We start from the raw sequence: 72089 nt of genomic DNA on the forward strand, positions 1-72089 counted from the left end.
CATGCCATTCAATTAGCATGGTTTAACATCAAAATGACTTCACCAGTTATACTTCATTACTTAATAGGAGTGGTAGAATTTGAATTTGATGATGTTTGGGGTCTATTTATTCTCAGTTGGTATTGTTTCACTCTGCAGACAGTTTGTTTAATTTTTATTTTAACAGTAGGAATATACAAGAGTTTTAGTCCAATTTAACTAATGGGAAAGTTAGAAAATACTCTTATTTAGATGCTGTGCTTTCCAGAAATACAGAGTTTGCACAGAATAAAGACTTCCCTTTCAGTTTCTTGCGTAAGGAAGGCTGTCAGGACACTTTCCATACTATGCTAGTTAACTGAGCATGCCCAGGAACTTTCTTCAAGTACAAGTTGCATGCAGTAGCTTGTTGGATTTATGGTATTCAAAAATTATGATCAAATTCTCTTATTCTCCACCACTGGGATTGCTGCAGGAAGCTGAACATTGGGAACAGCCCTTGGAGTGATATAAACCTCAAGCTGTGCCAAGAAACTGTTTAGGATTCTCTATTTCTATTTAGAGAATATAGGAATAGTTTGATGGAATAGACAATCATATTTCAGTGCCTAGAAATGCTTGTTGATTAATCTACTAGCATAGACACAGCCTTAGAGTAGAGGTTTAAAAAGTGAAACCAATCCTAGTGACAGGCTGACTGAGATGTATTTCCCAAAGCTGCATGTTATGCCACAGGAAACCTGGAACCTCATATAAGGTGCACTAATTGTATCATTTAAGGCACACAGGGGAGACCTACAGGGTTGTTGTACAGCGTCAACGAAAAATTACATCGTTGTGCTTGACATCATTGACGTGTACATGCCAACCATCAAATTAATTCAGAGCAGTGACTTTGGACTTTATAAATATGTATCACAAAAGAAATACATTCAAGGATATTCTCCTGATATTCACCACCAGCTAAACTGTGAGTTTCAATCTATTTCAGCATATCATCTAATTTCAAGAGATAATAATACATATCAAACCTACTCAGTTAAAATTCTGGTAATAACACACTGGCTTAACTAAAAACTTTTACATACTTTTAAATGGGTGATAGCACTGAAGCATACCTAACCTTAAGCTAGACAAACAAATTCTATGTATTTTAACATAATATCTGATCCAGAACAATAATGGCCACAGTTTGGAAATAAAATCAGCACAGCACATAAATATAACCACTGCCTAGCTTTCTCAGCATTTGTTTCTGGATGAAGACAGTATTTCCAGAGCAAAGATTAGGTTTCCTCCCTAACGGCCAGTTATCTACCGAACCCTAGAAGACTTCTGTGGGACAATATGCACAAGGACATTTGGACTAGCCTTGTGTTACCCTTACAGTTGCAGTCTTGCAGCTATTCTTCCCCCCTGAATTGAGATAATGAGTTAAGCTTGCATCCTCTCCTGGCATTCTATCCTTACTAAATTTTCCTCAACATAAAATATTCCTTTAAGCAAAATACTCTGTTGGTCTAAAAAGCTATTTAATTATACTGCATTATACTGGACGAATGCAAATGAATTATCAAAAATGCGACTGAGATTTAGCAGCAGATTTCTATACAGCTCTATTACTTGTGCCAAAAGTAATGAAGACTTTCCATTTTCAATTTTAAGTTTACAAAGGGAAAACACAAATGGGCATATATATTTTATATCATACCATACCTTTCTCAATTAGCTAGTGAGAATAAGCCTTCCTCAGACTGATAATTCTTCTGAAGATTCTCTTTCCATGCTTCCACATAAGACTCTATGTGTGCTTTTAAATTGATTTGTGCATGCACCTCAAAGCTCTGGCAAGGCACATTTTAAAAATTGCAATAGTATATACATCAATATTTAAACACATTAGATACTCCTGAACTTTTACCTTGAGCAGTTTTTTTCAATTTGCATAAAAATGTGTTTCTTTAAAGCCTGAGAAGAGACTGGAACATGAAGATGCACACTCTAAAAACAGGCATGCTTAATGCTTACTTTAAGGAACATTTTAGCTAGATAAAAAATTTCAAGTTCAGGACTTGAACTAAATGCAATATTAAGGACAAGTGCCTCAGTAAGTGTAATACATACAAGAAGCAGAAAGCAAGGAGAATTATTTTATGGAAGTTTAACCTTCTAAATTCACTCAAAACATTTTGCCGCATTGCAAATCTTTTAATTTGAAAACTGCGTTTTTCAGTTTTCTTTCAAAGTTTCTGAATGAAGAAAAAGATTTTCTGTGAATATGAAAAATTAAAATCAGTTGAGAAGCCCTCCACCTGCACCCCAGGGGCACCATTACCTTAGCTAATAAAGTCTCCTAATGCTCAGGTATCTTGATGAAATGCCTCAGCATCAAGAGGATAAATCCTACTTGTAGCCCTACTGCTTGCCAGAATTATGCAGGCTACTCCCGGCACCTCCTTATCATTTCTTAATCTACACCTTGTCATCTCCACTTGGACTGAAGTGGCTCAGGAAATGCTAGATTTCTGGGGAATGACAGTGTATAAATAATTTCTCAGGAATCTTAGACATAAAAAAAGCTCCTTGGTATTACCCATAAGAAATGACTGCAAACTTCAATATTACTTGATATAAAATTCTCATGTAGTATCACAAAACAAAATAGATATGTATCATCAGGCATATATTGTTAAAAGGGAGAATCTGACTAGTTTTGTAAAACTGCTTTTACAGCTACCATCATTCCAAATCTCCCTCAAGTTTTATTGCCAACACACTCAGCAACAGACTTGTGCTTCCTGTTGGAAGTTATGAGATACCACCACCACAGGTACCTTTCATACCTCAAGACTGATAGTACAGATTCTAAGCTTTATTTTCAATAAACTAAAGATGGCTGCTGAGTTAACTTTTCCACTTCAGAAACCCACAGAAGACAGTAACTTGTGAGAAAAATTTATTTCACTACTGATGTATGCATACTTCAGATATAGCTGGAAAAGAATCAATACAAGAACCACAATTAAAAATTCCAGTTGTATTACACAAAGCTGTGCTTACAACATTGTTAAGCTATGCTTAACTCACTATATCTGGGGTTTCTACAAGCTGATGAAAATTTGAGGCTGTTTACAGAATAAACTCAAACAATACACGCCAGATGCATTTAAGCTGCAGGTCAATATGAAGTAACAAGATGTACAATGCCTAAGTGCCCCTTAACCTCTCAGGGTAGTGACATTAGAAATTTACCTATCACCAGCAATTGTCTCGAGGCCGTAAACTGGCAATAGCATTGCAAAATATTATCTTGATATTTTTCTCTATGGAGGACAGTGTGATCAGGTAAAGGTTTAAAAATTGTCTTCTACATTGCAAAAATGTAAACCTGCCAGAAAAGAGAGATGTTTCTTTCCATTTTAATGTACTGCTTAAAATACAATTATTCTCAGGCTTGTAAATCAGCTAGAGGACCCCCCAGGTTATTTCATGGGAAATCCAGGTCTGTACTCCACAATAAAAATAAGCACATGAGACAAATGAACAGCCTAAAACCAGATTTTTTTATTATTATTAATATTAGGTTTAGTGACTAGTCTGATTCTGCATAACGTGACATTCAAATTTACGTCTTTGATCTAGAGGTCTGTTATCTCACCATGGAAGCTGGATCCAGAACAAGTTTATTAGCTAGTCTGGTCAATTTATTTGCAGACAGAGGACAGTTCCCCATAGTTTTTCTAACTATTATGCAGCACTTAGGATCCAAATCAAAGGGCTTTCATTATATTCAGAACACGCATTATCTCAGCATTACAAATTGTCCCTGATACTCAATGTCTCCTTATTTTCATCTCTCTCCATTTTGTAACAAACTTGGGACCTAACTTAATTTTCTTTGCTTCAGGGTTTGAAAGCTACTTATTATAATGTGGCTGTCCTCAGCCAAATGCTGCTAATACTCTCTGTAACCAAATTTCTCTGATAAAGTGAGACTTACACATTTTGGACTGGAATTTGTCATTGTTAGGAGTGAATTTTAAAGTAATTTGAGTCCTTAATACTATTAGAAAACCAGGGCAATTAGAGGTCTAATTAACTTTGACGATTTGTGGCTTAGATCTTAGGGATACAACTTTTTCTAAATGGCAGGGACAGGGTTTCGAAGTTTTTTTACTAAAGTCTGTCACAGTCCAGGTGTTCAGATTGAACTTTTTTGAGCAACTACAAGTATCCAGCTGTCAGGTAATCTTTTCTTAATGAAACCTTATACAGAAAAATAAGTATGAAAATCACTCCTATATGTCAAATTAGAATGGCAAAACCCCAAAGCATACATTTATAACATGTGGATTTACTTGAGTGTGAAAGGAAAAACCTGAATTCACATTCTGGATATGTTTGCTGAACAGCTTCCTACCATAAGTGCAGGTACTGTTTAAACACCCTAAGTTTTAGAATAAATATCAACTTGATCTGTCTTATTTAGCACATGAATGTACAAGGCTTAAGCGAATACAGGATTTTTGACAGCACTTTGAAAGAAATTAAAAGTGACATGGAGGTGTAGGTAGGCTTCACCATTGGTGATGCCAATCAGAATCTAAGATACCTGAAAAATATGCAGGAAGGTCATAAGCAAATGGATGAATCCAGAATAAATTAAAACATGGAATCCTACCATGTCCTAAACAAAACAGAAGAGATGGAACAAATATTTATATGACTTATCTATCTTTTTGATTGAAACTAATTTGTTTACTGTAAATTAGATGATTGAATATAAGAACCTAGGGAAATTTGCTTGAGGAACCTCACATGTACATAGCACTAACCAAAATGTAATTAATTCTATAACACAAACCCTAAGAAATCATAACCACTACAAAGCACATTTGGAAGTGATAGCACATCTTTCAAAGAGTGCAAGTACAACATCAGTAGAAGAAAAAAAATCAAAGCTCAAAATGCAACCTTTTAGTTTAAAAATCTCTCCTGCTATGTCCTCTTGCCATCACGGGTGTTGAAGATCCAACCCTGATTGTGTCCTGTAGGACACTGCAGACTTGGAGGGAGACCTTTATTACAGTCAATTCAGGGACCTTTTTTCAAAGTTGCATCTGCTTAGCATAGCTCATGCTATCCCTAGTCTGGCTTTCAGTCCCCAGTCTGCAAAAGTTTCTTGATATCCATGAAGTTCAGGCTTCAGACTGCAAATAGAAATTCTTCTTTAGCCTTACCCTCTCAATTCTTCAGTATTTTGCATATTGAGCAATGTCAGTAGCTTCTAAAAGAAGAGCAATTTCCCATCTCCTTCCAGAGGGTTTTAATGGACTCTCTAAAAGAAATAGGAGCAAACAAAATCAAAGGGATAATAGGACCATAAGCCACATTTAACATGAGTCCTGACCCTATATACCCCTGCATAGCATCAATTTGTAATTAAACTACTCAGTTGGAGCAGTATCTATTACTGGTCGATATGAACAACTCTAGTACTGTATTTTCTTCTTACCATGTGCCAAATGGATAGGATGGACTGTGTCATGTAAATTCAGATTCTTTCCTTATTACTCTGTGTGCTTCAAGGGCGGAGTGCATCGCACTAAGTGGCATTCTTTTCCTGCACAACACTGTCAAACATTTTAGTGTCCACAATTATTACAATTCCATTTTTATAGACTGAAAGCCTGTTCTAAGACACTGGAATTCCTTTCCACACCTCAGGATAAATTCTCCAGTCTTTTACCCCGAACAGGATACCTTCTTGTCCATGAGTTCCCAAGTGGCTGGCAAGGGATACCTTCACAGGTATTGACCAGACAACAGATTGAACCTGCATATCCGAGCCTGCATAAACTGCCCCATGTTGCTCAGATTATGTGCAGAAGTACCAGGTAGAAAATGCTGCCTTGAACATAGCCTAACTTTAGGTCAACGACAGCTCTTGCTTAAGCAGGTACAAGTCCAAGCCAGAGGGCAAAGGTGGTGAGTCCTGGTGCTGTGTGCCAGGCAGGAGATGGAGCACACCACGGTGCTCACAGCCCCCACAAAACAGCTCAGCTGCTCAGCACTGAGCACTGCTGGGATAGAGCAGCAAACAACACTGCCACTGCTCCCAAATGGGAGGACTGTCTCTCAGCACAGGATTCCTCCTTCCCCTGGTTCTAACAGGGAAACAGTCTCAGTGGTGAGGAGCACAGAGATGCTGGTGTCTCTAGGAAAAGAGGAGTGTTGCCAGTCAGGCCCTGGCCTCAGCTGTCAGTGCTGCTTTGTTCATGGGTTGAAATGCAATTGCTCCAGCACTGCTCTTCTCTGCTCCTGGGAAGGTCACACAACGAGCTGCAGTTTCAACCAGAGCCCTGCTACAAGCAATCTCTTCCCAGGCCTGGAACAACAATGTAGCCCTAATGCACCTCAACTACCACTTGCTTCCCATCTGAGAGGATGCTGGGAATACCTTCTGCTCTGTCTCCAACACCTCTTTGTCCACTATGCAAATCAGAACAGGAAGGCACTTTTGACATTTTCCTTCTTGGGGCAGGTCAGTGGCTGCACAAAGCCTAAATGTGCCCCGACTGCAGAGAGGTCTACCTCTGTGTTCCTGGGTAAAGCAATGAATAAGTCAGTTACCAGAAACTGGAACAGATCTGACCAGGTCATACCCTGTTTCTGCTCCTCACCCTGAATCTCTGGTCTCTGTGTCACTGTATAGTCAGATAGCACATGTATTTCCAGTGATGATTAAACTTTTTTCATAAGGCACCAGCATGACTCACAGTTATAAATCCTATTATAAGGATTCAGTAAAAGATAAAAATCTGTGCACCCACAGCCCCACTTGAAACTATTGCAGCTCTACGCTTTTCAAAATGTAACCCACAATACAAGCTTAAATCAGAGCAATTCATTTTAAAGTACTGGGTTTGAGTGATTATTTTACTCACTTGAAGAACTGGCCAAAAAATATTTAAACTTATTTATTGCTACAAATGCCGTTGTGACAAAAACCTTACACACTGTAGAAACATGTAATTCAATAACCAAATTGGTAGAAAGTTTTCTTTGTCCCTCTGTAAAATTCTCTCCCACAGGTAAAAGGAGGAGGTTAAATTGCATAATGCAATACTGCCTACCAGCTCTGAGACATGAATAGTGTCTAAGTTTACATCATTGTCCAGAATCAGTAGAATAGTACAGAAGATTTTTACTCCTCTTTCCCTCCAACATTTATTTTTCAATTTTACCACAGAATATTAAAAATAATAGTTTCCAGCAAGTTCAACTAAGAAATAAGAATCAGAATTATAAAATTCATGGATTGTATGAGAATTTATTAGAATTTTCTGTTTCTCCATGGGAAGAATAAAATGAACTATGCCGTGCATATATTTGATTCATATTGTATGGCTATATTAAGAAAGAGTGATCTTGCAGAAATTTAAGAAATTTATATTTAAACAATGATGCACAAAACTAACAACATAATGAAAGACTTTTAGAAATTCCAAATCCATAGCAGATTATTTCATATCTTTTCCTCTGGCTTTCCCTTATAATTTTAAAAGTTCTCTATTCTCCCATACTACCTTATAAGCTTTGTTTAATTGATTTTGTAGGCAATCAGATATTACAGAATTGTTACAGGGAAATTCCTTCTAGAAAAGGTGTACATAACCAGCCAAAGTGACTTTGCTGCTTTGATTGAAATAATGTTGTAAGTGCACAGCTATTGCCTCTGGCTAACAAGCAACACAAGCAAAGATAAAGCATTACATGGTGCCAAAACATGAATCAGTATTTTTCTAAAAAGTATGACAACATTTTAAGCTCATGATCCAAAGAAATTCGATAAAACTCTCCTATTAACTTCAACTGAATAAGAAACAATTTCATTATTAGCAAAATCATATTCAAGTCTAATACCTGAGCTAAACACGTACTTGTCTTCAGCTAAGTTAGCTGCCAGCACAATACTCTTAATATTCTTCAGGAATTGTATAATTGGAGAAACCAAGTGCATTTGTGTTTTAAACTTGAAACTTACGTAACATTAAAAAAACCCTTTCCATAATTAACACCAGTTTTAAAGTCACCTAAGCAAACTCTTCAGTTTTCAAACATTTGCTCTTTTTATTACTGCACTAGTTGTCAGAACACTAGCAGACATTATACAATTTAAGTAGTGTAACTGGAAGTATTATGTTGGGGTCTTGTGAGTCAAGCATACAGAACAAAATTTTCCTTATGAATTTCATGGCAACATTTCATGACAAATCATGCTGCGAAGTAATTGTGACAGAAGGGAGGTACTGAAAGATAATCTTCTATCCTGCCAGGGCAGTAAAAGGGTAGAGATAGTGAATCAACATTTTGTGTTAATGATGTCTAAGACAGCAAAAAACTAGGCTTAATAGATGTAACAGATATGACTATACCATTTTGTACAAGGATAATCAAGAATAACATCCTAATGCAGTGGTGGGAATCTGATACAGAATCTTAGGGCCAGACCGAAATAGGATCTGAGAGTGCATATGCTATCAAAAAGACTAATACTGGAACTGCTTCACTATGAGAGATTATATGCACAAGTTACTAATGGAATTTCCTCACCAGTTTATCACAGGGCCAAATTCCTGGAAGGATGCAAGAACTGACTGTTAACTGCCCTTGACAATATTTTTATCATGACTTTGACAGATGAGTAATACATGCCAGAAGGACAAGTGAGTTGACCCTGTAGTTGTGACTTCATTCCTTGAGAGAAACCCCGATGAATAGATTTATCCCTTTAGCCCAGGCTCTCAATTACAAACCAGAAGGTGAAAATCTAGGAGATGAAATCAGTGACAAGAGCTGGACAGAGAAAGAAAGGGACTTCAGGAGTCAAGAAATTCAGAGCTGAGAAGTGTTTGTCTCTTTTCTTAGTTTTTCATTAACAGATAGGAACAAAACTGCTGGATTAACATGGTTGCTGATGGGGGAGGTGCAAAGAATATAAACTTCTAGAAAAAAAAACTTAAAGTAAACTGCTCCTAAGCAAAAGTGTCTGTCTGATACTAACACAGAAAAGATGAATTTGCTAAAGTCTGCACCAGCAACTAGAATCACTTCCTAGTACCAGTGTCAGATAATAAAAAGCATGTCATCACACCTGAACTTGGAGAAACATAGGAAAACCTGTGAGATTTTGGAGTCTTTTACTTAAACATTGTGTCCATTAGGCCCACATTTGAGGAATGTTAATATATTTTGAATCATTCTCTCTCTGCGGTCCTCACTGCCCAGTAGTGTCTGACCAGCAATTTTAGTGACTCCACGCTGAATCTTTACAGCTGGAACTATTCTTTAACTTTCCACAAGATATCAAGCACTACCCATATATTTTGGGAACAGAAGTTACAGTCTCTACTCCCATCTCTGATGATGAACTTTCAACTGTCCAGCGGTTCTGAAAGGAATAACTTGGTCCATTGTTTATTCCTGGTACAGCTGGTTCATACACACTTGAAATAATTTTACAACAATGTTCTGCAATGTCTAAGATTTCCCTTTGATGTAGCATGCAACAGTATTAAGGGGTTTCTTCCCCCACTTCTTCCAGTGTTCATAAATAGTCTATGTATCTAGGAAAAATAGATTAATATTTGATTTGGCTTCTATTTTTTTTCCCCTCTCCCTCTTCTGAGATTACTTTTTTCCTATTAAAAATTCCAGGAGTCTCAAACTCTGCCAGTCATCTTTCACTAGTATTTAATTTTTTGAACATTCAAAAGCCAACATTTTATTATTTTGGTTTCATTTTAATTTGTTTCAAACTTGAGGAAGTATGTTTTTTTTAATTTTACTTCGCCATCTTGTATCTTACAAAAAAAAAAATACCATAGACTAATAGATGCAATGACATTAAGGCTGCATGTCCCCAGGTTTGGCCAAAAGTGAGTATGACAGTAAATATACACAAACTTGCACTTCTTGTACTACCCATATGTGGATACACACACATACACAGCTGGGCACACAGCAAATGTTATTTTACCAGAACACACAGGAAAAGAAAAGTAACACTCCCACAAATGCAAACAGCACAGATGGGCCAGTCCTGTTCCTCCTCTCCATCTGTGCAGTACTCAAGTCAGCTACTGAAATATACGCACAAAAGTGAGCAAACAATATGGATCACTCCAGTATCTGGCCTTAGGCACTCACGTCTATCCAGTAGCTTCCCCCAGATATCTTGAGTGTCCCTGGCCACTCCCACCAGGACATACAAGAATCTGAGATTTGCAGCCTCACTGCAGCTGATGGTACTTGGATTTCTTCTCATTACACACACATATGTACACAGTACATTTACACTCCCTTCCCTCAACAATTCTCTCCAGTAAGTTGCTCAGACTGATGATCTTTGCTATTGCTGACCTTCAGGTCCCCTTGTCTTTCTGGGAGCTGTTTTGGATTTATGGTCCCTGGAGCATCTAACTCTCACATCTGTCTCTTCATTATTTCACTAGTGCTGTGCAAACCTGGAGTATTTCACCCAGGAAAAGAAGAATAGGCTTCAAAAAGAAGACATGACACAGTGCAATCCCAACCACAGGGCATAAGTGGATAAATTTGCTGGCTAGCCATCTGCTTGCAGTAAACTGGTTGTAACATTTTCTTTTCTGTCTATTCATGTGATTGTTCATGTGCATGTTTTCTTGTGCTTGTTCTTGATCTACCTTTAGTCGTCCCTTTCACTGCCTTTATTCCTCCACCTAAGAACCCCACAATCAGTTTCCCACTTAAAATATCCTATAGTAAGTTGTACACATTCCCCAAATCTCTTTCAGCCCCATACTGACTACTGTATCAGTAGCTCACTGCAGTCGTCAAGGCATTCCAGGAAAGGAATTTCTTTGACGGAACCCTCTTGGTGGGTCACAGTGGGGAATGGGGCTGATTGCTTTCCTGTGATAACCTTAGGAGAAATGTGCGAGCATTCCTTCTAATTTCTAATGTATCTGATCATCTGATCCTCAGTGGATCTTTTCCTTTGTTTATTATGACCAGACACTAGACATACAACCCACTAAAAGCTAAAAGCATTTTAAAATAACTGTACAGTTGGAAATATCAGTCAGAGAATTACTGAGAGAAAAAAAGCCATTGTCTTCAGCCTTCCGAGAGAAGTCAAAATGTAAATACCAGAAAAACTTCTGTTTTCATTTAGTTGCCTCTGACTGAGTATAAGAAGCAAAAATTTTCCAGTTTTTCATGAATATCAAACCCAGCTATTGCCTGGCCTAGATTAGTAAACAAAGCCTATTAGATTTGGATTTTTTCCTCAACAAAAACTTAATTGAGTTTGCTTTGGGGAAATTTATTTAAAGGAAATTTACACTCACATCCTTTTCTCTCTCTCAAGGAAGTTCAACATTCAAAAGCAAAAAAATGAGTCTACTTCTCCCACAGCAAGAAAATTGCTGGAACAAGCAATAACCAAGCATACACTCCCTATCTTTCACAGATTTTAAAGCCATTGACCAGTTAAAAAAAAAAAAAAATCTATATAAGAGGGCAAAATTATCCATGATATAAATTGTCCTAAGTCATGTGGCATCTGTACATGAACCGAGTGCCATCTCGGAAAGGACACACTCCACACTTAAGCAGTACTTAAGTACTGGAGGTGGAGGACATAGGGAGAGGCTACTCTTTCCTCAGCCATTTTTACCTTCCTGACAACTTCCCCACTGTGGTATTTTTGTCCTTTCAGATGTAGTTCAGCAACTGGTGCAAGAACTTTAAGCAGCTGATGGAGTAATAAATGGTTTGTCTGAAAAGGTTCTCTGGAGGTCACATAATTTGATTTCTACTTTAAGAGAAACTTTCCACAACACTAGGTCAGATCAGTCATGGCTTTGACTACTGGAGTCTTGGAAATCTCCAAGGAAGTTCCATGACATCTCTAGGTAAACTGACACAATGTTATATGTATATATATATGTATATATAGATATGTATATATGTGTATATATATATGTGTGTACTCCTGTCCCCTTCAACTTGGCTAGTAAAGGATGGTATCTAATATGCCAACAGCTATTTCCAAGTTCTCCTGCCATTACTGAGAAAGATTTGCCTGGGACCTTTGTAACTCCTCTTCAAGTAGCTGCCAATTACCCTAAAATAAAAACTGAATCAGCTTCAAAAAAGTCCAGCCTTCTCAGATTCTTATTCTAGTTCATATTTCTTGGTTCTGATTATTTTGATTTTTTCACCACTGGACCTGTTGGTTATCTCAACAGGTTTTTGAACTGGGAGATTAAAAGGCATAGGAAGTATTGCATATGCAGCCTCAGTGACACTGAACAAAAAGAGATAATAACTTATTTTGATCTGTTAGCCACAACAATGTAGCTCAGTATGCAGTCTGTCTTCTCCAGTGAGCACTGTCCACTCACATTCAGTTCAAACTCCAGTACTTTTCTGCAGGGCTGCTAACTCACCAGTCAGTCCCAGACTGTGCAGCTGCATGGGGTCATGATGCCGCAGGTGTAGAACTTTGCATTTCTCCTTCTTGAACTACATGAGATTTCCAGTGTCCTGATCAACCTGCTGCTGTTCATGTGTTAAGATAAAAGTATATTAGGAAAAAAAAAAAGACCACCAAACCACACACAAACCCACTTCATTTTTTTTTCCTTCTCATGCCCAATTCAAAATATCAGACTAAATTTCTCTTGGTGTCTATGCAGAAGACCTGTGGTGTAGTCAGAGCAGCTGGCCAAGAAGGGTTGCTGTGTAATCAATCAGCTTGCAGCCCCATATCTGGATGTTCAACATAATGAGCATTCTGCATCGATCTACCATAGCATTTCAATTGCTAAATATCTCACTGACTTTATTGGCACATCCCTGATGCCTGTAGCATCTTGCTGTGGCAAAGCTTTCTGCTATGCACTATACCAGTTCTTTGGGTGGCATAAATTCTAATTTTGGTGCCCACATCTCACTGAAAATCAATGGTGAGCAAACTCTAAATAGACTATGGTCACTTAAATAACTCTGGCAATTTAGTTCTTATTAAAAGGGGTGTGGTCAACAGCTCCATATCCTGATGAACATCGGTATCAAGCTGTGGACCTGATGAAGTCCAGAGGATGGTAATGGAGATAGTTAGGGGCATGGAACACCTCCCCTATATGGAAAGGCTGAAAGACTTGGGGTTGTTCAGCCTGGAGAAGAAAAGGCTCCAGGGACACCTTATACCAGACTTCCAGTACCTACAGGGAGCCTGTAAGAAAGATGGGGGCAAACAAACACAACTCAGAAAAATCACAGAATTACTTGAAACCTTCTGCTGAAGAGGGAAATATCGTCTGTATGCAGGCAGCATCCAACAGAGCCAATTTCAAAGCAAAATACATTATTATTTTTATCATGTTGTAGAAAAAAATGGGGATTTTGTCATGTTATTAGGGATAAGTTTTAAGAGTCTCCACATCATTTTACCTTAGTATCAGCCTTATTAAAAGTCTCATATCTTCTTGTATTAATTTTAAATCCCATTCAAGTATAGGACTCATGGTATAAATTAACTTTATAGAATGAGAAAGATTTAAACTCGTAATATTATTCTCGGATAATTCTTATATCAGCAAAAGTATTTTAATTCCTTTCTCTTCTTGTAACTTCCTTAGAGACTCCACTCATACCCTTGATCTATGAAATAATACAGTAAAACACCATGATTTGCCTCTTAGAAGACCTGTGTATTTCCCATTTTTACTGGTTTGTAAGTTGTAGCCTCATGATTCTTTATTGAATGTGGATGATTGAATTTTTAGTGCAGAAAGAAGTTCAGAGTGACATAAATTGATGCCTCATACTTGGTGTTTTTCACAACTTTACAGGATCTAATGTATCTCTGCTCTGCCCTTCCTTCCAACTGTGACCTGGCATATCTCTCAATTCATATCTTTAGTTACGTGACTTGCAAGGATAGAAAACCCACTGCTCTGACAGCGCTTCTAAATGATGTGAACCATACAGTCATGTGCCAAACTTGCAATTTCGACCTCAGCAATGGCTCAAGCAGGTGAAATGCCAGGAAACAAACTCCGCTTAATCTTCTGTTATTGTATCCCCAAGCTTCCTTTAATATGGTTTAGTATTGTTTGGTACTGCATAAAGTGGAGATGATGGAAAGGGATCAATTAATGGTTTGCACAGGAATTACTTAATATTAATGAAATTTGCCAAGATGTATAGATTACAATAATTCGGATGGAGAATAATAGCTTACGGTAGATTTTTTCAGAATTCTGCCTCCAAGTTTTGATATTGATGATAATACACAGTGCAACCCTTAGATGGCAAACCTGGAAAATAGATACTTTTTCAGTTCAACTGTGTCCTAGCTGAGCCACAAATTATGCTTAAGCCTTGTCACTGATATCAGCTATGCTAAAATAAATCAATTTCTGAATATCACCATGCCCCACAAAGTTCTTTCTTTCATGGTCTTGTGAACAAGTGAATGACTACAGATTTCCGCATGGAAATGCAGCCCTTTGGAATGGCAGCATTTATAGTGAAAGCAGACTTAATTCTTGATGAGTCAAATCTGAACTGTATTTAGAGGTTAAATAAAAATTAGAGATTCTGTATTGAACTCAAGGAATATTTGTGTTCCTTTTTACTTGAACAGCTGAGAGAAAAATGACTGAAGAGGTTTTCTTCTTTCACATTTTGCTTAAATACAACCTGGGAAAAAAACCCAGGAATTTTGCCATTTTAATACCCCTTCTTAAACAGACCTTAAATCATTTAGTAAAAAGAATTCTATGGTCTCTCCTTTTGCATGCATTATCTTTCAACATAAATGAGACATCACCTTTAAGGTTCAATTATTGCACTGTGTTACTATAGCAACTCCCAGGAAAAGTCTATTAAACAACCTTCAACAAAAATCCACTCTACTTCATTTATAAACACTCTATAAATTAAGCAAAAGGTCTTCTTATTTTAGTTGTTAAATACCTGATTTTAACAACTGTATAAAGCAATAAAAGATCTTTGCTTGTATCATGAGACTAATGCTGCCTATAGAGCTCAGGGGAAGGACAGCCAAGGATGGAGTTAGGGCAACATTCAGATGAAAGAATAATTCTTCGTTAAACTGTGTGATTAAAGACCTCTTTGAACTTAACCTATTCTGTAAGTTAAAATGGCCACATTTCCAGTCATGGAAAACTGACACAGTTTCACTGAATTCAATGGAGCAAAGCCAATTTACACCTGCCGAGGCCCTTCATATTGTATGAGATGAATAGTACATTTGTTCAGGATGAGAGAACTTTTTGATCATACTCTCTGAAGTGAATGGGCAACTCTGAAAGCAAGAAGATGGCAAATGTTTAAATCAATATTAACCCAAGTAAAATTGAATTTGGTTCATAACATTTTTCCATTGAATCTTCAAGATGAAGTCGCTGTCCTGGCATTGATAGGTGCACGTCTACACACTCAATTTTCAGAATGTGGTCTAAAATATTTTACGTCAAGGCCTTTTGTTGAATACATATTTTAAAAAAAACCCCAAACAACTACTTATTTTATATTTTACATGGAATTTATTATAATTAGGCTGGAACCAACATTCTTTCTAATTGGTATTAGGACACATTTTTATGCCTTGCTGTTAAAAATATCTTTCCTCTGAAAAAAAATCTGTTAGGAAGAGGGATTCAGGATTTTAATTCCAAACACATAGTACTTCAATTACAGATTTTGGGTTGGTTTCCAAACTGCTGGCAGTACAAGTTCAATGGAGAATTTTCCAACACTACCTTCAGTGGCTTAGGAAAACAGAAGCATATATACACATACAGATGTCAAAAGTGATTAGGCCAGATTCTCTGCACTCTGTCTTTTCAATTTTGAGCTTTCTTCTCCTCTTGGATATAGTGGAATGATATCTAAAATAAGAAAAATAGAGCTGGGAGGATACTCAGGAACCTTTCCGTTTTCACCTTCTGCCTGAAATTGTTTGCAATATTTATCTCCACTTTTATCATGTTCTTTCTTACCTGTATCGGTCTTACCTAAAAGTAGCTGAGAGATGACAAGTTGTTTTTCTCTTTTGAATACAGTGTCGCAGATAGAGAGATGGATGGAGTGAGTAACAGTACAACTTCAAAACTTCATTAGCAATGTATTTTCTACTTTAGTGAGAAATTGATGCAAAATTTTTGGGCACCAAAATAGGCAGGTGGTTGTCACCAGAGTAGCCAGTTGGGAAGAAGAATATTTTACATTCACAAGGTTTTATACATTAAGAAAGACAAGGGATCTGACATGAGTTCTTAATAAACACGATAGCGCTATATAATGGGGTCAGCAACAATGAATGGAAAGAATGCTTTCTGCAGTTTAGACAGATATGGTAGTTTTCCCAATGTAGTATTTGTTTCTCCTACTACTGTTATTAAGTCAAAATCTTCTAGCTGCCATGAAACCTTTTAGTCAGACTACACCAATGTCTCACTGCTAAAACCCTATCGGAATAAAATGAAATTCAGAATTAAATGACAGGGATTTTGTTCTAAAAGTTTAGTTGTAAACTAGATGAAATTTAAGAAGCTAAAGACTCTAAACCATTAAACAGTCTTAGAGCTGAGAGCCTAGCTCCTTCAAATTCCATCCAATTTCTGTACATTCTGAAGGCACTGCAACTGGCAATAATAAAAATCAAAAAATTTGAACTGAATCAATTTAATAATTCCATGAACCACAAACAAATGAGGATTGGCTTCCTCTGTGTTATACAGTTAGTCTTCCATATTATTTAATTTTTAGTAAGCTTGTTATGTAAGTAAGCTTCTCATTTGGTAAGCTCACTCACTTCTCTCTCTCTCTCTCACTTCACACCTACCCTGGTGGGATGGCGGGGAGAATCAGGGTAAAAAAGTAACACTTGTGGGTTGAGATAAGAAGAGTTCAATAATTAAAAAAAGGTAAAATAATGGCAGTACTAATAATAACAAGGGATGCGGAATAAAATTTCTCACCACCTGTTGAGCAAGGTCCAGCTTGGTCCCAAGACAAGATCAGCCCCTTCCAGGTAACTCTCCACAGTTTATATTTTGGGCATGATGTCCTATGCTATGGAATGTCCCTTTGGCTAGTTCAGGTCAGTCTCTTGTGCACCTCCTCACTGGAAGAGTATGAGACACTGAAAAATCCTTGATTTAGGTAAATTACTGCTCAGCAACAACTAAAACATCAGTGTGTTTTCAACATTTTCATACTAATTCCAAAACACAGCACTGTACCAGCTAGTAAGAAGAAAATTAACTCTGTCGCAGTTGAAACCAGGATAAAGCACTAAGGTCCTTCAGCAGCATCTTTGTCGAAGCTTCTCTGAGAGCCCTTTACTTTAATAAACTTAGCCTTCAGGACCTTTTTCCCTTGTTCAACTTCATCCTGAAATACATGATGAATTCAGAAGTTAGAGGAGAATGGATACAGAAGTGGACACATGAATTCAGAAGTTACAGAAGAATAAGTTCCATGTAACAAAGAGAGTGGAACAAAATTCATTTATCCAGGAAATTTTGCTATATTAACATATTTTCCTAGATATGTCCAAATATTTAAAAAAATATGGTCACATTTTCATTTTTAAATGCAGTCTTCTGGAATTTCATCCCATGGAAAGTTTTTCTTCTGTTTCAAGACAAAATTTTAAAAGTATATGCATGTTCAGAACATTTCTAGGGAATATGAATGCCATAGTTTCCACAGTCCTTTCTACAAGAAAGATCCTTCTACAGCAATTCTTGCTACAGCAATTCCTTTACACATTGTTTTACTTAAACCAAATTGTTTCTCTTTTAAGTTCATCTTCTTAGTCTAAACTTTATTATTTTCTATGTAACGCAATAACAACATTATCTCTATAGCCTTACTATTTCCTGTTAAATTCAAAATAGGAAGCAAAACATTTTCCTGGAGTGAGAGCATTATTCAGATTTATGCTAACCAGACCAACCGCAGTGGAAGCTGCAGAGAGAACATCTTTAACCTAAGTGAAAGAAATGAAGAGCCAAGAAACAAAGTAAGTGAAAAGAGAAAAAGGAAACCGAAACACAAGAGAATTGAAGAATAGGATAACCATTGTTTTTTTCCAAGAAGATTGGTAAGCAGATGAAGACTTCAATACTATTAAAAAAAAAAAACAAACAAAACCAGGAGGGGACTGGGACAAAAAAGATGGAGTTTCCCACAAACTATTTGCTGAAATTCCAAAATTACAGGTAGTATCTCTAGTCTTCATAGCCCAAGTGAGTTCTATGATTATCCTATATAACTCAATTTAAAAACCACAGTGTGACACAAAGAAACTCCAAACAACAAAGGTATCAAAACTCAAAAAACCCCAAAACCAAAACCAACAAAACAAAAAAAAACCAAAAACCACAAAAACAAACAAAAAAACCCACCCTCCTCCCCCCAGATAACAATACTCCCACCAAAACCGGTAATATTATTGCTGCAGTAAAATTCAAGTACTAGAAGCCCAAGTGTTCCTCCATAATCTTCAGGTTGGCACATATGTGAATTTCTGTGGGATTCCTGTCTCATTCAGAAATTTGTCAAAAATTAATTATATTTAGGTAATTAGAAATTATGACAACACCCATGTGTATACTTTGAAACGGAAAGTCACTCTGGCAATCCTAATTCCCTTAGCTGTTAGCATTGCTATTAGCAGATCTTACCTTTGCTGCATGGTGTCATCTATTAAATCAAAGCTATACTCCAAAGTACACCTTCTATTCCTGTGCTGGCAAGTTAGGCAAATGTTTCAGCATGCAAGACCTGTTGTTCATATCACACTTTAAAGGACTAGTACTTATTTACCACAATCTGTATTTTAAATACTTTCAAATTTTCAGGCTATTCTAATAGTGTCTTTCCCTCTTATATTCAAGGAGGTACATTAAAAAAAATATTACTTTTATATGGCCCAGTAACCACGTTTGAAACAGTTCCTTATTATGCGTAAGATAAATGCTTAGCAGAGAGAGTTCATTAAAATTAAATACTTACATTATAAAAAGAAAGTTGCTTAATAGGAGAACAGATGGCTAATGGGCTGTGACTAGCCACAAATGGATTGTGAATATTACAGTAAGAATCTATCAACAGATAGGAAAATGATTCTGGACAAGGACTGATTGCCTGGAGTCAGAACACAATCTAATTTTAAACCCTTTCATTTTGATTTTTATTTTTTTTTTCTTTCAAATAATGCGAACAATATGATGGAGTCACTTTGCTGGAAACAACTGAACAGAACTGACAAATTCATAATCCTTCAGACCATGAAATCCCAATTGGTCCAATCACAGATACATTTATCATGCCTGTAGAGATATTATTATAGTTACAAGTTATAGCCTTTCCCACTGTGATAACTACTCCTTTGAAATTGGCCAGTTTTTCAAAATAATCCACTCAAATTTCTTCAGAAGACACAGCACAATAATTTTTTAATCAGAAAGCTCTTTTGTAATTTAATTTTTCTTCTTAAAAATGCACTCGAGAAGCACTCTAATAGAGCTTTAAACATAAAATAGTCCACCTAAAGGCTTTGTTCTCTGTGTCTGTTTTGACAGTTTTTTGCACCCAAAGGTCAAAGGAAATGTAATGACTAAATCCACCCATGACCACTATTTGCATAAAGAGCTTTCTTCTAGACAATGAACACCAGTCTGCTTTGTTCCTATAAATTTTTGTAAGGATTTAAAATGTTGGCACAGGAAACCCAACTACTTTCTTTATTCTTTCTCTCTGTTCTTAGAATCAGCATAAGATACAAAAGCTGCCCAGGACAATATAGTACCAGAAAATTGCACTAAGTTAAACAGCTATATTAATTATAAATATTTATATGAATTTATTTAAGCCTAATTGGAATGAATAATTCCTGGTCCTTGTTCAGAAGCTGCCTTTCACTTTAGAGGTGTAATAAATGTTAATACTCTTCTAGTACACAGATAAAGACAAGAGTTTCTGTAATAGAAATAAATCAGAAGTAAATTCTCTTTGGACTAAATACTATATAGCAGAGGAATATCCCATCTTCAATTACAGAATTCCAGTGATGGGGAATCCACCAAAACCATATTTAATCAATTATTCACAGTTAAAATGTACCTCATGATATTTATATTTCACTTCTACTCTGTCTAACTTCCAAACATGGGCATTCACAATAATTTATTTCTATCTAAAATATCAGTTCATTTGTTCACACTGAGCTACCTGTAGACCGATCACCATGCTGTTGTCTCTCAGAAATAAAACAGGCAGTTTGAGCTTAAAAAATTGCCCTTTTTTTTTTCTTTTTAACTAATGCCTTTTCTCTTTACCTTCTAAATTTTCAATGCAGTTCTTTTGAGGCACAGACACAAAACATCACAAGCAGGATACACAGAGAAATTTTCTTACTTAACATTCCCTAATATTTATTGCTTTTTTAAAGAAACAGTTTCATAGCATAAACTACTGATCTCCTAAACATCTGATTATCTTCAGAGTTGTTTTGCTTTGTTTTTTGTTAAGTATTCAGACCTATATTTTGTAAATAGGTCCTGTAAAACTTTTTGAATTATATAACTTTATACTAGGGAGTAGTTCCACTGCATCTCATTCTGCACATTACATAGTCCAGAGAAAATATATTAAAACCAATCTTTTTGTTATTTTATCAAATTCTATTCACACTCATTTCCCCATATCCAAAATTTGGGTAACATACAACTACAGATATCTAATGCAAAAAAAGTCCTTAATTATAACAACATGTTTTAGAATTTGAAATTTGAAGTTAAAACACTGAATTAAGAAATTTTTCTTTAAATTCCTTGCCCTCAAAACTCCAATTTGTCTTGTGTGTCACCAGTACTACAATGTGAACTGTCAAGATACTAAGTTTTCTCTTTCTTTAAATCATAGAAGATCACTAATTGCATTTTATGCTGCTACCCTGCACAATCAGAAAATGGGTGTTAAAATGAAGATGTAATAATGCAGCTTGACTGCTTGTACCTATCACATCAGCTGAAACTTATTTCTTCCAGGGTCTGCAAAGTCCAGTCCAGCAATCAGTGTTGAAGTTTTAAAGACCTTCTATTGATTGAAGCACAAAATTATAGTTTGGTAGTTTGCTCACAACAAAAAACCCACAAGAAAACAAATAAACAAACCAACCAACCAATTTTGTGAATATCATGTATATCAATAGATTGGATCTTTTTTCCCCACCAAAAGGGAGAAATAGTGCATCTGATTAAGTAAATTATGATCCAGAAATGTAATGACTTCCTTTGAATTTATGTCTGCTAGCTGGGATCTTTTATTTTTTAAACTGATTCTAATTATTCCTTACATTCCTGTGAAAATATTAGACACCCTGCTGTTCAGGTCTGTCAGCAACCAAACAAAATCTCATGAACACAGACAAATGCTCAGCTCCAAAAAAATGATAAATCACACAGTTCTACTCAGTTGACTGATGGATGAAAGCCTTTTGGAAGAAAGAACTTGGGCTATTTTGAAAGTCTAGATAATTCAAGCCTTCTCATATATACTTGATACCTGCCTAGTTAATCACAGACAGAATAGTATTTCCTATCCACTAAGCAATGCAATCTAGTTCGTATAATTATATTTGTCCTTTTAATATTTATTCCAGGGAAACTGCTACTCTATGTCCTTCATCTTAGAACCCTTCTCATTTCAATGAGATTATCAAGAGGTGCTTTTCCAAATATTGTTAAATGTAGTTCTCAGGTAGCGTTCTCCTATACTTACAAACATCCAAAAAGTACTACATGGTTTGCCCATGGTTAGCAAAGCTGCAAAGAGAAGATTTCTGTGAAGGCCAGATGACAAACAAGATGCTGAACTTTATTATCCAGAATGTTCCAACACTAATTGAAGGTAGCATTTAACAATCAAACTGCTTCTAATGTTCAAAAGCAACCTCTGCTTCTTCATGCTTATCCATGGGTTTAAGCTAAAAATTTTTACACCCAGTGTGTCAATGATCTCTTTCTTACAAAGAGTAAAAGCACATTCTCATGAGTATTGCAGAGCTGCTCTCAAAGCAGGAGCCTTATGTGAAGTATGGGATGGAGGAGAGAGCACCTCCTTTTGAAGACTTAAGGGTGAATCATGTGCCTTTCTCAGCTCATTTTTCTGAGGCAGCATTGTGGGAGAGGATTAATAAAACCTAGCTCCTCCAAACTTTCTCTTTGATATTCTAAGCTGCTTACTGTAAGAACCTTAGGAGTAGTCTTACTCTCCTTGATCTTCTGTGCTCTGCCCCCAGATGCACATGCTCAAATAACAGATAAGCAAAACTTTGGCCATAAAAATACCTCAAACTTGCAACTAGCTTGACTTTTTCTCACTTAAAACTCTCTCAATAGGGACACAGAATTCAGATTAGTAGTTGCTTCCAGTCTGCTTTCTTCTACGGCTGCAGGTGATCGCTACAGCAGAAGCTGAAGAGGATGTGTCCAAGTCATAGAGTAGGACAACTCTGACTGAAATATAAAAAGCAGACCAAGGGTTACAAGTAGACAATTAGCTTCCCTTTGTACACCTGACACTGGCCAGAAATCATGAGAGAACAGATTTCTGCTGTTGATGCTAGGTACCATTCCCTGCTCAGAATTACTGTAATGAAGAAATACTTCAGACACACAGGGCAGCATAAAGGACAATTGTGATAGTGATATGAGTTTGGTTTTGGTGGGGCTATTTTTTGTTTGGTTGGTTTTGGGTTTTTGGGTTTTTTTTTGTTTTGTTTTGTTTTGTGTTTTGTTTTTTAATAAAAGCTCTTAAGTCATGTATATTCCTGCTTTCAGTATGTAAGAGTGCATCTGGCTAGTTTTTCTGGATTTACTGGTTCCAGACTACTATCTGTGTTTTTCACCAAACACATCTGCATGAATAAACTTTAGGAGGACTTTAACTCAAATTCTCTGATCCCTATAGGTTGAATTTTGTTCCTACTTCATAAAAAGAACTAGCACTTTCTCAGAATGTTGCTCCAGCATTTTGACTTCCCAAACAAGGCAAAATGCCTTCCATTGCTTTATGTCCAAAACCTCTCAACACAAAATATTGGCTCCTTTGCACTGTGGAGAGAGACCCAAATTAACTGTTTTAAATTAAATTCACATAATCTGATGCTCCATCTCCCTTCCTTATTCTTTTGTGACCTGTTTTATTCTGTTGACTGAATGCTGAAGCTGGTGCTGGAGGTCCCAATCTGCTAGAGAAGAAAGAGGACTTCATCATTCTCAGTATTTTGCACCTCAGGGCTCTATGTGATTTTCACTCTGTACATCTTTTCAGTTTTATAGCACACTGTGTGATTGCTTTCCAAGGAGCTTCATGTATTAATCACTGTCAACTAGTACAGAAAATCAGGTCATCTTTTCTGTCTAGATATATTGGATGCACCATAGATTTCTTTTTATTGTAGCTCCACAAGCTGCTTTTGTTATCAAGTCCCACAAAGCCTGTGAAACTTTTGCTAAAGGATAGTCAAGGAAAGTTAGTTTGATAACTGTTTCTCTCTCCACAGTTCTTTGAAAACTAAAAGAGTTTTAATTCAGTAAAAGTGTTATTAAATTCTTCATTTTAATCACATCACAATAGTTTGTTCTGCATGTGTGTCCACCCATATGAATTTGTTGTGCAGAACTCTTGTTCATCTCTTATATAAACTTTAGTAGGCACATTTGTTCCAGTCAGTTGATAAATATTTCGACAGATGAATGCCAATACTTTAGCATAAAGGTGGGAAAATTAATTGAAACCTCACAGGTGGTACAATGCCGGTGACAGATGCAAAAGTGACATTGAGTAGGAAGGGGATAAAGAAGACAAATACAGCATTTTACACTGCATGATTTTGTTTTCAGTTTTGATTGCATGTTTCCTAAAAATCCAATAAGCTAATTATATATCCATGTAATTCAATACAGTTACTTTAATTAGGTCAGCAAAAAAAGTAAATCAGTAAGTGTAGCCAAAGGATCCATTATTCAAAAAATCTATATTTAGCTTATTTTATTTTTCAGGTTCAGAATTGGTTATCAAATCCATTTTCAGCCAATTCCACTTGCAACAATTTTGATTTCTGCAGTACAAAAGTTCTCCAGGTGCAATAACCACTCTTCTTAGCATTAGAACATAATCCTGGCTACACTTCGCATTAGTGAGCACATCACACGTCATATAAATATCTGAAGTCTCTTTCTTATTATATGAAACTATTTGAGATATATAGACTTCATTCTGAAAAGTCTGTTTAACTTGGAGATGCTGGATAGCTGTAATATTCTATGACATATCTTAAACTAGCAGATGTCTTCTGGGACTATTACCTTCACCCGTTCATTTCCATTTCCATCTGGTAGAATTAAAAGATAATATCACAGTCCAAAGTAATTTGTTTTTATAGTACAGTGGAAAAAATGTGGTTTGGTTTCTGAGAGCTGTTTTGGGGTGGGTTTTTGCTGTTGTTGTTTGGGGGTTTTTCAGTAGAAATACTCTGAACAAAGAAGTAAATATTTGAAACTGTTTTACATGTAGCGGACCATTTAAGATGCTGAGGAGAAGTACTATTCCATCCCCTATTGAGCAGCTTTTATTGTTACTGCCTAGGTTCCTCTGACAATTTTTTTTCAGCTCATGGTCCTATCATGTGCATGTTGTTTCAGAATTGCTTCTCAGATTTTACTTTTTTTTTTTTTTAATTAGAATGATTTTTCTGTCAAAACTATGACTTTTGCATGTGTTGTTCTCTTCAGTCAGCCAAGTATTATCTTTTACTAAACATTTTCCTATTACACTTTGGAAAGAAGAGTCCATTGCTCTATGTGAGATGTAAATGTTGGAATCCTTTAATGACTCCCAGATCCATTTTGATTTAGTATATGCATTGCATTAGCACTGGCATTGCAGCTCAGAAGACCTTACTAATAAACTACATTACTTTCGGATTGCATGATTTAATGATTATCTTTTTGCTGTGTCAGCAACTGGCATATAACAAAGTGACAAAATAAAGGATAAAAAGGATAAGTATGAAAAACAATCTCGGTATCTTGAAGACTACGGCATGCTATACAAAATCAAGAATGCTGCAGTTCATGAAAAGCAAGGGAGCTTTTAGCGTAAGAGAAATACATGGTTGTGAACACTTTTCCTTTTGACACATGGAGTTAAAAGAACAACAGTGCCGCTGAGTTTCAGCTTTAACCTCCAGCTAAAACTTGCAGCTGCCTAATTCCCACCCCTACCTCTCTACAAATCCACACAGTGTTCACTGTGCAAGTCACTTTTTCATTTCCAGTACCGAAGCACCTAAGTGATTAACTTATTTTCACTACCTAGAACCTGGTAAAAAAATCAGACAGGAGCAAAATGTTACCATTCTTGCTTCATCTATGTGGTTTTTTCCTCCACACTGCCTTTGCTAGAGGCTGCATATGTGAAAATTATCAGCCTGTTACTTTAGAGCTACAGGTTATCCTGAACAGACTTCAGATTCTTTAGTCACTCCTTTATTAAAGATATTTCATCTGTCTGTCACCTTGATAATTTTTCACATGCCTCTTGAATTTCCTGTATCACTGAAGATGAAAATATCTCTACAAGTACAGTCTCTAATCTCTACCTCTGGTGAATGTCTGACTACCCTTTCTGCCAAAATTCAGCTCTAGGTATAAGGTGCAGCAGGATTACTGTTACTCCTAAGTTTATTTTGGATGAATAACATTTCAGAATGTATTCCTGCCAAACGGTTATCTGTGAATTCTGATTAGCATCCACTTCATATATCATTTGAGTCTGTTACAGTCCTCAACTATTGTAGTTTGACTTCAGTTTCCAATTTTAGTGGCTCCTGGGACCTTTTATTTCTTTTTTCCTCTAACAAGGTGTTTGTTCTGTCTCCTTTGTGTCAATCAAAACAATTGTCCTCCCACTAATGTTTGTATTAGATAGCTTTTACCAGCTTCTTATTCCTTTTATTTATTAAAAAAAAAAAATACTTTTATTCTCTTTACTTACTTACTAATAGCTGTATTTAGTGTAAAAAATCTTGGGGGACTAGGGGTTTTTTCGAGTTGCATCTTGAAAGTTTAACCATAAAATGAGATGAAGATTAGAAGAAGGACCTATATTTGTATTCCATTATTGTTTTCCTCTCTATAGTAAAAGTATAGTAAACAAAATCTGGGTACCTCCACTTTCTATAACAAATATATTTCAAAAAGTTAAGGCATTCTCAGGATAGTACAATATAATTTTTGTAATAAAAGGACTAAAATAGGCTTCTATGATCTTACCCAAAGTATAATGTTCCAGGAACAATTTTTTCAGCTTTACCCCCTGAATTGAAGATGTTCTGTTTATATCATGATGACACTCATAGCACAAGGAGCAAACAAGTCAGTTTCATAATTTAGATCAGAATGCAAGCCTGTTCATATAAGTGTATTGAAAACACCAGAGGGGAAATCACTATCAGGTTTTTTCTGATGCTGACAGAAAATCAAATGGTGTAGGATACTTTTTATCCTAACAAGGCTGTTGAAAACAAACACTGATTGACTGACCTACCATTTCTGCTTGGAACTTCTTCCAAAAAACTCACAAGAAGGTTTTGGGAAAATATTATAGTATTATATCAAACAGATGGTATGTTTTTTTTAAATCCCCAAAAATCCAACTCCTGCTAAAAGTCAGTTGAAAAGCTTTTTTAAAGTGTAAGCAAGAACAGGATGAAATCCAGACCGATGACTTGGTTTTCTATACATTTTAAAAATATTTTGCAGTGTGAAAAGAATTTTTATTAAACTCAAGACATTTAAAGCTGGAAGCGACAAAAACAACATTATTTTGATAGTGGTTAATTACACAATCCAGATTTATAGTAATCTATCTGTTTAGAAGTGCATGTCTACTACAACCTAGTAAATCGTCCTCTAGTAAAGTGAAAATGTGGTCATCTACATACTTATCTCCTAAACCTGGTTCATATTCTGCTATACATTCCTCTGAAAGGATGTTTAACATTTCCTTAACACTTACAGTTTTATAAGTGATAAGTCATATTATTTTTTTATTATTACTATTTTTTAAATTTTTTTTCCTTTTTTATTACTTATCCTGGTGAAATGGCAATCGCTCAGATTTACAGCACGTCTAACCTAAGCATGGCAGGAGTGACCTGTTTGGTCTAGATGTTCTGATGGATCTAGGCTTCTGGTTTTGTTTTTTTTTTTTTTTTTTTCTTTTTGACTGTGATATTTACAATCCCAGCACTGTTGTCATATTGTGTTAGGCGCTATAGACAAACGTCTCTAGCTCAGGGCAGATCACCTGGCAACCTTAGTAATCTTTCTCCTGCACAAAGTTCCACTAAAGAACGTTGACAAAGCATATTTCCTTTAAACTTTAAGTTTTACATTTTCTTCTTACAAAGTCTTGGTTCTTCCACTCCTTCTCAATCCTATTGGGCATAGGTTCCTGCTTAATGTATGTATGTTGTAGCTTAGTGCTCATCTTAAATGCAGGGCTTTTTTTCACATTTACACAAATTACTGCAACTAACATTCCAGTGAGAGGGACCTTCTGCTTCTTTCCATGATTTGGTGTAATTTTCAGCTTTTGGAGTTATAATCCAAGCTGCTTTTTGATTTTTGGATCTTCACATTGATTGTTATTTTGCTAGGCTTCTTGTAAACATAGACACAGTTTATACCTGAATCTGTTTCGTCTGGATTAGTCACTGTTGCCTGTTAAAAAAAAATAATTTCTCAGTCCCTCACTGAATACAATGATATTGTCTGACAATTTTTGGAACTGGCAAGTGCCAGCAGTAGAAGAGACCTTTTAGTGCCAAATACCAAGGCAGTGATAAACTACTTCAGGGGAAGACTGCGACACCTTGGGTTCTATTAACTGGTTTCTAGGCAGAATCTAGCTGTGTCTCAAAGGCAACAGATCCTATTTCCTTTATAATTTGTAACCTAGAAAGAGCTACCACTCCTAATACCCATGTCTCAAGTTACTACAGATCCTAGTGTTAGATCCCTGTTCAGCCTTCCATTTCCTGCCTTTGGCAATTGCATCATAGGATCCTCTTAAAAGCAAACAGAAGCAATACAAACAATTCTGGATCTTGAAATTGCACTATAAAGAAGAGCTTTAGCAAAGAGGTAGGAAGAATAAGAAATCCTAGTCTTTATAATACTGAAATCAAGTGCATCTTAAACACAAGTGGCTTTCCAATCCTTATCTGTAGGTGTGTAGTGTAATTGCGCCCTCTTAATACCATCTCAAAACCTGGGCTAAGGCAGTTTCTAAAATGGGAAAAATAAGCAAATAGTTGGAACAGTGACAGCAGTAGAATAAAAACTCATTCTGCACTACTTTTTAAAACAGAGCCACAGGAAATATGTTCAAGGGGTAATTAATTACTTTAAAACAAAGCTTCACTTAAATCATAGTTCAGCATGATGCTGAGCTATGAAGCTACCCCCACCCTCCTCATACTTAGTCTAGTGAATCTTGCCATTCTTAGAGGTCATTTAGAGGTGTTGAATAAATATTTGGAGGCATTGAATACTACCACAGAAAAAAACAGCTCAGCAGGAGATAATGCAGGTTCATCCTTGCTCTCATTGAGAGTAGCCCTGCTGAGAAGAACTTGGAGGTGCTGCTGGATAAGAAGTGAACAAACACCCATTATTCCAAGATGAAGCTAAAGAAAAACAGGAATGTTTTTGAGGGTTGAACACTGACTGGTTTTAGTCACTTACCTTTATACTGGGAATAGGCAGGAATAGGTCTGATTATTTCTGCTTCAAGAAGAATGTGAATGAACCAGGAAATCCCCACCGAATTTAAGAAGTCATCTTTGCAACATCTCTGAGGAATAAAAGGCTTCATTTAAGACACTTTCCAGTTAATGTTTTTAATGCATTCATTAATAAGATATGAGACTTTGTATTAAAAGAAGTCTAGTTAACTCAAATGTGTAATACTCAGAACCAGGCTGAGAAGGTAGTGCATTACTAGTACCAGCACAAGTCATATATATATCCAAGCATTTAACAAGCTGATAAAGTGCAGTGAGATATTGTCATACCTAACCATTAACTTTCTAGTACCTATGATCAAAGGCACTGGTAAAATTTCCTATGGGTATTTCATCTTATTTAAGCTTGTACATTGTTACAGACTGACAAATCCCATTCTGTTCTGCTCTCAGAGCCAAATTCAATTCTAAACCCTTCCATCTTATCTTTCACATCAAAAGTTTATACAGAATGAGGCTGAAGAGCCCTCAGTAACCCTAATCAATACCTGCCTTATATATTCCAGTTAGATATATCATGATGCTTTCTTGGAGGACTCTTAACACCTACTGGCAACACTGGCTAATAATACTGTCATGAAACTCATTATTCAGACTAGCATATATCAAATAAAAAGTAGAGATTTTGTCTACTTAAAATAGTACAGCTAGATTAATTGATTCTAATACCGAGTCGTGTGCTACCTGTGTAAAGACTTTCTTCAGAAGATTAATTTCCAGAAATCCCAATTCCAATGCATATGTAAAGATTTCAGTGATTCAAAACAAATATATTTACTACTGTTTCATACAGAATGTGTGGAAGATCAGTTTTCCAAGGAATGTTTTGCGTTTTTACCTTCATTTTTAACACATGTAGTTCACACATGTGCCAAAAAACGCCACGTCTTCATGACCAGAAGACTTTCCTGATATTTTATATATATATTTTGAAAAAAAACCTTGCATCCAATATTACATCAAGACACACCAACATCAGGTCAGAGAAATTTTTAATTAATTTCTTCAATTTGTGCAGTTTTTATCACTTTTAATAGTCAAGTCATAAAGAAGGAAAGCTTTTCATTCTGGTTGTACTTTGGTCACACTATTCAGGTCATTTCTATATATAAAGTCCAGAGAACATGCCAAGTATCCTTCAGCATGATGTTTTCAAGAAGACATTTATAGATCCACTAGTACCATAAGGTAATATAGAAAAAGGTATGAGATGTGCTCAAAAATAAGAGCAAGATGGTAAGAGGATAGCAACTTAACAGATGAGAAAAACTTCCAGACATTCGTTTGCACTTCCATCTTTTCTTTAGATAACCTAGTAGAGAATAAAATTATAGAAAACATCACATGGAAGAAGGAGGCAGCTCTTTCAAAAAGTAGAGGTATGAAAAAATGTGTAGTGGCAGAATAGCCCAGTTGTATTTATCTAACATTTCTTGGTGGGATAACATTAACAGGGTATTTTTAATAGCTTAAAGTATTTAAAAATATCAATAATAAGAGATGTATTTTGCTCCTAGACAGGGTTATTGTGGTATACAACCTGAATTTTTGTGGATGGCATTCCTGATTTTATTTCCACAATACAGTATAATATCTTAATTATTTAAAACCTTTGGAATGGGTTTTCTGGAGTCACTGTTTCCTTAGATCTCCCAGCTTTTACTTGGGAATGAATATATTAGCAAGTAACATTACAAGAATTTGGGTTCTTTCTTGCAGTAATGATGAGTCTTTCCTGTTTAAACTTAGACTTTAAAGCTTAGAAAGAATTCTTTTACGATTTTGAGGGGACAAGTTTAATAAAACATCACCTTTTCTAGGCCTAGTGTATTTGATTTGTGATAATGTCCTACAAACAGAAGAATTATTTCTGGTGAACACCTAAATTACAGGTAATATGTCAGTGAACAGGATTGGAAGTTCCACAGGGTTCTAAACTGGACAAATGGAAAGTAAACCCACAGATAAATAAATTCTATCATCTATAAAACGTGGACTCTACTTCAGTCGTGAGTAATGCCACTGAAGTTAATTGGGAAGTTGCTTCTGGAAAATCATTATCTGACATGCACTTCAAAGATTAATTTTGGAAAAGGGCATTACACCAACAGTCTGCTCTGCTGTCTAATAGCCTGTGCATTTATACTGTAAACTTGGATAGCCTCTGACAGGGTCTCCTCTGGAAATAAGAGTTGGCTCTTTCCTATTTATTCTCCCACTGACATCTACTGTATTGAAAAATAGCTTTAGCTTGAGTCCATATTTATTCTGTCTGTGATCTGAGCTTCTATAGAAAGCTTGATCTTTCATCTGTATTTTTTTCCTATACTTGATGATTTCAGAACACCTAGCAGAGCAAGTAGATGCTTCAGAAAGAAATGTCATGTGAAAACAGGTGTTCAAAAAAAGAAAGAAAACAGTGCAAAGTTCCTAATGAGGTTTGATAAATGACTTGAATTTTCCATCTGTATAAACAATTCCTACTTTTAAGACTATGAGCTAATATACCCTGTGGTTATATTTGGCACTACAAATTCTAAGAATACATTTACAAGGATTTTTTTTTTTTTTTTACTTGACTAAATTTACTAAAACCCCAGTTTTGTACATGGTATGGATGCAGGAGCCCAGGTCTTGGCAGTGAGGAGCTGCAGGGCAGGCCTCTGTAAGGAGAGTCTAGGACTGCTCTATGCTGGACACAGCTAATTCCAGTCACCTCTGTAACAAACCCAGGGCAGGACATAACTGAGCCCATCAATGCCAGGTGTGGTGCCTTGGGGAAAATATATGCAAGAAAGGGCAGAAAATGCCACATGCTGAGAGGAGGAGAGAACAAGAATTGTGAGATAACACCCTACAAAGCCCAAGGTCAGAGAATAAGGAGGGACTCCAGGAGACAAAACTAAGATTGCTTTCCAGTGTGTGGAAAGGACCCCATGATGGGTCCAGTGAACATTTCCTCAGGGAACTGTGGCCTCTGGAAGACAGACACTGGAGCAGGAAAAAAGCGTGAAGAGTAGGAGTGCCAGAGAGAAGCTGTTATGAACTGACAGCAGCCCCCTGTGCTTTTCCAGAGGCAGAACGGGAAGAGAGGGTAGGAAGAGAGGTTAAGAATGAAGGCATGAACATAAGTCTGGGCGAAAGGGAGGAAAGACATTTTATCTTTGATTCTTACCATCCCCAAACTCTTTTATTTGGCAAAAAGTTAAATTAATTTCCCCCAAGTGAAATCTGCTTTGCCTCTGACAGTAAGTAATAAGCCATCACCCTGATTTTATCTTGACCCACAAGATTTTTCATCATACTTTATCCTCCTGTCTTGTTGAGTAGGGAAGATGAGTGACCTGGTGGGAGTTTGATCTTTAACCAAGGTTATCCCAGCAAGCACATGCACTACCTTCCCTTTCAGGAAAAATGAAACTAAGTAACTTTTTCTAAAAATGTTTTCAACCACCAGATACATGTTCTGGACTCATCTTGCTGGAAAACTAACGCAGTTCTGGTGCTCGTGGCACGAGCTCTGGCGTGCCCTCGATCAGAGTGAGTCCAGCTGCGTTCTGTGCATCACAGAAGCGACTTCGGCATCAGGATAGGCGCTGGCTGGGCGCGCTCGCTGGATTCTTTGCAGAGGGAACACAGCAGGAACCGATGATCTGGGCTCCCGTTAGTTTGGAGATAAAGGAAGAGAGAGGTGGTTCTGGTCTGGCTTCTAACAGGTTTATTGTCAGAAGTTTAGCAACCAGAACACGGCAATGATCTTAATCTGGGATCTCGCCGAGAGGCTTTTCCTCAGTTTTATAGAGGGTTTGAAAACCGTGGGGAAAGGGGAAAACAACCAATGAGTTACAAGCCAGTGGGAGGATACAATTCAACAAGGACCAATGGGGGAAACCGAGAGGCGGGTGATACAGCAAAGAACCAATGAACAACCGAGTAACTGAGAATTTTCCTGAACAAGGGGAGGGAGCTTGAACCCGGGTGCCGCCGGGGGGGTGTGGCTTAAGCTTCTGAGCCGCCTCTCGACCCACCCTCTGAGTCTGTGTCTTCCACCGGATGGTCCGGGGTTGACTGGCATCTCACTGCCACAGCCCCGCAGTGGGCTGGGGCATAGCAACAGAAAACTTATGTCTGAACAAATTTCTTCCTGCTTTTTGTCAAGAAACAAATTAACAAAGATTATCAGTTCTGTACCGTAAGTATAAGAAATCTGATAACATCTTTTTTGTCTGTTTCTGAGTCTAAGATAAATGGATTATTTTAGTTTCACTCAGTCTAAAATGTATAAGCAAAGTTCCTTTGAACTGTATAGGGGTGCTTTGCTCAATATTGCCTAAAGTTACTTTAGATTAAAAAGTGTTTGAAGTTCCACAGGATTGGATCCATGCTCTCTCTTTTGATGAGAGCATATCCTTCACCATTATCTATTACCTTACTGAATACTTATTTCTAACATTTTGCATGAGTTATGATAATGTCTTCTAGTAAGTAACACAAAAAATTGTCTTGTTCTCTAGATTTATTTGGCTTAAAACACGTACCATTAAAGAAAGAACAACTGTACATATACAATACTGATTTCTGTTACGAATCATTTGTCACATTGCCAAGACCAGAGACCTGCTACCTGAAGTATGCTAATTTGACAGAACTATGTCCCTGATTATTATCAGCTAAATAAGCTGTTCCTTTAAAGCTTTCCATTTTCATTTTATTATTCACTCAACATAGTTTTTACTTTCCTTGATAAATCTATAAAATATTAAAAAAATTTCTCAGTTAGTTAATGTTTAAATTCGCTGAATAAGTGAACCATGGATTGCAGTATGTCATTTTTACAATGTAATTTAATAGTGAAAATTATAAACAGAGAACTAAATTTTTATAGATGTAGCTCCCCCTATTTCATTCCTTAAGGGTTTTTTTTTTATCTTTTGAACTGGTTGATTTTGTCAGACACTCATATTTTCTTGGTTCTAGTTAAGAGGTGAAGACACAAGGATCTTTTCTGACAATTGAGATATCTAGCCACTAGGATAATATAAACACATATTTAAGGAAACAAAAAGTACTACAGTAAAAGTTACCATTTTAATAGTGGCAGATTTAGATTTTAGCAAAGCATTTTCAATCCTTAGTAATAACTATGTGCCTTCCAGCTAATAATGATGTTGCTAAGTTTAGAATATAGATACAATTTTTTTGTCAAGTAGAATTCATTTCTATTTGAGGACCACTGGGAGCCCTAATAGAGACTAGAACAGTTCCAGTCTTTAGACTGTTCTGGCCATTACTGTGGAAGAACTTAAATGAGTAATTTACATACTTGTCAATATCTGAGAGGTAAATATGCATGCCTGTTTTGGAAACCTGACATGGTTCAGAAGGAAAACACAAGTTTGGTAGCTTCTAGATCTAAATTCCAGCTTCACTTTTATTAAATGAGATTTAGATTCTACATTACCTGCACATTTCAGTTGCCTAAATCTTCCTTCATGCAGTTGCTTTATATCATATTTTTATTTTGTTATTTTTCAATAACTGTGATGAAAAAGGATATCAGTACATTTAGTACTGTATCTTTATTACCTGCCTAATGGACAAAGCTTTAAAAAGATTAGTTAAAGTGAAACATTCACAGTCTTGTGAAGTTATTTAGGATAGGTCTCATTTTAGCTCCGTAAGCTTCAATAAAGTTCATTGAAGCTGTCTAGTAATGATTAATGATTAAAGAAATTATGATGTTGGAAAGCCATACCTGAGAGAATAATCTATAAGGCATACTTACAGGGGCATGACTAGCAGGAGATCTAAACAAATGGTGAAGCTAGCAAAGTGGTGAAAGGATATCTAGACTTATGTATGGCAATGTCAGCAAGGCTGCATCCACATACCTATTTAATATGGAGGCTACAGAGGCTCAAATTTTAAGTGTCCCATCATCTTATGGGATACTCAAACCAAGCTAAACAACAAATACTTGCTACTCACAACATGGAAAAGCTAATAACAGAAAAGATGTAATGGGTCACAGTCCAATCTTATAATATTATCACATCACTTAATTCTTTTGTTATCTGTATTTAAGTTGAATTTTCTTACATACATTACTTGCTCCTTTATGATGGCTGTTTCAAAACCTCCTTGTTTCTCATTAACACTCCAGCCCAGCTACAATAATCAGTAGTTTATACCGTTTTGTTCCAACAGCTTTTTTGTTTTAATAGCTATTTTGCATCTTCAGTATTAGACTGTTTCAGCACAGGTTTACAGAAAACACTAAACTTCTCTCTCAGTCAGTGTTTTGATAGCTCTTCAGTCTTTGCTTAAATCCACCACTGCTTAAATCTTCAAAAATAGGCTGTGTCTCTGCCTTTTCGCAACTACTGGCTCCCCCTTCAGAAAGGATGGTCAGACTTGTTCAAGTGAAGTCTAATCACTGCCTTGCACAGTACTTATCCTTATAAAATAAAGATATAAAGATGTTATTTCTAGACACATGAAGATCTTCTTTCCACGTGTTTGCAGCTGTTTCTTTATAATAGCGAAGCTTACGCATCCCTCAAGTATTTCAAGCACTCTTGGTTTTCATGTCATTCAGTTCTTCCAATATCATATTCTGAAGGTCTCAGTAATGACAGTACTACCATATGGAAGGAGGGCTTCGGTGGATCGATGATGCATTTATTCCACAGGGTCCCTTGTGGACTGCTTAGGGGCACTCTCCCAGCACCTACATGTGCACACGATCTCACCTTCGCAGGTGGTCGCGAACAGCAGCTCACACACACAGGCTGTGCACGAACTGGAGACAGAGAGGCGAGAGGGGTTCTCTGCATGCAATTCCAAGGTGTTTAATGGCAACACCCCGAAGGGAATAGATGTAAGAACAAACAACTCAAAAGCCCGCGCCAGTTTTATCCCAAAAACTCCCAAAGGCGGGCAGAGCATCCAAAACCAATGGTCTGAGGGCTAGGGGGCAGAGGCAAGGTTGAATGACATAACAGGGGCCAATGGGAAAAGGGATGGGAGGGGGAAGAGGGCCAGTGGCCAGCAGAATTTAGACATAGGGAGAACTTTCTAGCACACTGTTGTAGGGGGAGATCACTTTTAGGGTAACTTGGGGGGTGTAAAGTGGACTTAGCCACTGTGACACTACCAAGCTCTTTTCTGTAGATCAACATCTACTTCTCTTGCCCTGGAACCAGGACAATCTATTGAAAATAACTGCTTGCATTTCTGCTTTATAATGCTTTCTAGAAGACTGACACACATCCAAGAATGCCCAGCCTCTCGAGGATTGAAACAATGTACCACAGTATGAATTCTGAATTCAAGCTCTTGCTCCAAGTCTTTTGGAGGGGGAATCAAAACACACCCTAAAATGGCGCCAAACATTTGTCTGATAGCTTAGGAAGGTAAGACTTTTTGATCACTTTTCTTAAATTAGCCAGAATGTTTATACTGTTTTCTCCTCTGTACTAAAAATACTTTGTAAATGGTAGTCTAGAATCTTCTTGGTCTTTTTGTAACAAAAGGGAAATATTATATCAGATAGGGCTCTGTGAAAATACTTAGTTGTGTTTGATGGTTTAATTTCCAGACTTAACCAGTATCTTTGTTAGTGCTCACTGATTCATATACATAAACCAGCTTGGGCCAGCAATACCTTAGTTGTCTTTATAGTGCATTCCATTGCGAAGTACAGACACATCCAAACCGATATTCCCCTTAAATCAGATCTAAATTAGAGAAATTATATGTTTAATACAACTGACAAATTTCAAATGTTTTACCAAAATACCAGGTTCTTTAACTTTTCCATGATTCTTCTACTTTGATGTCAGTAACTTCTGCATTCTATGTGCTTTTAAACATTAGACTGACAAAAAATTGTGTGGTTTTGTTCCTAATTCCTCGTATTTCTTCAGCAATTTTGATTTGTTATGGTTTCTTTTTTAGTTTCCTATATCCTTTCATAATACTTTAATACAATACTTAAAAAAAAAAAAAAAAAAACAGCAAAAACCCCCAAAACAATGTTAAATAAATGCAGTCAACCTACAACAACTATCTATTATTTTTAACACTTTAATAAAAGTATTGAACAGTCATCTGTGGGGATGCTCATCTGATTGCCCTTCCTCTTATCCACCTTACTTGGTAAAGAGAAAAGGCAACAGAAACAATAAAGTTATATTAGAGTTGAGATTGCTTTAGTTTCTAGAGGTCTTTCTGTCAAGTGGGATGAATTAAAAAAATAAAAACAAAGTGACTATCTCCAGCATGATGAAAAAAACCCATATTCTCAAAATTCACTTCTTCCTATCAGACTCTCACTGATAAGGCAACACCAAAATAAAATTTAATTGAGACCAAAAATGTATACAGTTCATACTACTATTACTAAATAAAGAGACTCCAAATCTTAGTCCCAGAGGAAAAAGCACAAAATATAGTGGCACCTTCATTGCTTTCTTATAATCAGTTTTCAAAATATAAAATTCAATATTTGTGTTCCTTATGGTGATTAACACATTCACACCAATTTTCTGCTTCTTCCCTGCAGATACATTGCAGCAATGAGCCTATTATTGTTCATTTGACTAACTACACATCCAGCTATTACAGATCACTTTGAAGTTTTCATAAAGTAGGAGAGAGAACATTATTTTAAAGTACTTTCAGTGCCTGCCAGTTTGATAAATACATGTATTTACTGTCATAAATACAGGCAAGGTTTAGAAAATGAGGGATATTATAAAACGTGTTGCTACTTTTTGGCAATTTTTTTGACAGTTTTACTGAAAGTATATGTGTCAGACTACGACTGAGGTGTTTTACACAGGTATTAGAGGTTCCTAGAGAAACAATACTTATTAACCTTAAATATTCTCATAAAAATACAAGTTCATACTTTTAAGAATGAGATGGAAATTTTTTTTATTTTCTGTAGAATAAAAGTTGATTATACTACTTGGGTTTTCTTTGGTTTAAAACCAGATGGTATCCCCATTTGTATCTACTTAATTTCAACTTTGAACTGTCCATTACATTAATGTGCTTGCTTCTTTTTTCCCAAGTCACCTTTAGTTCTTTTTCATTCCTCAGCCATATTTCCATCTTGATATTCAATATGCAGTACAAGGCTAATCTCAATTCCCTAGTTCTGAAGGGAGAAAATTAATTCTGTGTTACACACGTGTTTTCTCTATACAGTTATTTGGTTTTACCTTTGCACTGTTGAAGTGTGGAGGTTTTTTGTCGGCTTGTCTTTGCTCCTTCACTTTTCTGGCTTTCTATTTTGTACAAAGGGAAATCTAGTTTCCACCAATTGGAATTTGTATCTAGAATCTACTTTCTACCAATTTGGAATCTTTTTTCCTGATATGAGAGGCAGAATGAAGAAGTGTAAAGCAAAAAGTTTAAAACCAATTTATGTTATACTATTATTCCACTTAGAAGATAATCAAACTTTAAAGAAACCCCAAATAATTATTATTTTTACAATTGAGGAACAGTCATAGTTTTTAAAAAGTCATTTAAAAGTGACAAATTTTCATTACCCTTTGCTGGGAAGATACTTTGTTCTCTCTTGCAGATTAGACTGGTCTGAGCACAGTGATTTCAAAAAGTGTCCCAGCTGAAAGACTCAAGACCTTTTGTTGCATTTCTCAGGTGAAAATTCTGTGTGTTCTGCGTGAAAACAGGTGAATTCCTCATAGGTCATACAAGTCCTCTGTTACTGGCAAGTATTTGACATCTCCTTGGCTCCCAGTTCTCTACTGAGAAAGCAGTTTCTAGCTTTTTTTCCTTTTATTTTCATGTTTCCATAAAAAATTACAGAGACAAATTTTCTTCCTTAGCTTCCCTCACTGTATTTACGTGACAAAAAGTCCTTTATGTTCTACTGGGTAAATTGTGAAATTTCATGACTGTTCAAATATGTAGTTAATTGCAGATAACAATGGCTTAAAAGCACTTTTCCTAATTTACGGTCAGCTCAAACATATCCTTGATAGATATTTTATTTACGTATACTACCTGCAAATAGGAAATAAACGTTTTTTTAAAGAAATAAATAAATTGAGGTCTATACCTAAAATTTACAAAAGCCTAATTATTACAGTGTCAAGGCATCAGTTTGGTCCATAGCCCACACGTGGTGTTTTGATGTTGAAGTGCATGAAGTGAACAGATTAGAAGGAAGATTGCCTACTGTTTGGAGAGTCCTGAAAATATCTGCGCCTGGTAGGAAAGTGAGGAACAAAATGTTCCTCTTCAGAACAACTTGTCTTGATTTAGTATTTTAGAGTGTGAGGTTTAATTAAAGAAAAAAATCTTCAATGACTAATTGCTATTGACACCTAAATATATTCTTACTTAGTAAATAACTGACTAAAACCAGCTTTTAAAAAACACCTATTTTTTACAGCATTCCAAGGCACTGAATGCATCTCCCAGCAGGAGCTGATGTTTTAATAATATAACACTGTACCTCCTATAAAGAAGAGTAATGTCAGGAAGCATTGTAGAAAAAATAATTTATTGAGACTTGAAAAGCAGTGTTCCAATAGATTCAGATAAATCTGACTTCCACTTAGGTTTTTAAGGCAAGTTTTACTTTCTTTCAGATCAATTGAGCCTCTCTTAATCACTTTTTTTACAAGACAAAATTAGAACCAACCTTTTAATGATAGTGTGATGCTAGTTCCATTACTGTGTTCAGATAATACAGAATACTCCTCCAACCAGGATTTGCAAATAAAGTGAAAGTGCATTTGGTTATTTATTTTATATTTATATATAAGTATATAATATTTACAACTGTCCAGTTGCAATGGAATCTTCTTTGATAATTATTTCAATTTCATTTTATCTTACAGCAGCCAGTGGACATCTTTCTTTATTAAGAAGTTCAAACACTTAAAAAACTTAGTATGTCCACATTGACAATGAAGATGGACCTAGGCAAAAATAATGTGGAGGCTGCACACTGTTCCTCTGATCTGCTCTGTATATTTGTTATCTGATACCACCTGTTACCAGCATGACTGTAATCAATAAACCCCAGAATTACAAGTTATCCCACTTTTTGAACATAGAATTATTTGAATAACTCTTGTCTTTATGTAACAATATTTTTTAGTTGTCTTTACAAATCCTTTCATTTGCAATATTAAAATTCCACTCAGTCTGTGAATGAAAGCAGATAAGTAATTTTCTCTCAGGAACAAACTATTTAGGTAGATTAAAAGCAGCACATATACCTGTATATATATATGAAATAGCAAATATACACATGCTAATAGCCCTTTTTAATAGGTATAGTTAAAGAGAGAACATGAAGCAGGGGAAGAAGACGGAGAGACAGTCAGCATTGTTTAAAATTTGCAGTCCATCTGCAATGCGTTTCCTGTGCAGGCTCAACAACACAAAACAAAGGAGCACCCCTGATCAGCATGTGTTGCTTCTTCTGCTTTAGTGTGGTGTTCAGCTTGCCTTATTCACAAGTTGATAAACAAGCTTGGTGTGCTGATTTTGTCTGGGATAGAGTTAATTTTCTTCACAGTGGCTGGTATGGGGCTGTGTTTTGGATTTGTTCTGAACACAATTTTGATAATTTAAATATGTTTTTGTTATTTGTGTAAGCTTAGCAAGGCTTACACAGAGCCAAAGCCTTTTCTGCTTTTCATATGGCCATGCTGGCAAGGAAGTTGGGTGTGCATGGGAGGAGACACTGCCAGGACAGCGGACCTCAACTGACCATAGGGATATTCCATTCCATATGACATCATGCTCAGTACATAAAGTAGAGGAAGAAGAAAGAAGTGAAGGAATGTTTGGAGTGATGGCATTTGTTTTCCCAAGTTACCATTACATGTGATGGGGCCCTGCCGTCCTGGAGATGGCTGAAAACTCACCTGCCCATGGGAAGCGGTGAATTCATTCCTTGTTTTACTTTTCCTGTGTGCACAGCTTTCATTTTCCCTATTAAACTGTCTTTATCTGAACCCATGAGCCTGATGTCTTTCACACTCCCAATTTTCTCCCCAATCCTACTGGTGGGGGAGTGACCAAGCAGCTGTGTGGAGCTTCGTTCCTGGCTGGGGTGAAACCGCAACATTTGGGTATCTGTGGGCTGTCAACCCTGCTGTCATTTCCATCAGCCCATGACAGCCTGTGAAGGCTCAGCAAGTTAAGACTCACAGGTGCTGGTAGAGCTCTCTTGAGAACTTCCCACTAGCAATGCAACAGTCTTCCCCCCGCAATGTGGGGTCCCCCCCATAGGAGATGAACCTACAGAAACTTCTCCAGTGGATGTCCAATCCACAAGTAACAGTTCTCCACAAAATGCTGCAATGTGGGTCACTCTTCCATGGAGTCCATTCCTTCAAGAACAGCCTGTTCCAGGGTGGGATGCCCACAGGGTCAAAAGCCCTACCAGCAAACCTGCTCCAGTGTGGGTTTCTCTCTCTATGGGTCCACAGGTCCCTGCCAGGATCCTGCCCGGCTCTGGTCTTCCACAAGGTCACAACCTCCTCTCAGGCATCCACCTGCTCTGGTGTGGTATCCTCCCCAGGCTGCAGGTGGGTCTCTGCATCCCTCCGTGGGCTGCAGGGGCACAGCTGCCTCTCTGTGGTCTGCACCATGGGCTGCAGGGGAATCTCAGCTCTGGTGCCTGAAGCACTTCCTGCCCCTCCTTCTTCACTGACCTGAGCTGTTCCTTTCACACATTCTTATTTCACTCTTCTCTGGCCATAATTACATCTGCACAATAACTTTTATATTTTCTTGTATGTTATCACAGAGGTGTTGCCACCATTTCTGGTTGGCCTAGCCTCGGCCAGCAGCATGTTTGTCTAGGAGCCAGCTGTCATGGGCTCTGCTAGACATGGAGGAAGCTTCTGGCAGCTTCTCACAGAATCCACTCCTGTATCCCCTCCACTACCAAAACTGGGCCATGCAAACCCAGCACAGAGGTGCATAAGAAGAGACATGGTATGCAGAAAAGATAAAACCTTCTTTTTTACTTATCAGAACAGAATTAAGACACACCACTTTTTTCCATTGTTTGTAGCATTTAGCTGAGATTTATCATGCAGAATTAACCTAGACAGCAATCAAATATTCTTGTATTTCTTAAAAGAATCTTAAAATAAATATGCTGATACAGGGGCTTAGATTTTAGGGGTTAATTGCTGATTGTGGGTAGTATTTTGATTGTTGCTAGTATTGCAAAACTTTGCAGCTGCTTGCTAAACAATGTATATTGCTTGCTCAACATTTGTTATGCTGGCCAGGCAAAGGGGAAGGATGTATGGGAAGATAAGGGTAGGATGCCAGACCATCGATAAGAGGAAGAAACCGTGACCGGAGATCCTGCTTTTGGATCTGGATTTTGAACTGGCTTAAACCAGCTTTGGGGTTTGGACTTGGACCAGGAACTCAGAGACCATGTGCAAGTAAGCAAGGTGAAGAGTTCAAATCTGAGGAAGACTACTTACTTCATCGGAGTAAGACTTCAGCCTGGAGATCCCGGCCCACAGCCACCAGGCGGCACTGTGCAGGCGTAATAAAATGGTAATGATGTTCGAGTTAATTATAATACGAAGCAGGGACAGGTGATGAATATGTAGAGGCGTATTGTGTAGCCTGATGCATATGTAACTTGTAACCAGATATATACCAAGCCGAGTACCACGGAGGGCACTCATGGTTTTTGGGGGCTACCTCCCATGCGTCCAGCACTGCAATAAACGTACCTACTTTACAAAGTGGAGTCTTACTGCAAATCAATACACACAGAATAATTTTAGTAATGAACTGTTTTGTTAAGCACAGACTCCAGTGCTGTAAATTGTGACCTTCAAGGGGAATGGCCTAGAAGTGATTAATTGATACACAGACAGTGATATAGCTCATTTCTGAAATAAATATAGAGGAATGTAAACAACAATTACATTACCTGGCGAGTTCCTTTAACTGTACCATCTACCTGCTTCCCGCATTCTGCCTCCAACCTCCTCTAGTGTTTGCTTGATCATGGCACTGCTGGCAGCATGACAGCAAACAAAGCTGACCTCTTTTCAGAAGGCAAATTGGTTGTGTTCCGACAGCAAACAGTGAGAGGGTGGCCATTTTTATGAGTGGCTAATCTTCATAGGCTTTGGTGGTTTTTTCTGTGAAGGTCTTTTTTGCTGTCACAAAAAAATCTAGTTATCATAATCAATAGCTCCCTAGTCAGCTGTGTTTTGATTTAAGAAACAGTGCTCTGAGCCTTCTTTCTCACAAGTTCTGTACAGACATGTATTTTTAAAAATACATGCAAAAATGCAAAGAAAATTCTAAGTACATATGAAAGCATGCAAAATTTCACAGTGAAAGGCTATTATTTGAAGGAAAATCAGTAATTTTATGTTTAATTTTCAAGTATGATGAATCAAGAATTAGGATTATCCATGCACTTATAACGAGCTTACTTAATATAAACAATTTTGGGGGCTGTATCTTATCAGACAGTAAAAGTTAAAACTGTTTAGAATGCCTGTTTCTTATAAAAGCATGGGTTAAAATGGGATGTCTTTTAAAAATTAAATGTATGTAAACAGGTTAGCCTTAAATATTTGCCAAATAGTTTGTGAAAATTAATTTGCACTTTGAACACATACTGAGCTTTCTGCTATTCAAAGAAAACTTTCCTTATGTTTACATTTCTGAAGCTCTCACAACTTATCAGAAGGCAAATTTACAGTAAAATAACTTAAAGCTTTAGACATCTTGGCAGTTTATGGAGTCAGAAAGATGACAGAGTAATGAGCTTTTAAGAATCTAATCTGAGGCAGGGGGAAGATTCATCATTTATCTTAGACTTTTGAGAGTGATTCTTCACTGATATCTCTTGTGATTAAAAAATTTGCGCTGTTAAAGAGTAAGAAAAAGTTTTGTGTTCTTGCTTTCTCTTTTTTTTTTTTTTCTGTAAGACATTGAATCATTGATTACATTGGAAAGAACTTGCTCAAACACCCACCAGCTCTTACATTTCCCATTCTGACACGTAAATTGTATAAGAGCTGTTCTCACAGCTACTTAAGGTTGGCCCAATTTCCTATACAACATCTCAGAATTGCTTTATTGAGAAGAAACGGGAGATGAAGTTAAAGAGATTTTCTTTACAAAGCAAACTGATGAGTTTTCCTCCAGAAGCAAGGAAGCTCATGGGTTCATTAGGAAGTCAAGGCAAGCAGCAGAAGTGGCTATCAGAAAGCCCTGTGACATTTGTACTATGGCAGCTCTCCAGGTCTCCCATCCTGTTTGATGCCAAATTAACATTGCAAAGGTCATTACCCAGCTCTACAATCATTTAATAACAGGGTAACAGTGTCTGGTTTGATGATTCAGATGCCATTGACTGATGAGAAACTGAGGAAGAACAATAGATCAGAGAGGAGTTTCTCAGGAAGTAAGAAATTTAGATTATGAACTGTAGAAAATGGTCACAAATGGAACAGGAGAGGGAAGGCACGTTTTTCTGATATCTTAGAATCTCTTTCTTCACTTTTTTTCTAGAAAAGAAACCATAGTGGAGACCATGGACCAAAGGAGGAATGTGACTGATATGAGAGACAAGTTAGATCTAGACAGTGCAGTTTGGAAAGCATGGCAATTACCAGGAAAAAAAGTTATGCTGGCTATAGATATTTGAGTTAATTTCTTTATATTCTTTCACTAGAAAGACCTCCTAGCTTGAGAGCAAGACTTCTGATGCTACATTTCACTTTAACAAGGTGTGTTTTAATCACATGTATCAGTTTCTTATTTTTGTGGCTGACAAGAAAGTTATTTGTCATAGTATTACACATTGGAACTTCTCACACCATACAGAAGCAGCAAGGGAATACATTCCATACAACTAACACCTAAATAACTAATCATGAGCCATAAGGATGCACAGAACTTTAACTTCTTGCTGCAAGAATCTTATAAATTCAATAGAATTTTTTTTTAAATAAGATAGCTGTAGGTAAAAGACAGGAAAAAAAAAAAGAAAAGAAGGAAATTATTTGCATCTTATTAAGGGGTAGATTTAGTAAGCAGTATGCCATGTTTTCCTGCTACACCCTTATTTCAAGGTGCAGCATGATAAGAAAGACAAATCCTCATTCTTTGAATAGTAAAGGTATACAGTGTATGTATTATTTTTTCTTTCTTTTCCATAATTCTATGGAAATTAGAGTTCAAGTATTGGTAAGCAAGTTGTCCTCTGAAACAAAAACAGAGAAAAAAAGGAAAAATAAATTCTCGTGGGTTTAATAAACATGATATAAAACATTAATTACTTTAGAAGTCATTTAATTTAAAATATTTGTATTTTCATTTTGAATAAACAGATGTCTTTACTCACTGTCACTATTCTGAGAAAATTAGACAGAAATACTGAAAGTTAAAGACTTGGTGTATATGAGAGCAAGTTAAAATACAGCATAATAGGAGCAGAGCTTTGCACCATGTAGCTCTTGCAATACACTGGCTGAGTTACAAGGAGTAAAGTGAATCTGTTTTTTTTGCCTAGTTGTCTTCAACAAAAGTTTACAGTATTTGAAAAAAAGAGCATGACTCCAATCTGCTTTGAGAATAAAGCTCACAATATAACAATTCATTAACTTTGTTTTGTATTCATCAGCTCCCTTTCGCTACATGTTCATCAGCTGTGTGATGTCTTCTGGCTTCACTAGTATGGATCTCGGATGTACAAGTACTATTTGCTGCGTTGTGATACACTTTAAAAAACTGCCTGAGCAGGTGTATGGTTGCTTGGGTTCTTGTGTGACCACAGCAGATAGGAACTGTAAAAACCACAGAAGTGTCTTAAATACTCTGCCTGAAATCTTCTTAGAGACCCAATACTGAAAATAAAGGAGAACAGAAAAGCCACAATGGTGACAGCATGTGAGGCATCTCTGTTTCTTGAAGACACAAACAACAGGACTGAAAACTAGTGCTAGCAATCTCAGTTTGGAGACTAAAATAATGCAATAATCTGAACCATGGCCTTGGATCTCATATTCAGACTCCATACCACAGCTTGGTAAACATATACAAGGAGATCTTACAGTTCTTTATCTATCATAGAAATCCAATTTTTTGTTAAAAAAAAAAATTTTTAACCTTCTTTAAATGCAAATGAGTATCAAATATATTTCACGTTCAGAAGCCGTCATGTGGTTTAAATCTTACAGGTATTGTTTTTTCCTGGTAATTATAAGCTTATATAATTTTTTATAATATTTAACATTTTTGTGTCCTTCGACTCCATCTATCTTGCCTCTCACAATTTACCAGGTACCTGTTTCAGAAGACAGTACATATATTCAATGACTAGCAACTAACATGTCCAGTCCAAGATAAAATTTTGTCTGTCAGTGGTTTAAATTGCCAACAGAACTCTCATTTAAACAAATGAAAAATTGTAATATAGAATAATCAAATTCTTCATAGTTCATCAGAATTATAAATTGCTTTACCAAGGCGCAAAATAAATTTCAGCAAACTGTCCATAAAATTAAGTTGTGCTTCACTTAAAAACAATCTGTAACCTGATAGGAACAAAATTCATATTATCTACCTGTTCCTGCCTGTCAGCCTAGGGCATAGAGCACAAATCCAAGGAGCATAAGATAATCAACACCAGGAAGATGTATCTGACAGCAGTGAATATCTGGTATGTTAACTCATTTTTCAGATTAAAATACAGGTGTTTTCTAAAGTCTTAGTTAAAGCTAGGAATATTTCTCGTTGTTTATATATACCGCTTGCCTTTGGATTTCTCCCTTTACAAATATATGAAAACGTAATTTCTTTTTTTTGATGATCCATTTCCAGGCCTGTGCTCCTTCTCCATTTTTGTGCTTCAAGAAGATGGAAGTAACTCACACTTTCAGGGCACCTTAACTCTGAATAATATTCTTGGGCCAAATGATCTTCGTAACTCTTACCTAAGGAAACACTATATTAACTGCATACAAAGAGTGCAGTATTGCCAGCTCTCCTTCCATGTATACTGTTTTGGGTACACAAGGCCTTGCAGAAATATTCACTGATAATAATTATTTGTTTCATTAGGATAGAATTATTATGGGTATTAGTTGGATGGAATAGTCACCACCACTGACAGATATCTTTAAGTTAGCTATTTAACTCTACTGATCTCAATCTGGTGTCAGTACCCTCTACCTTCTACATATCTCCTGGAGGAATAGTTGTGATGAGCTACTTTATTTTAACACTCAAACCCATTTTGCTATTATTTCCATCAGTTAATAAACATCCTTAATTTTCCACAGAGATTTAGGCTTTTGGGTTTCCCCATTTCACTGGGTGAAACTACTCTGCAAATCAGATAAATGTTCAGTCTGAATACTCTGGTTAATCGTGTTAACATTTTGTGACACTAAAAAACCCCACTATGCTAGAGGGGAGCTTGAAAAAAACCTCCAGTACCTTTATTTCAGTGTTATGAAACTGGCCATCCTTTAAACATACACACACCTGAAAGATATGTCATGAGTCAGTAAGGGCTATATTTTGACATTGTTCTTTGCTAAATAAATTAGTAATAAACACAGGGACATCAGAATAGGTACTGTTTTAAATGCTAGTTAAGACAAAGACTAGTAAAATCTTAAACATCACACTTTATTAACAGTCACATTTTTTGTATTGTATGACAAAGCCGATGTCAATAGAAAGCCCAGGCAAATTAATTAAGACTTGTTTCTGACTTATGGCCAAGTATAAGATCAAACATATAATCTACACATCCCCAGGCAGGTCTTTCATGAGAGGTCTACATAAAATAGCAATGAAGAGTTCAGGGTGATAGTCTAGTTTAGGAGGAAAGAAATCATATTAATAATACAAAGACAAAAACCTTCTGTTGCAAACTTACTATTTTGGTAAAGAATGTGCAGATTTCTGTCAGAAGGTATTAGAGAGATTTTCACCACTAAAAGCAGCTCTGAGGAAGGTCCATGACTGCACAGTAAACGCACTGAAATAGTTCAAGAGATGTGATAAATGCAATTTTATTATGACTTTGATTTATCATAAAGATACCATCACAGCATACACAATAGTATTGATGTCCTCTCAACAGACAAGAGTTCAGCTGCAAAATCACGTGATGGGCTCTATTTGCATTGGCATTGTAGTAATTGACAGTATAAACCCCTGTATCTGCACAACTCACACTTGTCCTCTGCTGCAATCTAATACTGGCTTAAACCAGTAAGACACTGTTGTCTTCTCCCAAATATCTGTTATACTGCACTTTTTCCTACTCATCAGATATGCTCTCCTCCAGCTCCAGCCATCAGCTTTCACAGACAAACAGCACTGCACATCCCTGTACATTTCCAGTATCATTCACCCACCGTCAGGTAACTTAACTGTCAAATTTTTACTGTTAATTTTGCACTTGTCCAGTCTTAAAGGAACTCTCAGGAACTGGACCCAAGAGAATCTTTCTTCAGTTAAGGCAAGTGAAACATAATCATTTCATTAAGCTTATTTTCCTTTACTCAAAGTACACACTTAGATGTTTCCAGCTGTGATTGAAACAATGCCACTGTTCTGGAGACTAAAATGACCTCTGGCTCAGGGCTGAGTTCTGTTTGGTTTCTATTTTATAAGGTCAAACCTAGGGGAAAATTTCCAACTGTTGAAAGACAGAAGATTTATCATCTAACTGTGTAGGAGTTTCAGCACTGAGACACTTGGTAGTGATCATGGCAGTGATGAATCAGGGGGTAGATGTGTCAGAAACGAGAGTTCATAACTTCTGCTATCAAAGCAGTTGTTATAATTCATAATCATAGACGATTCTTGTTAAATGTTCATGTTTTAGATAGCTTTAAAATAAAATTTAGGAAAAAAAACAACAACAAAACTGCCAAAAACCCCACCTTCCCCTATTTTTATTTTTTTTCTTCATTTTTAGTAGCCATTTTTGATTTGCATATCTTCATAAGAAAACTACTAGGTGAGAGCATTTCCCTGGCCTGGCACATTTACTATGTAGAATATTTAGCAGAGCTGGAATAACAGAATAGGGTTATTATTAAATTGACTTCCTAGCTAACCCCTAATCCCTTTCTTTCTTCCAGGTCACAAGATTTTGTAAGTGGCAGGTTTTAATCCAGTATGGCCCTTGTTTTAAATTAAAATTACTAGATATTACATAAATCCTAATATCACAGCTTTTTTTGGTGCCATTTGTATAACATTTGTGAATCCCATGGCACAGCTCTATAATAAACATTTGTGTATTTTAAATGGCAATTTAACAGATTTTTGCAGCATCAGCTGCTCTTTTCTCCCCTCTGCTTCTCAGTGTTTTGCTACCACTCTCCAGCACAGAATCCAAATGAGGTAACAGCCTCTTCCTGTTTGAATCTCACCCTACAACATAAACACTGCCACCGATATTCTGGCAATTACCTAGTTCTGCGTAGAAAATTATGCACAATTTAATCTAATTCAGTTGCTGTTTATATTGCTTAAAAGCTATTCTTTAATGCATTCAAGAAAAAATCACCATCTTTAAGAACTAATTCAGTTTGCTAGTAATGTAGCAACACTACTGTAGAAACTCTTATGGGTAAGGTTGCAAAACAGTAGTCAAATAACTAATTTCCAGAAGGCTTTACAACAGGCTTATTTCTGTGGGGACATTTGTTTGTTCTGACTGAGCATGAATTAACCTTTCAGTTGTGATGGCATATAAGGAAAAAATTAAAACTATTAATCCCATAGCCCAAGCTAATCAGAGCTAATATTCAGTCTGGGAAGCATTGTATCTCTATTTAGCATGAAAATAAATGTTTTAGCTTATTTTTGTTTCTCTAGGCACATCTCAATTCTAATATATTTCAGTCAGACTCTTTTCCTTTACCCTTCAGACCTGTATTTTTGTGAGCTAATTTCTTTGGTATTTTCAATGCTATACAAGAAATCACTGCAGTTAGGTTTAAATAAGACTGCATAAAGGAAAAGATAAATGGTTATAGACAGCCATACTGCTTTGTGAAGTACTGAACTGTGCTATAGGTTGACATATCCTTAAAACTGCTGCTAAATCATGAAGGCTCAAAAGTCAGAACAGATTATTGAAATGTTCTTAAGTGGATCTTTGACACCATTTTTACTTGAGCTATGAGGATATACTACAGCATAAGGTGACATTCAGAAGTGGTTTTTGACATGAAATACATTACTACTTGTCAGAGTATGCAATGGAGATCATAGTATGTATAGACTTTTTATATATTACATGATAGATAATGGACTCTTTGAAAGCATTTTATGATGTAGTACATTAACTTATAACGTAAAATATGACTATATGCATTTTTAAGTTATTGCATACTTCATTAATAAATTATTAAATACTTTGAACTACTGAGATGATGACATGTAGATTTCTAACTAATTTTCTATTAATAAGGCAAATTTCTTTGTTTTACTGATCAAATAACCTCGAAGTAGCTGAAAAATACTGATTTTTTATTTCATTCCTCTATTCCTGAATTTTCAGTAGCCATTCCATATTTTACTTTGTGACCTGTGCATGTATGTTTCACAGTTTACTAAAATAATTATTATATAAGTCAGCCATGTTCCTTGTTCTAACATGTGATGTCCTGAGCCACTGCAACATTTCAAAAAAATCGCGTTTTCCTTCCAGTTGCTGTTGGGCTAAGCACTCCATTTTCATTTCTTCAGAGTGGGTTGTATATAGTTTTCGAACCTGGTGGGAGGAGACAGGCCACTGTACATCCCTGATCCTTTTTCCCTTTGTTTCTATATATCATCAACAGCTGAAGTCTACAGAGGTTAAAATCCAAACTAAACTTCTGTTTAATAATTTAAGCCACATTAACAGAACTGAGACAAATATCTACAATAATAAAATCTACAACCATAAAATCTACAAGTAAGAGAAAGCTTTCTTGAGCAGCCAAGATGAATCTTTAGAGGCTTCAGAGGGTTTTGAAGAGTGATTTGCTACTAGCTAGGTCTTTTCAAGGCACTTCTTACTAGCACTAATTGAAATCTGAGCCACTAAAATTTTTACTTTTGAAAGGTGGGGATTTTCTTTCCTGTTTAGCTACAGTTCTTTTTAAATAGATGAAAGTTCATTCCCTTGAATTTTCTGATCAACAAACTTTTTTTTTATTAAAAAGTAAATATATACACCTTATTTTAAACAGTTGTTGCATTGAAATGCCTAAGACTTCTGTTTCTGCTGAAGTCATACTGTAATTCCTTTTGATTTAAATGATACATGTCCAATTTCTTTTCAATAAAGTTGAACTTGCCATCACAGCTTCATTTATTTAGCTTGTGCTGGTATGATCTCTACTCAGTAATATCTTTCCTTCAGGAAAATATGCTTCCATGCAATATATGTAGCATACCTGAATTTAGAAACACATTATAATTAACAAGAGAAGGACAGAGCCGCAACTGACAAAGCTCATTTTATAAGTGATCATAAAGATAGGTAAAAATCTTATCATGGTATTGCTCACATAGTGCAGTTGAGGATACTTAACAAAAAAAGATAATGGAACTCATAACCTTTAATCTTAGAAGAAATTGATTTTATGATGATGAAATGCTAATAACTCAATGACTTCAAAAACACATGATAGAACCAAGCAATTCTACTTAAATCCTATTTTGACAGAGATTTTTTTGATGCTAAACACCCATTAAACACCAATAGGATTAGAGAATTTTACACTTTGAAACTCCTTTGAAAATTCTTACTGCTCTCACAGTACATAACTTGTGATTACTACAGGCAGTGTAAATTTAAGATTTTATTCTTTCAAATGGTGAGTTAATGGGAATCAAATGGGAAAATATACTTCAAAGGACAATTTTAGTTTACTTCACTCCTCAGAAGAAAACAGGTGTCTCATGTAGAGGATGAAATAGCACCGAGCACAATGATTGAAGGATCTTCACTGAAGAATTTTGAAGAGGAATTTCCAGAGGAGAACCAGGCTTGATAGAGTCACTGAACAAGTACTTCCTTTGCATTCAGGTTTTCCAGATACCCTCTAGACAAATAGCATGACCCTTAGCTGTTATTCCAGAAGGATACACTTCTGCCAGCCCTGAGATAACCTTTCAAATCATCTGCTGTGAGAGTACACAGGGAAAAGAGCTGCTGCCATTAACTGCCATCTTTGACAAAACTTGGCTGGGGAGAGCCTGAGTCAAGAAAAGCAAGAAATGAAGGAGAGATGGAAGTCATGGTGGAGGGATTGAAAATGTGTTCTTGCTTCATTTACAGATCTGCAGTTTTAGAATAGGTTCATTTCCCTGGGCACTGGTCAGAACAAACAAGACTTGTAAGGGAGTTTATCAGAGCTGACTGACCCCAAAACTTTTGTCTACACAAAAGAGAAGAGACAAGTTATAGTTACTGGAGACTCCCACCTGTGGGGACCAAGGCACCAGTTTGGTGGCTTGACCCAAGCTAGCATCTCAGGTTCAAGTCTTTACCAGGGCTAAGTTCAAAGATGCTGCAGAGGGACTGCTGAGGCTTGTCTGCCTCCTTGATGTATTGCTTTTCCATTTGAGCACTATTTGTACTGCTGAGGGTAATGCAAAGCATATTGAGAACAACCACAAATCTCTGAGGGCAAGGATGAAAGGTGTGAGGGAGCCCATGTTGTGTCTGCTCAAGCCTGTCACTGAGGTAAAAGACTAGAGCAGAATTCGTCTCATCTAGCAGGTCAACAGCTGTCTGTGTGTGCCTGGTGTCACAGTCAGAGCTTTGGCTGTGGGATCCTTTCTGTACCCTTGCAGCAAACACCAACTGCTAGGCTCTTCATAGTGGTTCACAGTAGCAGGATGAGAGGCAAAGAGCACAAGTTCAAACATCAGAAATTCTGATTAGGTATTAGAAAAACATTATGTTATGCTGGTGGAATACTGGAACACATTGCTTAGAGCAGTGGTGGAATCTCAGTCCTTGGAGGCTGGTCTGTGCACAGCCTTGAGCAGCCTTATCTAATTAGATCTGTTCTGAGCAGACTGTTTGACTTATGAAGGGTCTTTCCAATCTCCATGATTCTAAATGAAGGCTGATGGGCACCAGCTCTGCACACTAAAAATTACTAGCTTTCCCTACTGGTTATTTAAAGGGACCTCAGAAGACTTGCTCAGATGCTTTTATTATGGATACCTAGGACAAGGTTAGATGAATCTGAACCCTAATTTCTATTTTGCTGCTGTTTGAAACACATAGGAATTTAGGCACCTGAAAGCCTTAGTTTGCCTTTGATATTTTATAAGTTCAAACCTTATTAAAAATAATTTTTGAGACAGAAAGCTTCTCTTTATAGTCCTCACAGTATTTCTAAAGTATAACATTTTTTTTTTTACCCTATCACTGTACAAATTATTCACTATTTCATTGATGAATGAGAAAGGCAGCTTTTTTTCACCTGAGTCTTAGGAACAGTTACACCTCAATATCTGTAAGGTTGTGTCACTTAATCACTAGAAACAATTACAGAACCAATTCCTCTTGAAGCAGAACATCTCTGTGTTAAAGCCCTCACTGGAATACTTAAATTCTTATTCTGTGCACTTGTGTCCTAATGATTATTCATATGAATAAAATCATTGATTCAGTTAACTTTATTGAATTAGTGACTATTACTGTGCTGGAATTCTTGAGTGGTACAATGTCTGCTTCATATAATAACCTTTACAATATCCTTTTGAGATTTTTGATGCTGGTATAATTCTTCTAAGTTGTTTTATATAGAGAATAACAGAGAGAAAAATGTGAGCAGAAAAACATAAGACAAGAGAGGCAGGGGTGACTGTCTTTTTCCTAAAAGCAAGATAAAAAGATCTTAAGAACTGAACTGACATTTACAGAAGCACACCTTTTGGGAGTATTACCTGACCAAAATTTGTCAACCTTATGTTACAAAAATCATCTTTCAGTTGCACACTACATCCCTTTTTCAATTATGTAATTCTTTGAATCATTATGCATTTCTATTAGAAAGAAAGTATAGATGCTAAACTGAGTGGTACTGTTTATGAATAAATAAAATAGAAATATACATTTCCTAACTCCTGTTTTATTGCTGAAACTAGTAAGAATTTAGGCATCTATTCCTCACAGGAATTTGAGGTCTGGTTCTACCTGATGTAAAATCTAAAGGTCTGATGAAGGTCCCTAGAGTAACCACTTCCAAAAATGAAACCAAGTTAAAAAAAAATTGTTAGCAAGAGATCTCTTGCTCCGGCTTGTAAGCATGAGCCTAAATCTGGACTTGTTAAAAGTTCTTTGTACAAGATGTGAAGAAAAGTCTATTTTGGCAAAGAAATTAATGCTAATGTTTTCACCTGAGCATTTCTTATCACCCTAGTAACCAGTCTTCACATGTTCTATCACCCCAGAGCCCACAAGTGTACTCCAAGATTAAATAAAGAGGTTCCTTACAAAATTCATTCACAGGTGTGGCCTGATTGCACATGGGCACTGCAAGAAAGTGTCCATGTCACCACACTTTATGCCAATAGCTGAAACAAGGGAAGAGAGCAGAAAAATACACTGACAGAAAAGAGTAGGAGAACTGGGATGTAGAAGTAAATCAGAGATGGAATCATAAGGCTCAATTTAAAAATCAAAAATTTGAATTAAGATAGATAAAAGAGACAAAGGTGAACATGAAAGACTGAAGAGGTCTCATCGATGATACTGAAACACAGACTCAGGGAAGTGATAAGATGTCTCCATGGAAACTGCAGGCAAAATCCTCTAGAGACTGGTAGACATCAAGGCCAGACCAACTGTAAAAGGAGCCCAGAGTTAAGGATGTTTATGGAGAATATGAACTACTACAGATCATGAGAGTGGGTCTGTAGGTAGGTAAGAACATGAAGAACCAGTCTAGGAAAAGGCTGTGGAAAAGGAATCTGAGCAGGTATAAATAAAGAATGTATCCAGGAAAAGATGGTGGAGTCTTTTGTCAAGAAATCCCTTCTGAAAGATGTCTGCTAATTATTCATTCTTCTTTCACTGGGTGCCTGGTTTTTATATATATGGGATTACCCATATGTATGATATGATCATCACCTCAGATTTGTCACTTATAATCCTGAAATGTCTCACAAAATATTTGTAGATTTTTTCTCATTGGTAACTCTGAACTTCAATTCATACTCTCTAGGACCTGGTTTAAAAACCAGCACACCTCAGACTAGAAGCAGTATAAATTCTTTAGTGGTAACAGGAGGGAAGGGGAGGAGAAAGGAAAGAAAAGGGAATGGGTGGGAAAGGGAAAGGGAAAGGGAAAGGGAAAGGGAAAGGGGAAGGGGAAGGGGAAGGGGAAGGGGAAGGGGAAGGGGAAGGGGAAGGGAAAGGAAAAGGAAAAGGAAAAGGAAAAGGGAAGATGACTGATGAAAATATTGTTGTGAGGCATACACACAATTACAGATTCATTATTCAAAGTGGTGTTTGAATAGCAGAGGAAGGGAAGAAAACCAGTATTGAACAGCTACTCTACTTAGTGAGACTATTGTATCCTATGTATGGTATCAGACAGATTTTCTGTAGACAAATATACTCTATAGCCATATAATTAAAACCTATTTTATATTGTACAACATATATAAAAGACCTCATTAAGTCTGCACAAGAAAACTTAATCCTCACATGTTCTAGAGCATGAAATCAGCTTTAACAATATTCTTTATATATTTTATGTGTGCAGAAGACATGAAAAACATGTTACATTTTATTTCATTTAAACTTGAGTTCACTCCAAGTAGAATTCTATGCATGAAGCTTCCCGTTATGCTATTTAAAATAGAAGGTTTTCATGAAATATTTGGTTTGAATGTCAGTGAAATACATTTTTAAATCACCTACTATTCTCCAGGCAAATAGTTTTTTTACAAGCAAACAAAAGAAACTGAGCTCCTTCTTGAAAATTTTCAGCATCGGTTATTTTCCTCTTGGAAGACAGTCCCAAACCTTTGCTATTTAGATCACAGAAACTGTCTCTAATTTTTCAGAATTACTTTTCTTTCACCCATCTGTTGTGATGCTGACCATCTTTTTGTTCAATTAATTTTCTCTCTTTCTCAGGCTGAATTCCAGTCTGTATGTATATGGATAGCAACTTTATTCTTCTGTACCTTCATTTAGATACTTTCAATACACCAAGTTCCTTTAGACCTATCATAAAACCTATCATAAAAGCCTCTCCACACTGTAATCCTTGTCCCTCATATCCACTGCTTGACCATTTCCCTGTCTGAATAAAGATATTTCAAACCTAGGTCTTGATTAAATACAAGAGTAAATAGAAATGGTGTAGTCCTTCTTCCTAGTGGCACAGCTTCAATGAGAGAGATGATGTCCTCCCCCAGAACAAAAGGTTTTATACTTACTGTGGAAGACAATGTCTTGAGTCTGCAGGTTTCTCTTGGTCCAAGTGCTTTGTCCTTACAACAAATCCCCTTCTCTCCTCCCCTGACAGTTTTTTCAATAAAGACCTACACAAAAGAATAAACAGCTTTAAAAGAAGGTGACTACTGCAGTGCTTCATCTGTGTCCCAGGTCCAGTGCTATTTGTATGAGATAGACTTGCTTTAAAATCATGGATCGGATCAGGCCCATTAATGGTCTGAGAAACAAAAAAAAAGAGACAAAAAAATAAAAATACTAAGTAGCAAACGGAAGTTCTGAGAGTGCTTGTTTCTTCATATGCTCAGGAGCAGGACTGTGAGCATCCAGACGGCATTGCCATCACATGAGGGGTGCTCAATGAACAGAGACTGAATCTGATCATTTCTGAAATGCAGTTTTGGCACTTCAATTCTGCCTGATCTGAGTGGCTGAGTTTCATGTTAATTGAAGCTGAATTCTGTATTTTTTCATGTTGCATTTCAAAGACCTGGATGTAGAATTTGGGCCCTTAAAACACAGTACATTATGAGCATTTCAGCTTTGGGTAATTATTTAAACTATGGGATAACTCTCATTTTTTACAGAATGCTATAAACTAGACTTTGCACTATTGTCAGGGGAATTCATTACCTGCCAAGCTACAATCTTTTCTAAGCATCTGAAGTGGGTGGGGTGTTTTGTCGGGTTTTTTTTGTTTGTTTGTTTGTTTTGTGTTTTGGTTGGTTGGTCTTCTTTGTTTGTGTCTTTTTGGATTGGACAAACACAGATATTAATCTATTGGCAAGATAATCTGTTATGAGAAAGACTCTAAAACTTGATTTGCTTTTTACAAACCTAAGTGATTGAAAAACCAAATGACAGTTCTGGAACCAGGAGTGCTATCAGGTGGAAAGAATTATCAGATTCTATCTTCCATAGGTTATTGACTAGAAAGTATCTAAACTATCTGGTCTGAACTCACTGATAAAGAGAAAACCACATAGTAACAGCAAAAGCATTACATATCACCTTTAGGGTCATTATAAACATAGAGCTGTATGCAGACAGAAACACAATTAGTTTTGTAACATCCTGCCCAAACACTTCAAAGATGAGTTTGAATCACCATATTCTCCAGTTCACAAATAAGAGCAAAAATTACTTTTAAGACCTCTACCAAAATACTCTGCATAAAGGAATGTGGGCACAATTACCTTTTATGGACCAACTGCTTTCATTCTCTTCAATGATGCAAAGCAACTGCAAAATCACTCTCACTAACTTGTTAGCCATCTTTACTGCTCTGCTGTGACACTAAGGTGCTGTAAAGCAGCTGGAATTTACTGAACATGAATAGGGTTTTGTATTTCCAGGAGTCACATCCAAGTTAATCAGTAACAGGTGATGGCTTTACTAAAAAAAAAAAAAAAAAAAAAAAAAAAAAAAAGCAAACGCAAAATACAAATTGATGATATTCTAAGTAGCTGTAACAAGATCACTCTCCTAAAAAGTTATGTTTTAAGTTTAAACAAACAAAGAAAACCAGAAAAAAAAAAGAGGAGTAGCAAGAGAGTTTTGTGTAATTCTGACCCCTCTAGTAATGTAAAACATGTCCATCCACGACAATGATCAGGTCTAACAAATAGGTAACCATCAGAAAAACTGCAGTATTACATGCTCATTTGAAAAAAAAAAAAAGTAATGTGCAGAAATGTGTGATCTTAGAAAAATGTAATTATATGAATCCTTGGTTTGGATTATTAATTCCCTGGTGTGAAAGACTTGATATCAAATGATATTTATTTTCCTTTTGGCTGTTTCAGCAATTTACAGAGAGTGCTTATAGAAACTGAGGGTTAAAAACCTTGCATTATCCTACCCACAGACAAATTCTTCATGGATTTTCTGATGATAAGAAATCATTTGGTTACTCATTCTCTTTTCATGTATATGCATTTCTTCTGGTGCATGTATAAGAAAATCAAATAAATAATGGACTCATTAGCAGAGTTTTGACCCAGACCTAAACATTACAATTTAATGTATTTTTTGTAGTCTAAATTAGGACCCTGCTATGGGATATGGCTTCCTGTGTATTAGACACTATGGAAGTAGGCAAGAAAGGGAAAGGGAAGCTGTATATCAGCTGTATATTGGTGTGATAAAATTTTGTATCAGCAAGACAGAGAAGAAGCCACTAAACAGTGAAGCACTTTTACAGATATACTCAAAACAGTGCACAGGATAAACAGCCTCTGTGTTTGGTGTCACTTGTTGCCATAAACTTGCATATCCTTTATTGATTCACATAGGAAGCATGGCTGCCTGAGAGTCTGAAAAAGAAGGTTGATTCGTCTGGAGCTCCCCAAGCCTCTTCATATCATCAAGTTACTAGAAAAAATATGTTTGACTGATGAAGGACCTTCACTTTCCAGGTAGACCTCATTGAATATTCATGCTGAAAAATGGTGCAAAGTAGAGTCCCTAAATATCCTCAACGTGTAAGAAAATTAAAGAAAGACAGAATTATACATTTTCTTGGTGTCAACTCTGTCAGAGTAGATAATTTTAACTAGACTAGTAAGGTTTTCTTCCATTAGTCCCTTAGCAAATTACATTGAAGACAGAGATGCCAATCGGTAAGAACATCCATGCAGTACATCACAGATGATGATGTATCAGCTGTCTGCAGTAAGAAGTAATCATTGCACTGTGATTAGAAAACAGAATAACGACCCTGTTCATAATGGTGCCTCAGTCATAAGGGATGACAATCATTAGTTTCTGTGGTGCTACAGGACATTTGGCAGTAATGACTGCACAGAACATCAGTAAGAGATCAGCTGCGTGAATGAGTGGTTGTGTCAGTGCTTGATTTATTCTTTTTTAAACACTCTTGCATGGCAGCCCAGGAATGCCTGAAGAAACAAGTGTCAGGAGGAAGGGGTGATAGATAAGGAACCCAGAAACAATGAACAACAGTCTTGAAGAGATTCATCAAGCTAGATATGCAAACGTCTCAAAGATGCAGAGGTCACTGAAGTGCAGAAGCCTAGGAAGAAGTGCACTAACAGCTTAAGGGGGAGTCACTGTGTTTCTTGAAGCCAATCAAAATTATTGCCAAACATCTGGCAGCTGATGGCAGCTTAAACTTCACCCAGTAGCCATGTCCATGAAATTATCTCAAAAAAGAATAACTTGGAAAAAGAGGAAATAAAAAATTAAACAGATAAACGAAGTCTGCAAGGCTCAGGACTCAGAAGCATACTGGTTGCTCCTGATCGAAATATTTTCTTACAGTGTATATACCGTGTATTTAAACTGTGACCCTGGCCTGGAGATCTTGTTTGTTTCCCAGACCCTACTGGACTGCAGAGACATGACATTTTCACCCCTGGGGCGAGTAAAGCAGCTGAGCTTGTTTCTTCCTTCTTTTATTTTGTTTTTCATTTGCATTTCACATAATAAAAAATGCAAAGTGCTCCCTTTCCAGAAATACTATGGCTCTTATTAAGCTCAGCCTATCTGGGTTTTTTGAGATTGACTGACTGCTTTTAAACTTCTGTATCTGTGCGGTAGTTTTTGCCTTTGTTAGAACTTTTTTTTTCCTTCTTTTATTTTTCATTTTAATTTCCAAAGCACCCCCTTATTATGATCCAACAAAGTCTAGTATTTCTGGTTAAAAGTATTTTATGACCAGACCCATTGCTGGCTGGTGATATACTTCAGGTGTCTCTTCTGTAAATGAGTGTGACAGTTGAAAAGATAAACAGAGCAATTTGATAGAGATCTGTTAAAATTTGACTGGTATTCTGAGGAGTGCAAGCAAAACTGCTGGCCTCAAAGTACAAAATGACAATATACCACACCAAAAACAAAACAAAAACCTGCAACCTATTAAATATAATTATTAGTTTCTCTAAGAAGTCTAAATGGACAAGTCAGGTTTTCACTAATTTTGTGACTGAGGATTATTTATTTTCTTATAATTATCTGAAGGCTGTATCTAAAGTGAATTGTTTTTGGAGTAATTGTTCTGGGGGAAAAAATATCATTGTTAGAATGGGGAGAAGCTTCTTACATAGCTTTTGCACTGGTTCTGTCATTTATCATTAGTACAGTCCCTAAGTTCACTTAATTCACAACCTTTGCTACTTAAGCTGTACATGAGGTCCTGGAGATTTGCTGATCAGGAGAAACCTCACTAGTATTAAACATACCTGTTCAGAGAGGTTTAAATAAGACATAATGTTCATGTAAAAAGAATGCTGAGGGTCTGACAAATCCAAAGCATGCAAATACTACTTAATTTTTAATCACTGATTGCTAAATTTCATTTATGACTGAGTGGCCATTGACTTAATTGCAATATTATAAGTGGTCCTTGTTCAGAAAAGGCACTGGGATATGCCCTGAAGAATGTGTTGCTAAACATAAGATTAGCTAGCCTGTGAAGCCTCAGCAGAAAAGCCATTAATTTGTGAAAATGGGGCTTGGATTGCAATTATTTTCTGTCTTTCTTGATAAAGGTGACTTCCCTGAGACTCCTCTATCTTCATAATGTGCCTCAATCCAGTCATTATAATAATGCATTTTCAAATTGAAAGGATGTTGAATTCTCAACTGAGCTCCTGCATTTGTAATCAAATATATTATTATCACTGACTTAAGAGCATTTTGCTTGGATGCTGTGTAGATGCACAATCAGAAGGGAAATTCTGTGTGTTATAAGTTTAGGAAAAAAATGTCTGTTCTTTTGTGTTCAGGATATAATGTAGTGTGTCTGTGTAGACATATGAAAATGAAAATCTTCTGAATCTCCTTAAAGGAGAAAAGGGTAAGTCTTGCAAAGAGCATTATAATGCAATCTCTAGCTGTTTTCCTGTTGAAATACATGAATTTAAAATAGTGTAAATTATATTGTTAAATATACATTTGAAGATTATTTGAAGACACTGTTTTGGCTGCAACAAACTTGCTAATCTAGTTTTAAAAACCACAACACCATATTTCTAGCTTCAGAAGATAGTTGACATTGCTCAGGCAAAATAAATTCAGCTACAGATAGATTTTTCAATAACCTTCTTTCATCTTAGTCTAAGAGCATTCAAAACCTACTAAGCCCAGTTCACACTGGAAAAAAAAAGCAGGAACGAATTTTCTTTCTGCAACATAAAAAGAAATTTTTTTGAAGCATGTATACAGAGAAATGGCCATTTCAGGGGTGCTTAGCGGGATTTCACTTGAGTAACAGACAACATGGGGAGCACATGGCTGGCATGTGTGTACCACAAAAAGGAGTCATTTTATCTGCAATTATAAGTCAAAAACAAGACTATGCTTTGCAATCCATTCTTCATTTTTTTTATCCCCACTAATGTGCCCCACACATTTCTTACTCCTGAGGAGAAACACAAGCTTTACCCTCCATTGTCATCTGTAGCCTTGAAACGAAATGAGGGGAGGTAGGGGGGTGGATGGTAGCAATTCTGGTTGGTTGGTTCACAATCTCTACTACATGAGATTTTGTGTCAGACATTACAGTTAACTCTTGCAATATCACCTTCCATAGCCTTGTCTACTTTTCTCTTTTTATAATGCTCTCCACATTTCCTCACCAGCATCACAACGGAATACAGAGAAGTGAAATTACAGCTCCAAGGTTTGCTAAGAAAAGGTAAGAAACTAGTTTAACATCGTGAAACAAAACTTTCTCCATATCACACAAAGCTATGGATAATAGTTATTTACTGGAAGAGTAATGGACATGTTGTACCTTTTTATTATAGCTAAAAATAAAATTGCAGAACCTATGATAAAAAGAGAAAGAAATTCTATGACAAATATTTAAGTTAATCCATAAAATGCTTACTTGTTGAATCAGTTTGTCACTGTTTGTAGATACTGAATATTAATTCAGGGATTAATCAAAGAGGAGAAAAACCATAGTTTTCAGTCAGATATTTACACGACTGACATGTTGGTCATTCAGACTGAACCATTTCTGTAAGATTGGTTGTAAATGGCTTCCAAAAATTACACCAGATTGTCAAATACTGATAAGTGGGTTTAGGCATCTTGTATTTTAAAACAACCTGAATATAAATTCTCCATTGAAACAAAGAATCAAGGCAGGGTAGAGGGAAGATGTTCAGGGCAAGATAGCAGACATTTGAACAGGAAAATGGTAGGGAAAAAACCACTGCAGTGTCTTGGCAACACTCCTAGTTATAAGCCTAAATGAACATTCATTCAAAATGTCATGGTTATTAAGACAATAATAAAGCAGTTTAACTGATGTGAATAAGTGGGAAACAAGATCGTTGCCACTAAGTATTTTGCTTGCAACTCTATCTGTCCCATCATGTCAAAAGGATTATATGCAAAACTTATGATTGCCTTTCTTTCTAAAATATTCAGTCCTACTGCCATTAATACACAGAGAGCTCCTCATAATAACTTCTTAACACCGGTGTGAGTGGTGAAGGATTACATTGGGCATCAGCTCCATCCTATCTAAATACATGGTTAGGTTCTTCTAGGAACCCATCATCTGCTGCTCTTGTTACAATTGAAATAAGATCCCATTTCATAATACTGTACTACCAGAATCAAGAAATAAAACATGCAAATAAAACATCCTTAGAGTTATTCTGAGAAACCCAGTTCCACTGCTGTCTACTGAATAGCAATGGACAAACACTTCAGAAAAAGAGTGGTCATTTTAGGCTGGAAGATGATGCTTGCAGAAGAACCAGCGTTGATTTGGTCATACCTTACTTTAGAGTGAAAGTCAATCCAGACCAAACAGACCTAGGTGTGCTTCCTGACTGAAAGTCCAACAGTCCAAAGACATATCCACAACACCTGCATCATTTGATGCACAACCAAAATTAATTGCATCACAACTGCTTGCCACCCAGCATTTCTGATCCCAGAATCACAGGGATGATGGAAAAGGTCTTTGCTAAAAGTGGAAAGGGGGAAACTTAAGCATTGTTTAAAGGCCTTATGAGGCTCATTTAGTGTTAAGGATGGATTTGAAGAACTCTCCCCTAGACTTATGTTCTTAACTAAGAAAATTAAGCTGAATTTCAATGAAAAAAACCAAATGAGAAGAATAGTTGGAAGGTTGAAAACCCAAATGTTCAGAATAATTTTTACTCTGATAATATTTGAAACAGTATATATATATGTATATATATGATATTGAAAATTTATTCAAGAATCAAGAAAACATGTTCATTGACTGAGTTTCTGAAAAACATACATGTTACAGCGGGGATTACTGTAACAGGCATATATCAAACCAGGAGTCCCGAGGAAAGGAAGTATATATGGACAGATTCGTGGTAGATGTTTCAGAGGTGTTTATTTCTCCAGCCGCATGGCCGGGGCTCTGCTCAGGAACTCTGCAGTCACGGGACCCCAGGGTCCTTGGCCACCCCGGGGAACACAAACCAACCAATGGGAAATGAGACTGACCAGGGGCAGGGAAACCCCGTGTCTCCCCCCCAGGGCCATCTCCCAGGGCTCCATGGCAGGGGAGGAGATCCCAACACATACATATATGAGAGATTCATTTGGACTAATCAAATAATAAATCCTCAAGTTTCACACATTACTAGGAATAAAACAAATCCCCCCAGCCTCTACAGAGTATGGTCCAAATATGGTCCACTATGGTCCAAATATGGTCCACTAAAATTCATCTAATATTTCTTCTCCTCCTTCTCCTTCTCCTTCTCCTTCTCCTTCTCCTTCTCCTTCTCCTCTACTTGCTCTTTCTTCTCCTTCACTACGACTGTCATTATCATCATTGAACAACTAATAATATCTGTATATAGGGAGGGATTGTAAAATCTGAAAACTAAGAGAATTAATGTGTACTTGTTTATGGTGACATAATTTGTTGCATTGTTCTTCCAATTTTTGCTAACACAGAAAACATTTAAGATTGCATACTCACGGAGATTGTTTTTCTCTAAACTATGGTACTCAATAATGGATTGAATAGCAAAGAAATAGAGAACAGGCAACGGATAGGACTTTGAGACTGGTGTTCTAAGCCTCTAGATTTTCAGACCCAAATTTTCATACATTATCTTCCATCAGTACTGAGGCAGAAAAATGGAGCTGGCTAAGGACTGAGCACTGTTACAAAGAAACCTCCTAGACTGCCTGCTAGCAAGTGACTCACTTCCTGAAATTCGGGGTGACTAGAAAGTAAGGTCAAAAAGTCAGTGAAAACTACTGAGAGCTCTCACTGAGCACAGTAAAATACAAAGAAATATGTCACTTTATCTGGACACTAAATATAAAAAATAAACTTAATTTGACACTATATTTTTAAAATGTAAACATTGGTATGAATCTTTTTCTTCCTTCTAGCCTGATATTTTGTATATTTCTGGCTAAACCCCTGTGCAAGACTTTTGCTCCTATCAAGATGTAGATGTCTTCACTAGTGCAGGCAGAATTGTGATGATAGCACTCTGCAGTGCTGCAGACAGCCAATCTGTATAATCTCTGCTTTAACATGGTTTAGCTCAGGCAGCTTTTCCTAATCCACGTTCTGAGTCTGACTAAATATTGGAACAAGAGAAATGTTATATTGTTTGAGTTTGGAAAGAGATGGAGCTTTTGCATTTGCTGCATATTGAAATCTAGCACAGAACTATATCTTCTGGTAGCTGTAAGGTAACTGCTGAATAAGTTGAAGGGGGAAAAACAGGCGTGGAGCAGAACTTTTAAATCACTTCAGTTTTGTGCTTCCTGTAACGGCCCATGTTCCTTATCTACTAGGGCAAGAGCATTAAAAACCCCTAACAGACTCAGTCTAGTCAAGAAGACACTTTATGTTTGAAAGAACATGGAAAATCATTTTCATATCAGATTGTGAAATAGCTAATACATCAGCATAGCCTGAAAAGAATAAAAGAAAAAAATGCCTTCACACTTCTTGTTTCTTATTCAGGGCACGTTTGATAGAGGAAATCTGGCTTTTTTTTCTGTGTTTCAAATGTATTTCCTCACCATCTTGAGCTGCTATAGTCACCAAAGATATAGCTACACCTATATGTTTGATTCCACTGTTTACAGTTTGTGTGTTACCCCTTTTCACGTTGAGTCTTGTGAAACTAATGATTCGTATATCGGAAGAAATGTACAACAGGGACTCAATTCTACAGACTTAGGCATGCAGGCAAAGATGATGTTTATCCCATGGATATTTAACCTAATGTTTCTGGTAGTTTCTCCATTTTCTTCTTCCCCATCCCCTTGCCTGTCCATAGAAAATCTGATTGAACAGTACACCAAAGGGTCCATTATATCACCTGTACCCTAAGGCAAGACTAATCATGCCAAGGTCATTTCTGATAAATCTGGATGTCATGTGGTCTTTGAAACTTCTCATAAAGACACTGTAATCTTTAAATAGTCTTTTTGATCTCTAAATAATCTCTGACATATTCCTGCATATCTAACATAATATCTAACATTCTTTTGCTGCAATTACTTTTGTCCCAAAGATTTTGAGAAATGATTACTGCCCTTGGCTTTAAAAAAAACTTTAACTAACAGAAGACTACCATCATATCTCCTTTGGATTATTTCCTCCAGTTCTTTCCCCTGTTCTTTACAATTTTCCCTGCCAGCCCCATTCTCTAGACTTCTGACAACACAGTTATACTGACTTCCACTGAGATATATCCATTTCATTATTTCCCAAAACGTGATGACCAGAATGGGGTCGAATACTCATTGAGTATTACAATATTTGATAATGTAGAAGTCCTTCAACTGACAAACAATAGTCTTATTCATTCTCCCTAGTATAATCTCTTTTTTTGATGACAGAATTTGACAGCAGCTTGTGACTCATGAAAGCACTGCATGCAGCTGATTATTCCTTTCTAAGTTTTGAATTGAATTTAACACCGAAAACATTTTAATTGTTCAGTGTGTTAGGTATCAGCCTGCTTCTATAGAAGAAGTGAATTTCCTAAGATCATGCTCCAGGTAAGTATGAGCTCACAAGTCCCTAACTTAATTTACTGGCCATCATGAAGCAACTTTCACAGAAGGATAAAAATTTGAAAGATGTTTATGTTCTTGCAAGTGTGACTCAAGTATATACCTAAGAAGAAAGAGAAGGTAGAGATATTATAATTGCTGAAAATGCTTTGCTGTGATCTCTCATTAGACATCAGTGAATCTGCAAACACCAGACATGATCACCTGTTCATTCAAAATATTTCAATGTTTTGAATACACAGAAAAAAGTACAGGAAAAAATCAGATTTGGTTAGTTCTGGTGCTCACTGATTTAATATATACTTGCAATATTATGATTTTTATACTTCTGGTTTACTTATGTTGAGCTTTGTTGACACTGACATGAACTGTTGTCCAAGATATGATTTCTAAATTTGTCTGGGTGGAGATAGTTTTCTTCCTTTTGCTCTTATCCTGAGCCCCCCTCACCCTCTCCCACTGAGAGTTTAGGTGCCAGACAGACTTCTTCCACAGCACTACAATATTTGTGAATCTTAAATGCTGTTTGGACAACTTGAATGTTGATATCTCAGGAAAAATTAATTAATTTTTAATACCTGTTATAATGCAAGTATTTCTGTCACCAACCACATTCCTGTAACTTACATGAATTTGAATTTTATTCATGTGTTATCTTCTGCCATTGTGGATTTACTCCAAGGGCTATTTAAGGTCTCCTTTTTAGACCTATTTTACGAAGTTTACTCTGCTTTGGAAAGTTCTGTGGAATTCTATGCCATGTATAAGGGAAACTATAAAAATTTAATCCACAGGTAATGGGAAATCAATGTTGGTATCATTAAGCTGAACTTGTAAACACAGAACTTTAATATGTATGTGAAATATATTGAGAGCTGAAAACATACAGGTAAATAAGGACATAAATACTTAGAGCTGGCTGCGGTATGTATGGTATTTTGTTAAGAAAGAAGGAATATAAATGCTAAACTTTGAACTGTTGCTTGATTCCCTTCTTTAAATAAACAAAATCCCCAGCAAGTTAAGAACACCATTATCCAGAATGATGGAAATTAATAAATAGAAACTGAATATCTCACAAATATTCAACTCTCATTAATCAAACAGTTTCCCACACTTTATAGTTGGATTTTGTTATGAGCTTACTCTTTAAAATATAGAACCCCGTTCCAAAAGAAGTACTAATGCCTAGATCATTCCTGATGTGAATTAACAAAAAGTAGAGGATTTCTGGTGAGTAATTATTGGGATTAGTCTTTTCTAAGGCTAAAACTGCATTACACAGAAAGTAACAAAATATTGCTAATATACAGTAGAAATATCAACTGCTGGGAGACAAGATCTTTCTGGGTCAGGAATAATGTCCTTGCAAAGACAGAAGAGGGTAAAGCAATGGTACTGAAATTATTTGTTGGTTAATTTTTCCTTACATTATTAAAAAAAATGACCCTATGCAACACAATGCTACTGATATCGAATTAAATAGAAGTGTGAGGTCAAAAAATATTGGGAGATATTTGATTATTTAACAATTGTATTTTCCTTCCCAGTATTATCCAAATGAACACAGTGATTGTGAAAGAACATTGAGTCCCAATGACTAAGGGCTGTATACATTAAAGTAATATTAGTACAAGGACCAATTGAAACTTTTATAAAAACTGCTTCACTGTACATCTGAATATGAAAAGAAGTTGTTTCTTCTGTAACTTGTGTTCACTGATATACTTTTAATAACTTTCTTTGCTTTTTTTTAGTTTTTTTTAATTCCCTATTAAAATACAGCTGTTCAGGTTTTATGACAAAAAAGTCAACATGTCTCTCAACAATGAATTTAAAATATGTCACTAGTAGTTAACTCAGAGTGCTGGTGTGTCAGCTAACATCAAATTTAGTGCCATTCACAATAAGATTTTTATAGGCCTTTAGCAACACTGGTTTTTTTCCCATTTAAGTACATTTTGAATTTAACTCTGATCCATTTTCTTCATGCTTTCCGCTCACTGAAATACTTTGCAAATGTGTTTTTCTTGTAAAGCACTGTTATTTCCCTGGTTTCCTCTAGAACACAGTGGAGAAAAATAGCTCTGATACATGGCACTCTGTAATACAAAGTCCATTCAGCTACAGAAAGTCTGTTCCATTTGGCAATTATTCCTTAGAAGCTGCATCTTAATAAGAACTTAACTATAAGAAAATAAGTGGTGTGTAATTGTTAGATACCTTCATTCTTCATTCACCTACTCTGAAGCCTAATGTGCATGGAATCCTAGACAGGGATGGTGTTAACCTCAGAGACCCCCAACACTTCCCCATTTACTCAGGAGTCAGACACTGTTCTTTAGCAATCATATTTTAAACTATTCCTTGTCACATGACAGCATCCAAAATAGACATCATCGAATCCCAGAAAAAGCAATAAACTTGGTCCAGTTTTCCTCATTCATGTGGAATTCCTAGTGCTTTGTGCTGTTAAGACACGTGAATCCAGTAGAAACATTGGTATTATGCATTTAAATAGATAGAAGCCTTCTGAATCTAGTCCTTTCCACAAAGTTACACAACCTCAGAAAGGAAGTGTCCTTTGCCCAGCTTAATAACCATGCTGTTTGCCTCTTTTCTAACATAACTTTAAAGTCTTGTTGCTGAGGCATAAAAAGAAATAAGAATTTCTGCAAATACTTAGGCTTAGATTTTAAGGCATGATTGCTTTTTTAACAAGTATGCTTTAGTGAGTTTGGGAATCCATGCAAGTATATGGGAAAGCTTCCATACTTGTGAGCAGTATTTTGTACATCAGTACTATGAGCTTAAACTAGTGCCGAATGTAGTACAGTGTAGCGCAGTGTAGTCTAGCCTACTACAGCCATAGAATCAAATGTTCATTCTCTAGTAAAATATTAAACCTAAAAAAACAAAGCAAGCATATACTGGCAACTTCTGCACTGTTGGTACAGGCAGCAGATGCTATTTTTTTCCGATGCCCAAGGCAAATTAAGTGTACAGTGATGGGCTCTCACCTATTTAGCTACAGGGGTCCAACAGCTGTACTCACTGATCTAGCTAATAAAGAAAATGAGGAGGAAGAAAAATTATGGTCTCAACTATATCTGGATTGCTCACTGAAATATGCAGATAAATATTGTTGAAATAACTTTTGGTCACTGCAGTTACATAATTTTGAGACATTGGATTATTTATAATTTATTTTTAAAATATTATTTTTTATAAAAGACTTTATATGGATTCCAGAATTTTACCACGTGAAGCAAAATAATCAGACTAAACTATATTTTCAGGGGAGCTTTGAATGGCACAAAAATCGGGGTGACACAGAAAGGTAAACACACAGAAAATAAGTCCAAACAGGTATGCTCCAGACATGTGCAAAGATGGTTTCCCATCCAAAAAGAAGTTAGTATCTTCTGTTTCTCTGCCAGTGCTCACTAACAGATTTAAATTATAATTGAATACTTACTTTTATAACCCCTGGCAGAGGTCAGGTAATTAAAGTATTTTTTCAGGAAGAAATTAAATAAATTTTAGGTTAAATTAGAGGCTTATCTAAAAGTAGCTGGCAAAAAATGCTAAATATCACATAAGTAAAAATTCTGTTTTGGAAAAATTGGAAGCAGAAGAGTTTAAGATTCTAAGAATTAGCTCCTCTGTTAATTGATACATTCTTTCTTTTTTGTTTTTAATTTCAGTTGAAGAATCTAGTATGGCACCCTCAAAAAAATAAAAAAGATGAGCAAATAGATGCCTAATGTAAAAAAGCTGTTTCAAATCTGTCTGTAGTTGGCTGAAAAGAATATTTTCCAGAGTAAATCATCCTATCCTAAGAGACAAATAGGTGCTCCCTCTTCCAAGGCAACTCGTACCTGACACTGACCAGGGCACTTGAACTGAAAGGTAAACTGAGCGTCTAACTATTAGGTATTTGAAGGTGGGCAAAATATATCCCACTCTGAAGTTCTGTGGAAAAAGTTTTCTTTACAAATCTGGAGAGTAACTAGCTGCTGACAAAGTTTCTAACTGAGGTTTTCCATCAAGCACTTCTGATAAGCAACCCATATTCAGGTGCATGAGTGATCCTTTAGAACTGCTCATTTTCTTTCCTGTTAACTAATGGAAGTATCTTGACAATAAGCTTAAAGTAAATGCCACCTTTTGGTGACTAGATGGAGGTGAAAGGAATTCAATTTTAAGTGCTATTAGGACACAAATCCTTTAAAACTCATGGCTGTGTAATTGTCAGAGGGGCTAAATTTCATAATACTCTTTTTTTTTTTTTTAGTATCAATACCACTCTTTGCATTGTTTCTCTGTTATTTAACATAATGGGAGCCAGATACTGTCTGAAGGCATCACTGGCTTTGGTCTTCTTCCAAAAATAGAGTGCCTTCTTGTTACTGGTCAGTGTGTGCAGAGAGGACAGAGCTGACAGAGTACTAGAGAAACCCTATTACCTTGTAGTGAAAAATGCTGTGGCAATACTTGCCTTATTACGAAAAATAGCTTATTATATGCCTATTGGGAATATGGTATGAAGATAAACGTGCTGAGGATAAAAGTTAGAATACATTAGATAAGAGTGCTTTTATGATGAGGAATATGGCATCTTCTCTACATGTAAGTGAATTTTGCAAAATTTAACTTTGAAGTTTAAGGGTGATAACTACAGAAAAGATGTAAGGGCAACTAAGGGTAACACACATTCAATAAAGCAAGAAGACAAAATACATGTTGTTATATCAACTCTCAACATGCATGTTTTTTCCATTTACATCATTGGCAATTTCACATGTTTTGCATAGACAGAAAAGTTTAAGGTAAGCTATCCCCTAAAAGCAAAGCAATTAAAAGTTTTACTTGAAATAAAAATTCCATCTTTGGCACACTGCATTGTGTATAGGTTTAACAGCACAGATGGTATACTACTTTATAACCTTCTTTTTTGTTGTTATCTACAATAGTTAATTGAAATATGTTCTTCGTTTGCTTTAATAGAGGGGGGAAGAATTCATGTGTGTTTGTCTCTTTAATGAAATAAACTATTTTCAGTACAGGATTCATAGAAAATGTTTTTGGTAATTGTAAAAGACAGCTGTCATGATCATACTGAAACTATGATTCAGAGACACTAGGTAAGACATTTATGTCAATTAGATTGTATGTATTGTCTTGGCACATTATATTCATGGTGTTGTTTAAAGTCTATTATTTCACAGCTCATTGGTTTGCCAAAAAGAAAAAAACCCGCAAAATATTTTCCACTTTTGAAAAGAACTTAAACTCCAAAAGTATTAGTTATTCAAATAATAACTCTTAGCAATTGAAGCAAGGGCAGATTTTATCTTTGAAATATCTCTATCCTTTTTTTGGGTCTCGTTGTGATGGAATTTGGTATGTGTTATGTTATAGTTTCACACCAGTGAAACAAGAAATTTTCTTAAAAATCTTGCTTACTCACTGGCCTTGCTCTGATCGTGAGTCAAAGTCAGATCTTGCTATTTTTTTGTGTAATAACAGAATTGATGCCTTATAAGTATGTAAGACCTCTTGAAACATTTGAAGACAGTTTTATCCTCCCACTAAATAATAAAAATT

This window comes from Corvus cornix, chromosome 2 (assembly GCF_000738735.6).
Source record: "Corvus cornix cornix isolate S_Up_H32 chromosome 2, ASM73873v5, whole genome shotgun sequence".
NCBI classification, from domain to species: domain Eukaryota; kingdom Metazoa; phylum Chordata; class Aves; order Passeriformes; family Corvidae; genus Corvus; species Corvus cornix.